This window comes from Primulina eburnea, chromosome 15 (assembly GCF_022965805.1).
Source record: "Primulina eburnea isolate SZY01 chromosome 15, ASM2296580v1, whole genome shotgun sequence".
NCBI classification, from domain to species: domain Eukaryota; kingdom Viridiplantae; phylum Streptophyta; class Magnoliopsida; order Lamiales; family Gesneriaceae; genus Primulina; species Primulina eburnea.
Genome location: NC_133115.1, coordinates 23,993,686 through 24,065,774, shown reverse-complemented (window position 1 = coordinate 24,065,774; position 72,089 = coordinate 23,993,686). Strand labels below are relative to the sequence as shown.

Below are 72,089 nucleotides of genomic sequence, written 5' to 3'. Positions count from 1 at the left end.
TACATATAAGTATTTTCATTTGCATGTGTTTTGTATACGGATTATTTGTTATCGAGATTATGGTGTATTGAGTCTTTAGACTCACTAGGTGTTATTGATGCATGTGATTATGATAATAATGATCATGGAGATCTTGATGGTTGACTTTTTTGGACTGAAGGTGCACATAACCCGAGGACCAGCGCTAGTTTTCCGCACTAGACTTATGATTATGAGTTATGATTTTTAGGATTATGTTAAAGATATTTTTACGACTTTTATTTATGCTTTTGAGAGGTTTTTGGAGAGGTTTATAGTATGGGTTATACTTTTCAAATAATGCTTTTATATTTGGTAAAATGTCGGATGGTTTTATGTTTTGACTATTTCCTTCGATTTTTTTAAATATTAGTTGGTTGTTTTATTTTTAAATGTTGTCAAAAATATTTTATATGCATGGGTGTGTATCTCGGCCGATTATTGTGTGTTAAAAAAAATTCTAGTACTTGTTATGAAAAAGAGTAGTGGACGTTTCATTAAGTATTCGTAAACATTATCATAATCAAACTCTATTATCAAAATATTTGTATTTGAGATATTTTTTCTTCACTCGTTTTATTTACATATTCAATAAAAATAAATAGTAATTGCATAATCCATGTTTGAAATTAATAAATATTACGAAAACACATGTAGGACCGAGCGTTTAGTACTTTACCAAAAGTTATAGCTTTTGGTTTAGTAATAAGCACTTGAACCTAACAACTGGTATCAGAGCGAGGTCATGGGTTCAAGTCTCCCAAGGGCTGACGGTAGAGAAAGGGTAGAATGACCTTTAAGGGAAATCCTCAAACTGATTATCAGTCTGAGAGAGTTATTCAAATTATAGAAGATCTATTGCGAGCTTGTGTGATCGATTTCCAAGGCAGTTGGGAACCGAAATTAGCTCTAGTGGAGTTCACCTACAATAATAGTTATCAATCATCTATCAGGATGCCTCCTTTTGAGGCACTTTATGGAAGGAAATGTTGATCTCCTATTCAGTGGGACGAGGTGGGTGAAAGAAGAGAGATTGGTCCGGATGTGATTGAAGAGACTGCCGAGCTTGGAGTCAAAATTCATTAAAGAATGAAGACTGAACAAAGTCGACAAAAGAGTTATGGTGATAAGAGACGAAGAGAATTAGAGTTTGTAGTGGGAGATCGTGTATTTGTGAAAATAGCACCTATGAAAGGTGTTATGCGATTTGGAAAGAAAGACAAGATTAGTCTAAGATTTATTGGTTCATTTGAGATTTTGGAGAGGATTGAGACACTAGCTTATAAACTGTCACTGCCACCGATGCTTTTTGGAGTTCACAATGTGTTCCATATTTCAATGCTGAGAAAGTACATGTTGAATCCATCACATGTGCTATGAACCTCTACAATTGACTCCAAATATGACTTATGAAGAAAGACTTGTCTGAATCTTGTCAAGGCAGTAAAGAAGACTCCGAAACAAAGTCATTCCAATGGTCAAGGTCAAGTGGCTGAATCACTTGGAAGAAGAAGCTGCTTGGGAAACCGAGAGGGACTTGAGGAGTCGCTACCCAGAGCTATTCGGTAAGTTTTAACTTTTGAGGACGAAATTTTATTTAAGGGGGAGGAATTGTAAGGTCCAAAATTAAGACGACGAAATCCAACTGCATGCAAATCTAGAAAATAATAAAAATGGATAATTAATTGATTTTAATTGCTTAATTGATTATGTGACATGTTTATAGGACATTTTAGTAATTTTTCTACTTACATGCATTAAAATGTATTTTTAAGGGATATTCAAGTTACGATCGAGGAACGGAGACCAAGAGCTGAAAAATAAAAAATATTTTTATTAAATAATTGTTTTTACTTATTTAAAATATGATTTACGCTTTTTCCTTATTTTTTAAAATAAAGGGTTTTGACATGATTTTATACGCGAGACGTAAATTTTATCGGTGTTGGTTTTTCAATAAAAATACGAACGTGTTGGCAACCCGGCTAATAAATTCACAAACTTAATTAAGCAAAATTATTTTAGATATTATAATTAAACACTAATGGGCATAATTAAGTTTTTTAATGGGCCTAAGCCTTGTTAGTGGATTAATTAAGTATATAATATACTAAACTACCCAATAACCCTTCCCATAACCCACGCCCACTTCCCCAATAATTTACAAACTCTTTCTTTGCTAATGCATGACAAACACAAGCTAGAATTGAGAGAAAATTTCGAAGCCTTCAAGGAAAATTCAAGCCAAGGTCGTTCATCGCCGTTATTAACAATCTTCAACGAAAATTCGTGTGTTAAATACGCAAAGGCACACCATATTCTTCCTTTCGAACATCTATCACACCATAGTAATTATTTAAGCATATTTTGAAGGAAAACATGGCACTCAACTTGTTATTTTCGTAACTATATGCATACATGTTTTAAACTCTTGAATTTTTATTCCAAAATCATGTTTTTATGTTGTTCAAGGGGCTGCCATGATTAGGACATGATCAAGAATTGTTTTACACAAGTTTAGAGTCCTAAAAACACAAACGTTGCATATCAAGAAACGATCAAGCTGGAACCATATTCTGTCATGGTGTTTGTAGGGCACGGTTTTGGGGACTTGGTTGCTTGGCTTGGGTTCGGTTGGACCAAGGCTTAGCTAGGGTCATGGATGAGTCAAGTGAAGAGTCCTAGCCATGCTAGAACTCGAACACATGGGGCCGGGACCCGAGAGCCATCAACGAACGCGCAGGGCTGCGGAGACTTGCAGGGATTAAGGGGCTCAGTCAGGGGGCTCAAGGCTGGGCTAGGGTGACTCCTTAGGGTCCTAGGTGGGTGCAAAGTAGGCTAGTTCAAGGGCTGGGTCGATGGCTAGGTCCTAGGCTTGAGTTCAAGGAGTCTATGTCATGAAGGTCTCTCGATCGATTGCATGTTCTGGTGTTGTGATTTCAGTTTCGAGTTAAGGGTCAAGTTGGTGGGTTCCATGTGTCCAGGAGGGTTCCTGGAGGGGCTGGTCAAGGGTCGGCTCGGTGTGGTCCGAGCTTGGCTCGATTAAATAATAAGTTGTCTCGAGGGTCCTAGGGTTTTCCCTGTGGTAAAATAAATCAAAACATGGCTCACGGGGGTCGAGTTGTGGTTCACGAGGGCTAAAATAATATAAAAAATCTATGTTTTAAATTTAGGAATTTTATATTAAAGTTTGAAATTATTCGAGATTAAAACGATTAATTAAAAAGTTTAGTATTTAACCTAAATAAAATTATGAGAATTTTAATTTAGGCTTAAATATTTATTGGGACATGTTAGAGTCAATGAAATTAAAAAAAATCAAAAACATGAAATTTTACGTATAGGGGCAAAAACGGTAATTTTACACTCGAAATTTGTAAACGTCATGGTAGTGTCCCGAATATTGTTTTATATGTTCATATAATTATTTTTAAATGTTTATGAATTTTTATATGTTAAATTATGATTTTTAAATGTTTATTGATTTTTATGATTTAATATTGACATTTAAAAGATATGTTGCATGTTTGGTTTAAAAGAAAAACGATATTATATGCATGTTTTTGTTAAGTGATGAAAATACGAAATATTGAAGGATGTGAAGGGATTGTGATTAATACGATGATATGTTGGAGATATCGTGAGGGTTACGGTCCCAGTGGGAGCCCGACGATCGTGTTTCCATGGATACAAATACGTTAATATGTTAATACGTTGGCCAAGGCTCAGTTGATGGGTGAGAGTGTCGCTGATGTCCTCGCCGTCCAGTACTGTGGTTTTATATAGATGGATCCATCTCCCAATATGAATACGAACACGAGTCACAATCACGATCTGAATTCAACAAACATGAATATGAATATGAAAATGTTTATGATGAATTTGAATGTGTTGATATGAAGATGTTTATGAAAATGTTTAATTTAAAGTTTATGCATTATTATGAAAATGTTATTTTACGTACAAGTATTTTTCACTGTTGTATGTGAACTGTATACGTATTATTTGTTATCAAGAATATGATGTGTTGCGTCTATAGACTCACTAGTGTGATTGATGCAGGTGAGTATGATAATAGTGTTGAGGGAGGTTTGGATGCCTAATCTGATTAGACTGGAGGTACACATGACCCGAGGACCAGCGCTTCTACTTTTCCGCATTTATGTTTATGTTTATGTTAAAATATTTTTACGACTTTTTATTTATGTTTTGAGGGGTTGTTGAGAGGTTTAGTATGGGCTATACTTTTCAAATTTATTGCTTTTTAGGTTTGGTAAAATGTTAGATGATTTGACGATTTGGCTATTTCCTTTGATACTAGTTGGTTGTTTTATTATAAAAATGGTGCAAAATTTTTTTTATATATTTTTGAGTGTTCGGCCTATCCTTGGAGGATTTAAAAAAAAATTCTAGTACTTTTTATGAAAACGACTATTGGACGTTTCACATGTAAATAGATAATCAAGTTATTAACAAGAAATATTAAACCAATATCAATCAATAATTAAAATCAAGAAAAATAATATATCGAAAATAAAATCAAATATCAAACAAAGTATTGTTTGGCCTATCATGGTCTTAGGATAAAAAAATTTATACTATAAAATCAAAACAAAGCAAGAACATAATGATTGAATTCATAAGAATAAAATCTAGGAAAAAATAAGAAAATCTCAACGTGGTTGGTGCGATTCTCTCGTTGAAATTGTTTTTGTCTTCTCTCTCAAACCCTAGTCTTCTTCGTCTAAATTTTTAATAGAAGGTTGCTTAGTTGTCTTCCTCCAAGTTCTCATTTTCTTCACATAAAATTTTGTTCTCTCATCTCTCTCTATTCAGTCAATCTACTATACATTCTCTTTTCTTCACGTGTATTTTTTCCGGCGTTTACCTTCTTTAATGAGCCATGATTTTAAAAGCCCAAAAACTTCCACTTGAACCTTAAGAAATTTGCCACAAAATTACTTTTAATAAAACGTAGATTCCCTTGTGAATGAAGCCAAATTTTCAAAATTTCTCCTTACTTATCCTTTCTTTTCCATTGTGTTTTACAAGGAAGTAGAATAAAAATCTCTTTTTATTATTTTATTTCTTATTTTTAATATTTTATTATCTTTGAAATTCTTGTAAAATCATCTCAAAAATTACGTTTTTCCCCCTTTTTTTTCAAATATACATATATTATAAAATTAATTCAAATAAGCACAAAATAAGGGATAACGACTCTAAATAAACACAAACACTAAATTCTTATAAAATCATCTCAAAAATTAAGTTTTCCCCCCTTTTTGTTCAAATATATATATATTATAAAATTAATTCAAATAAGCACAAAATAAAAGATAACGACTCTAAATAAACACAAACATACGGAACCGGATCCCCTACTGTGCACAGCATGATACTGTGCACACCAGTGTTTTTATAACCGGACCGTTAATCGAACCGGTCAAGCCTTAAAAAATGGTTCAATCGGTTCAACCGGTTCCACCGAACGGTCGAACCGGATCAATAAAATTAATATTTTATTCATTTTATATAATAAATAAAATAGTAAAATATTGATTATTTATGTTTTTATAGTTTTTACTTAATTTTTTAAGATGAAAATTACAACAAATATCCAAATAAACACCACTTTTCCGGTTTTTCCGGTTTTTAACCGGTTTCCGTTTTTTCCGGTTTAACCGGGTTTTAACCGGTTTTTTCCGGTTAAACCGGTTTTCCGGTTTTTTCCTGTGCACACTGCACACATTGATTTTTTTTTTAAATTTTTCTTTTTTCTTCTCTCTTTTTTTTCCCTCTCTTTTCCTACTTTGTTTTCTCACCATTTTTCTCTCTTGCACAAACATTATTCACACACTTTTATATGAAAATAGTATAAACATTTGTTCTCATCTCGTCTTCTTTTGCCCATTTTCTTCTTTTTCTCGTTTTTCCTCTCACTCAATTTTATTATTATTTTTTTTGCAGGAAATACTATAACATACAAGGTTCGATTTTTTCTTCTTTTAAATGTCTAACTCTTTTTCTAATTGTTTAGCTATCGAATTTTTTATTTTATTTTGTTGGTTTCTATTTTTATGTTGCTATTGATCTGAAACAAGCCAAAAATTTTATTGATATTTTCAGATTTTTGATGGATTATAGTTCAAATATCGAATTCAAGCCTAAGATTGGTACGAAATTTGATAGTCTAGACGAGTCTTGGAAGTTTTGGGTTGAATATGGTGGGAAAACTGGATTTTGAGTTAGGAAGCATTATTTTAACAAGAACAAGAACACCGGATTTATAACTTCGTATAAATATGTTTGTTGCAAGGAGGGTGTTCGTAAAAATGACAAAAGAGAATCCATCAACACTCAATCCTCGGCTTGAGACTCGAACAAATTGTAAAGTAAGAATGGGTGTCACATTTGTGGATGGTAAATATAAAGTTAACGAGTTTATCGAAGAGCATAATCACCCACTTCATATTCAAGAAACAGTTCATATTGCATGATGAAAATGTTCTAAATTTTAATTTAAGCATTAACATGTTAATAGTTTTATATTGTTAAAAATTTTGTTCATTGGAAAAAAATTAATAATACTCATCAAATTCGGAAAAAATGATACGATTTTTCACATGTAAAAATTTAATATAGTAATTTTTAATTGTAAAATTATTAATTTAACATAAAAAAATTAAAATGTTTATATTATTTCATATAAAATTGTCCAATGTTTGTGGAAGATGAAAAAAAATGGAGGAAAATAGAAGGAAAACAAAAGAGAACAAGAGAGGAAAAAAAAGAGAAAAAAAATAAAAAAAAAAACAAAAAAAATTCAATGTGTGCACAACATCAGTAGACGATCCGGATCCAAACATTGACTGTTTGAAAACAAAAGTGGCAACACAACAAATAAAATACAAGTGAATGCAAGCTTAAGTATGCACAACAACAAATGTTATCATCCCACAGTATACGTACATTAACATGGCCACTATTTTTAAAACTCCTTCCCACCAAAGAACTACACCATCCATCGAAGCGAAAACAATAACTTTGACAAAATTTAAGACAAAAGGGAAATGTGTACTAAAATCCTACTATCAAGTTTCCCAAAAGTAAATGAAAATCACAAGTACATACAGAGACACATGATACACACAAGCAAACTTATATTAAGTTTCCAGCTTCAACGAAACCACCCGCGATTGCATGTTGCGTTTTGCGGCCTTGGCGAATACTACGGAAAGACAAGACGGGGCCCACCAAGGCTGACGTACCTTTTGCTCCCCTTTCAAGCAAGCCACTAGTGAATGACAAGAGTAACAATCAGTAAAGGACGCCTAAATCAATCACAATAGTCCTATGAGTGGTGGCAAAGCTAAAAGCATGGTAGAGTGAAATCGAACTTGAACAAGGAAGAAAAATCCCATCGATCTTGCAGAAATTTACAGAGATCGAATTGAATGTGTAACTGTCGCCATTCTTCCTATTTATAGTGTAAACAAAGAGAAGAAGTAAAAGTGAAACAAGAAAAGAAAATTGCAACTTATCAAAATTGTGTTTTACTTTTAATATTTAATTGTCAAAATCCAATTCGTTTCTTTTAATTTTTTTTGTCTCCAGAGATTTATGCCAGGATTCTCCTTGTATAAGTATAAAACCAATTCGTTGCTTGGAAAGATGAGATTAGAAAAATTATTCTGTTCAGGTCTCTTTCTCAGTTTTTTGAAAATCTGCATTTTTTAGGAAAATTTAAGAGAAATGAAGCAAAGGGCGACCACACCTGGCAGTCTCCCTCTAGCTCTGGATTGAGTAGTACATTCACACCCATGAAAATCTAAACTTCTAATATGGTAGAGTTTCGATCAATAATCAAGAAACAAATATGAGACTATAGATAAATTATAATACTGGAAGCAAGAAGTAGAGGGAGACGAAAAAAACCTTTAATTCGCCTTAGCTCCTTGCACAATGTTATGAAATCTCCCCATTTCATATGGCACTTTCGTATGAAACGGAGTATCTGTTCGGTAGTGAACATCGACATCCCTTCCAAGTACTCTCCGTTGACCCCATGTTCTTTGAAAATTTGGCGATAGCTACCAAGATTTATCGCTTCCAACCACAAGCCGACATCCTAAACCAAATGAGAGACAAAATATGGAAATCGATCAAATACTTTCTTAACCTATGCTCTTTTGACTCCTCTTAGAAGATTAGTCTTTTTTAACTCCTTTCCAGCACGTAACTTGCAAAAAGCTTTGTGGGAAAAAAACAACTAGAACCTAAGTGTTGAGGTTCCATTTCTTATGTATTCCAAGTGTTTCTTTAGGCTGCAACAGATCAGGATATCTCTTAAAATATCTAATATCATTTAAGTAGCAGAAATTGTGAGAAAATACAGATGCAGTAATTTTTTATAAAAACATCTTTAGCAAAATTTATCTCCAAGTTATAAACAAAACCAATTTCGAACATCAAATGACTAAACCATAATAACCCATTAAAATCATTGGCATTCTAGAGAATAAAATAAAGAAAACTCAAGATTACTTAATCACTATAATATTCTGTAGAGCACCATAGAGAATACAACCAAAGGATAAATATTCCATTAAGCTGATGATCAGTTCAAAATTATAGCCACTCGCTTGAACGTGAATCCACACATCCAACATAATTAATTGAAACTACAGTTGTTTGCTTAGACCAAGTAACATGAAAAACTAAAATTATATATTCGGGTGTTCAGTGCCTCACTTGACTTAAATATTCATGTCCTGACAACAATGAGAAGAATAAGCATCGAAGATCACGTAACACTACTTCGTCATGCAAGCTCTTCCGGTGAAACTTGATCCTTTAAAAGCATTACCATTCTACAGAATTTGAAATTCCCATTCTTCGTTTAAAAGTGAAAAACAAACCCGTGGATTGTGTGGAACTTGATTCAGAAAGAATTTAAAACCTTGATTTCAATTGACATCATCTACAATACATTTAAAATTCTAAAACAAATCATCAATTTGATAGGCACCCTAAAAGTTCTCAATCAAAACTCACTCATGTGAAAACCATGAATTATTTTAACAAATAAAGAAAAAGAAACAACTCAAGAATCACAAAGCGCTATTAAAACGTTAATTTAATAACAAAATTTAGCTGATCCATGCTTCAACAAAGATTCTCATCCAGTCAGAAGAAACAAAAGTCAATTGTATGGAGAAACAAATAAAATAAGAAATGCAGTCAAAGGGACTAAACCCATTAACCTGGTCCAAAAAAAAAAAAGGAAAACTTTGAGAATTTCTTAATTCCCTTTCTTCCATACTCTCCCAAATCACGCAGTGCAACTGAACTAGCACAACGTACTAACCTTAAACAAAAGTTACTACAAATTCTCTGCAAACAAGATCCACAAAAATAAATAGGAATAAACCCAAAGAGAGAACAGAAAAGAAAATACATCAACAGTCCAGATAAAGAAATCGAGAGGCTCCGGTGGCTTGTGTCTCTGTTTGATCATCGCGCAAATATCAAATGCTGAGGTCCCTTTTCAAGAAAGAATCCAAATATAAAACATCAATGGAAAGCGGCGTTCATTTCAGACATAAAAAATTATATAATAAATAAGAAACAAAATTTATTCATACTGATTCCTATGTTATCTTAAAGGTTCATGAAATTTTTTACCTCAACCTCGGATGATTTTTATTCCTGTGTATCAGTGACTCGGTGAGTGGAAGGAAAGAGAGTGGGAGACTCCGAAAACACGGGTGAAATTCCTTTTATCGAATTTCAAACAAATGGTGTTTTAACGCTTTCAACCTCAAATGAACCCTAAAAGTTTTTTAAAAAGAATTATTATGATACTGTCTATTGGGATTTGGAATACTGACAATCTATTTAAACAAAATTTGTTATTATAATTCTAGCATATTTATTCAAGTATGTAGTTACTTATTCAACTTGAAAGTGAAAGGTTGCTGAAACAAAATTCCGGCATACCATAGTTTCTGGCGAATTAAAGTGATTCGATGATATTTCGTACATAAATGTTTCAAATGGCAAGCCATCAAAATAGTTAGACCCTCGACTCAAAATGCTACAATTCATTTTCACCAGTCAAGGTCTGGATCAAGGTCTAAGGTACAATTTGGTACATAGGATATGATAAGTAAGGGATATACAATATAAAGATAAATCAATGATAAATATAATGATAAGATAATATGTTGAATGTTTGGTATAATTTTAACAAGAGTGATTAAATTTATATATTGACATGTAATGACAAAATTAACCCTATCACACAAACTTATATTTAATTGTTATCAAGATCTTGTAATTGCATATCTCAATTCTTAAATTACGATATATATATATATATATATATATATATATATATATATATATATTTATAAATATGGTCCTAAAGAATAATTTTCGTTTCTTTTGTCTTATTTTGGAAATTATTTAAACAATTTCTTTTTCTTTTTCAAAGGTGATCATCGGTCAAATTTGATTTTTGCCTTTTTTTTTATAATCGTTTTCATATCGAGGGGCCTAGTAACTATTTGTGTGTGTATATATATGTATCTATATATTTATATATATGTATGTATTTAATAAACATTTAACATTAACTTAAATGCATTTAAATAAATGGGGGTAATTAAGTAATTTGCAGTATGTTTTATCATTAAATTAAAATTATCACACCTCTTACTAAGGATGTTTTATCCTTCTAAAAATGTATTTATCAAGGGCCCATGATATTATCATGGGCTTTTTAAAAACGTACCAAACGTGGGATAAGGCGGATTATTTATCAATCACACCCTTATCCCGTGTACCAAACAGTGCCTAAGAGAATTAAAAATTGCAATTGAATGTACTGAATTTGAGAACTCAAATTCAGTATAACTGAATCTCTGGTGCAGCTAAATTTTTTGAACGAGATCCAAATTGAGTGATTATTATTTCTATGGAAAGATAAGAAAAAGAGCTACTGCTTTCATGTTCATCAATTTTCCCAAATATCAGTGAATCGATAGTTACAAGCAAGAAACACGACTACTGAAATCAATAGTGTTGAAATAATGACTGCTGAAAAACAGTAGACCCCGAAATGCAGCATAGCTCAAACCAGTAAAGATGCTATTGAGAAACAATAGACGTTGTAACCAGTAGCTGCTGCATCCAGTAGAGCCCAAAATAAGCAGAAAATGAGGAAAGTGGTCAGAAGCGCGAACATGAAATTTTCAATGTTAGAAACTTTACTAACTGTCAAATTCTTGTATTTAACGTTAATATAATTCTTAGAGGCCATAAATACAAAAACTTGAAGGTCAAATACAAGCTTTGGAAATGGATTCAAAGCACTGACAGTATACATGAAGAATTAGATAGAATGAGAGCAAACCCAAGTATGATGATATATTTGAGTCATACATACATGGTAAATGATTAAATTCTCACCCAAAATCACTCATATATATACATGAGATTTGAACTTCAAAGTTTAGATGAGTGAGTCTTCATACAAAGACATTAAAAACTGTGTTTGTAGTATTAGAATAAGAGACGTTAAACATTTATGTTGATTGTGATAATGCGGCTTACATATGAATGTGCCAGGAGTTTCAATTAGGTAGTAGCTTTGTCCTAAGTTGAAGTGAGTTTATACAAGAGTTGTATAAATCTATGTCTTCTAGTGATACTTTCTTAGGTGAAAGAAAGGGTGACGTAGGAGTTGTTATTCACTGAACATCCATAAACAAAGTTGTGCATCTGTATTTTATTGCATTTACTTATTGCTATTGTTTTTAATATTTGCATTATTGAAGCATTTTATGTGTTTTTCAAATATCAAAATATTGCATACCAAGTATTTGATAAAATGTTTCAACCAAAAATTTTACACATTTAAATTGTATATCTTTTAAATATTTTTCAAAATATTTAATTAGTTTTATGAGAAATTATTTTGAGTGTTTTCCGTTTGTCTTGAAAGCTAAACTCGATTTAATTTATTGGTGTTCAATATTTCAAGAACCGATCTATTCTAGCTCAATGTTTGTTGTCCCAAATCGATCATATCAATTGATATCAATGCTGGTTGTTCTTAAAAAAAGATTAGAAACTGATTTTTATATTAAAAATTTGAACTTTTAGATATTTTTCTAACACACATATGAAATTTTTGATATTTTTCTAACATACATATGCACAGTTGAATTTTCGAGTAGCTTGCAGCGACCGTGGGGAAAAAATGACATAACCTTTTGCTTGAGTTTCTAAATGACAATCCACTTTTTACATTACAAACTAAACTCATAGGGGATCGCAGTGATATAAAATTTACAGTATGATTATACACGAGATAAAGCAGCTTATTGATTAAAATCAAACCATATGTGATGACACAGAAAATAGGTTACGGAGAAATTTGGTTAACCATCCATCTCCTTTTATCAATTTTAAAATTTCAAAATCATATGAGAAGATTGGTTTTAAATATTTTTGGGGAGATAAACTTTATGTTCAAATTATTTTTTAAAAAAAACTGTTTTTTTATTCACACAAAAGGGAGAGAAATATGTTAGATGCTTTAATTGTTTATCAAAGTTTGATGACCAACAAAGATGGATATTGTTGGGATTTGGAATGCTAACAATCTTGATTTATATAATAACAAAATTTGTTATGTGTTTCTAACATATTTACTTAAGTGTGTAATTGTTTGTTCAATTTGGAAGTGAGAGATTGTTGAAACAAAATTTCAGCACACCTGTTTCTAACGAGCTAGAGTTTTTTGATAATATCTCATAGTTCGGTGATTCAAATGACCAGCCACAAAATAGAAAAACAAGAAAATCAAAATGCTAAAAATCATATTCAGAAGTCGAGGTCTGAATCAGAGTTTAAGAGGACAAAATTTGCATTGAATTTACTTGTTCTGTACTCAATTCCAGTAGAGCTGAATCTCTGGCGCAGCTCAGTGTTTCGAGCATATCTCTCTCGACCAAGATCTAAATTGAGTTATTCTTGATTCTATGGAAAGATAAGAAAAAGATTCTAAGTCTCTTGTTCATTACATTGTCCAAATATCAACGAATCAAGAGTTATAAGCAAAACACATGACTACTGAAATCAATATTGTTGAAATCATGAGTGCTGAAAAACGGAAGACCCTGAAATGCATTAGAGCCCAAACCAGTAGAGATTCTACTGAAAACCAATAGCTCTTTAGCTACTGCAATTAGTAGATAGCCAGTAGGTGCATCCAGTAGAGCTCAAAATCAACAGAAGATGAGAAAAGTGGCCAGAAGCGTGAATATGATTGTTTCGATGTCTGAAACAGTACATAAACTTTACCAAATGTCATATTCTTGTATATAACGTTTATATCATTATTGAATGCCATAAATATAACAAATTGAAGATCAAAGACAAGATTTGGAAGGAGATTTAAATCATGGGCAACATAAATAAAGAAATTAGCTAAATGAGAGCAAACTTAAGTGTGATGATATATTTAAGATATATATACCCGGTAAATGATTAAATCTTCACACATATACATTATATTTGAACTTCAATATTTAGGTGAGTGAGTCTTCACACAAAGACATTAAAAATTATATTTGTAGTTTTGGCATAAGAGATGTTAAACATTAGGAGAATTGTGAGGTTGCAGCTGACAACCGAGTGTGATAGGAGTTTCAATTGGGCATGAGATAAGTCCTAAATTGAAATATGTTTGTACAAGAGTTATATAAATCAATGTCTTCTAGTGATACCTTCCTAAGTGGAAGAAAAAATGACGTAAAAGTTGTTATTCTCCGAACATCCATAAAACAAATTTGTGCATCTTTATTTTATTACATTTTCTTATTGCTAATGTTTTTAATATTCATTGTTTGAGCATTTTTTGTGTTCTTCAAACACAAAAATATTACATACAAAATGTTTGATAAAATATTTCAACTAATTTTTTTACACATTCACTTGCATATCTTTTAAATGTTTTCAAAATATTTAATCTTTTTTTATGGTAGATTATTCTGAGTATCTTCAGATTGGCTAAAAATCAAACCCGATTTAATTTCTCGATGTTCAATATATCAAGAACCGAGCTATCATAGCTCAATGCTTGTCCCCCAATCGATTCTATTATAGTCGTTTTCAAAAACATTTATATAATAAAATATATAGTAAACTAAAAATTAATATGACCAAGTACAAAAACTCCCACGTGATCGTTTTAACTTTTACCCTTCAATTTTGCGAGACGATCTCATCGATGACTCGACCCATGACAAAGTGTTATTTTTTTAGTAAACAATAGTTGACTTGGCACATCCATACAAATATTTGATATTAGAAACTAAAGTTCCTCAAGTCTGAAGAAACATACATGATATTATTTGTGAGCTTTTTGTTAGAGGGGAAAAAACCAAATGATTGATAGTATTTCAGAATAATTAGATCCAAAATGTTCTTCAATGCTTATGACGGGGTAGGAAAATAGCTTCACTTGAAATTTTTTTATAAATATAATGTCAAAAGTATTTTCTTCATTTTAAATATAGATCATAATGATCCGTCTCACGAATATAGATCATTGAGGTCGACCATCTCACAGGAGATCTAGTAAAGACCAAAATGTGATAACGTAATCCAACTGCATGCAAATTTAAGAAAAATGAAAAATGACTAATTAAATGGTTTTTGTAACGCCCCAAAAATTTGAACGTCCACGTATACCACGTGCATGCAAATTATTAAATTCCTTTGTATTTTAATTAAATGTTTTTGCATGGATTAAATATATTGTGCATGTTGACATGTATAAAATATAATTTTCTACATGGTTGTATTAAAATATATTTTTAAAGGTTATTCGAGTTGCAATCGAGGAACGGAGACCGATGACTGAAAAATAGAAAATGTTTTATTGGTTAATTGTTTTTAATTATTTAAATTAAGGGTGATGCTTTTTCTTATTTTTGAAAATAAGAAGTTTTGAGGTGATTTTATATGCTGGGACGTAATTTTTAATGGTATTAGATTTTCAACAAAAATACGAATGTTTTGACAACCCGACTAATAAATTCACAAACTTTATTAAACAAAATAATTTTTAGTTAGCACTAATTGATTTATTGGACCTAATTAACGTTCTAATGGGCCTAAACTTTTGTTTGTGTTTTTAATTATTAATTAAACCCAAAATCTTACCCCATTATTTTTATGTTACACGCCCCTCCCCTAAACTTTTCACAAAGACTCCTTTTCTCTCCAATAAACACAAGGCACACATCATTAAAAAAGAAAGAGAAAGTTCAAAACTCGCAAGGAAATTCAAGCCTAGGTTGTTCGTCGTCGTTATTCGATTTGTCAATGTTATTTCGAGCGTAAATCACGCAAAAGCACGTCATATTCTTACTTTACTCATCCAACACACCATAGTATTTATTTTATCATGTCTTGAATGAAAACAAGTCACACAACTCATTATTTTCGTAACTATGCATATGCATGTGTTTAACTCTTGATTATTGATTCAAAAACATGATTTTCTTGTATCTAAAAGGGGCTGCCATGTATTAGGATGTCAAGGGGCATGTTTTACACGAGTTTTAGGGTCCTAGTCACGAACGAAACACTGCACACGATGATAGAATACAAGCTGGAACCATCTTTATGTTTTGGTATTTGAGGGGCACGGTTTAAGGGAGGTTGTGGCTAGGCTTGGTCTTGGCTAGGACCAAGGCGATCTAGGGTCACTAGAGGGGTCAGGGAAGGAGTCCTAGCCATGCTAGGACTCGAGTCAAGGTGCTGGGGAGGACTCCACCCGAGAACAAGCCAAGGAAGTCACACAGGGTGTGCAGCTTGCGCATGGTTTAAGGGCTCGGCCAGGGGGCTTTGGGCGGGGCTAGGTCAAGTCCTTAGGGTCCTAAGAGGGTGCATGAGGGGCTGGTTCAAGAGCTGACTCGTTGGTTAAGTGGCTAAATAAGATAACAAGAGTCCTAGTCTATGAGGGATTCTCGACCATGACAGGTTCTGAGTTGGGACTTCGGTTTTGGGGCTAGGGTCAAGTCATAAGGATTCTATGGGTCCAGGAGGGTTCCCAGAGGGGCTGGTCAGAGATCGGCTCAGGGTGGCTCGGGCTTGGCTCGGTGAAAATCGAAGTTGGCTCGAGGGTTAGCCTCAGGGTTCGAATTAGGGTCTTCTATGGATTTTAATTGAAACATGGCTCAACGGGGGTCGAGTCGTGGTTCACGAGAGCTAAATAATTATTAAAAGTCTAAGTTTTTAATATAGAAAGTTTATATTAAAGTTTAATATAGAAAGTTTATATTATATCAGAGAATTTATTGCATCGTGTTATTAAAGTTACATCTGTGTGGCTGCATGAGTTGGCCTACCAATGAACATTAAACTATACACTCTAGTTTTTGTTTTTGTACTCGTCAACTCATTTCACTTCTCTTTATTCTACATTTTTTTTTAATCGTTAACAACTGATTATGTTTTTTTTTTTTTTTTTAATGTTAATCTGGGTTTCAAGTGTTGTACCAGTCTTTATTAATAATTTGATTCCCCAATACAACTTACTCGTGCAGTTTTACCCCAAAAAAATCACAAATCACTTATTACAGTTTGATCAAATCAAAATGAATTATCTCAATAATTTAGTCAAGGGCGGAAAATCAACATGGGCAGAAAATTATACAAAAGCCACTAATAAAATTTATTATTTTATTTTATAGTGAAATAATAATAAAAATACACTGTTTTGCCCATCAGAAAATTTTATTCAATCCTTCACCCACCTGATTTTGAGACTCCTGGATTTGTGTTTTTTAGGAATGTGACTTTTTACATCATTTAATCTTCCAACTAGTTAAAACATCAATTCTACTTGTTCAATCGAACGGACAACTAAATAGACCAAATAGAAACATTTGGAATACAACAGATGGGATTCATGGTGTTTACTCATGTCATCATCAACAAGCCCTTCAACACACAATCGAAAAATCAATCCATACCCAATTACAATATTATTTAAGCAATTACAACATCAAAGCAATTCTACCAAAAATAAATAAACAAAAATTATTGATCAACATCACACAATAAAGCTCCTTCAAAAAAAAAAGGAGAACATCACACACTAAAGCACGAGAAATGTAATAATTTTAGGCCACTTTCAGAAGTTACCATTTGAATAACTTTTCGTCGTTTGAAGAGCATCGGAAGGTTCAGTGCTAGTTTTGCTGATGATCCCTTTCCCGAAATATTCTGCAATCACCGAAAAACCATCCTTTGAAGTTCTGACTTGCTGAAAGAAACGATCTTGGTTTTTCGAGTTCTGCTCCAAGCTCCTCTTCATGTCTAAAACGGCTCGGTATTCAGGAGCGCACTCAGGGCATTCTATTTCATTGTCACCTAAGCAACGCTGGTGGAATGAGTGCATGCACATGAAATGGACTGCAGGAAGGTCTAGGGTGAAAGTGCAGGCTGTGCACTTGCTAAGCTGGAAGATTCTTGCATTTGTTCTGAGATCATGGACTTCTTTTCTCATCGCCGATGTTTCCTCCTGCAGATTCGATCAAGATTGAGCACATATCTTCTTCCAAGTTCTAATGTATAACAAATTTACACTTCCTCACAAGAAAAATAACATAAATAACAGCTGCGGAGTGTATGGGAGCACAGACAAGTGAACAGAGAACAATTATATCAGTTACCATAAACTGATTTAATGGTTAAGAAAATATAGATCATCCTGGTTTTGAAGTTCAAGGACTAAAGTGGTTCCATTTGTTACTGAAAAGTACGAGACAATGTTTCCTGTTCGAGAGTGTAAATATTGAGGGCCTATTATTGTACCAAAAATTGTGGCTAGTGGTATCATTACAGACTTACACTTCAAATCTTTTAAATTGTTGTAAAGCAACTCAAATGATATAGTTGGACGGTTGTTGCCACATAACATAGCCATATGAAACAGCAGAATCAATTGATCTACCCAACGAAAAAAAAGATGTTCGAAAAATGCTAAATAAGGGATTTGAATAGTATTCTAGAAATTATTCGACCCAAACAAGAACCAACACTGGAAAATGAACTGAAAAAGAAAATCTTCCTTGGCCCAGAGTGAATGATTTCTACCATAGCAAAATAGTCATTTATAATGCTTTGACTACATTTAGGTTAAGAAAGGAAACACAAGTTGATGTGGTAAAAATAAGCTCTAGCCCTTCTCTAATTATTGGGTACCTCTCATCTTGAATCAGTCTACACCTCATGGAACTCTACTTAAATTTGATGACATCTAGGATTCAAAATCTATGGGAGATCTAATCCACATAACTTCAGAAAAACCAAGGACTCACAATATATATCCTTCAATCCTGCATTTATTCTTTATTAATGAATTTCACTCGTTACGAATATCTAATTTTTATTGTATCACTCAATTTCTTTCTGGTAAAAAAAAGACAATATCATGTAGACAACCTGATACTTTTCAATAGCTGTCCGATTCTCATCAATCAGCTTCGACTCCTGTTCCAGCTTTCGAGCTACATAATCTTTAATTACAGAAAGAGTGAGGCTGGGATTTCTGGACAAGGTTTGGATAACTATAATTGGAGGCAAGATGTCATCCCTTTCGATATATGTCAAGACTTCTTTAACTTCTTTGGAGCAATCTTCACCAAGTTCGCCAAAATACTTCAATAGATCTGCCCAAAGAGATGGGTCACCACCCTTATCCAAATTTCCTAGTCTCTTGCAGCATGCAATTAAACCCTCGTGATCATGCGTTTGCATATAGCAGGAAATCACTTCTTTATATAATTTCAACTTCTCGTAAATATATAAGAGCCCTTCTTTAAAAGAGTTCATTTCACAGAGAATAATTGCGAGATCAACATCATACAGCGGTTGCTCCTGTTCAGATGGCCATGCACTTTTAAGCAAGAGTAGCCCTTTTTGATGCCTCTCGTGGAGATCTTTATCCTCGTCTACATTGTTCTGAATCAAATTTATCCTTCCACTTGATGCAACGTTAGAAATTGCAGGTGCATGTGACACTCTACCCGTTCTATGATCAATGTTCTCACTTATGGCAGTTTGTGAAAGAGATGGAAATTCCAAGACTCGAGTTAAGTATAACTCCAACAGGGTATTATGGATTTCTACTTGAGCAGGTGAATCCTTCACTTTGTCGGTATATTTTTCAAGAAATTCCATAAGAGACTGTGGGTGATGCACAAAAATGTTGAGAAAATCAACAGGAGATGGCAGCATGGATAAAAAGGTACCATTTGAGAAACCCCTCTTGGTCAGTTCCCCCTCTTCGGTGCAAAGTCTCATCAGTATTTCATTTGTTTCCCTTGGCTTGTGCTCTATCAGAATTTTTCCATACTCTTTAACAGTGACCCCAGCTTGACTTGGTTCAAGGCTATTTATATATTGCAGAGCTTCATCATACCTACCTAGGTCCTCAAGTAAAATTTTAAGATACCATTCGTGTCTTTCAGCCTTTTTGGCTACATACATTGCATGCTCATGGTAATTGGCTGCACGACAGACCCGTATAGCAGTTTCCACGTCAAATTTATGTTCCCCTGCACCATCCTCACTTTTAATGAATATATTCAACTTCTCGACATCTTTCAGTTTTGTGTAACAGTTTAGCAAGAGAGTAGTATGATCTTTGGAAGCAAGACCTTTTTCATGCAACTTTTCCAAGTAACTAGTCAGGTTGTAGATCCTCTGAGCATCTAAAAACTTCTGTATGACAAACGAAGGTTCGAGATGGCCAATAGTAAGGATATATTGAGCCATCGCTTCATCATACTCTTGTTTTCCATATAAATGATCACCATATTTCCTCAGAACTTCAGCAGTTGCCACAGCATCAGCTTGCTGGCTCTGGACAAGATTAATAGCTACAGTGTAAAGATTTTTCTTGAAAAGCATATCCAGCTTGCTCTCCATATCCTTTTCGACAATAAAAAGAGCTGATTTGTCTGCCATTATGAGTACTATACTACCCCATTCACACAGCATGTGAGAAACGTCTTGAACTACTATGCTGTGAGCTATTAAGTGGTTCTTCAGATCATAGATGTTGAATGTGTTCTTACTAGTTCTATGATCTGCAATAACACACAAAAGGTAACCACGAAACCAACCCAGTAGCTTTTTTTCCCCCTCAAAAGCCCAACAAGGGCCTCGACCATCAACTTCATAAAAATAGACAGCTTCATGCCTGCCGATGATTAATTCCTGATTCCAACAAAACATAACAATTTTAATTCTACTACAACCGGAAGCATTCTTCGATTAAACATGGCTTAAAAAAAGATGCACTAGACAATGAGATTAATTTTACCTACCGAGCGATCACTTAATGCTACACCGATTGTTGACGATCCAATGTGATCAAGAGTTTGCCTGTTGGGTGGTTGATTTTGCAAATTAAACAAACTCACTGAACTTGGAGTGACAGCAAATAGCTGAAAGGCCTGACCATCCACTCGGAATCCCAATCCCGTAATAGAAAATTGTTTTTTGTCAAAATGACTGCTATCTACCTCAAGCTTGGAGCGTTTAATGCGTTCACGGGCAAAGTCACCCTGGATGCAATAAATACAACCGTTGTCCAATCCAAGGGCAATGAATATGATAGGTGGAGTTTCCTCAAAAACCAAAAAGGATGTGATCTGTAAAATAGCAAATAATGGCATTTAAGTTGTTAATCCCTCAAAGAACTCGTGACTAGCAATGAGCATTTTGATATAACTGTACCTGTGCTGCAGGAAATTGGTTGGTAAATATCCGCAGAATTTGGACACAATCTGGACTCGATGAACTGGGCCCCTCTTCTACCCTTTTATCGAGGTCAAATACTTTTAGGCATGTAACTGATTGTTGCGGTCGTATTTGTTCCTCCTCTCCAACTGTCACTAAGATGTTCCTTTGCTGATTCACGCAAAGTGAGAAAATTTAGATTCCCAGTGAAATCGATGAAATGGATTCAAACTCAAGAAGCATAAACAAAGAAAGGACATGTGATAAGCTTAAGGATTCAAGCTTTGGTCTTCTGTATCAATCCGCAAGATAAAGAGAAAGACCACACTCTTACTTGCATTCCATACACATACGAAACATTAACTAAAAAGGCCAAAAATACAAACTTGGACCAAGTAGACCGAATTTTGCATATGAAGTTTCCTGATAACGCGTTCCTCATTATTCTCGCTAGCCAGAGTCAACTCGAAAATCCAAGATGACTAACTTCCCATCAGTTTTGAGACCAAAAAACTCAGCAACGATAAATTGGCCGCAACCATATGAATAAATGAATATCAATAAAGATATATATATATTTTTAAAAAAACCCCAATACCTTGAGTTGCTGGAGGAAGAGAACAGAGGATGAGTGAGCTTGAAAGGAGTATTGAAGCTGGAGGCCGCGATCGAGCAGCGAAACGGTGCCGTTCTCGGAACCCAATACAATTTTACCTCTGCCGCTGGAGCAGCACTGAATTCCTCCCTCAACTTCGTCCGGAATCCGGCTTTTCTTCTCCTCGAAGAATTCGAATTTCCTCCACTGATACATTATTCTCCTCAATTTTACCGTGTCAAATCAATCAATAAGCATACAAATATCGATATACACGTGCTGTAAGGATCTATGGATATGATTTAAACGGCAGCGGCAGCGGCGGCGATAGCAGACGGATGTTGGTCGCGCCGGTGAGACGAGAAGGTCTACAAAGCATCCGGTTAAAAAATTTAAGAAACTGAATCATCGTTCTTTTAAGTATGAATAAATGCAAAGATTTAAAAAGAAAATATCTATTCAACTTAGTATTTATTCTTTAAGAAATAAAATTTTAGCGTGAACTCTCTAATTTTGATAAAACTATTAAAAATATTCTTAATATTATAACAGGACTATGGTCGAAATTAATATTTACGGGACTTATTTCAATAATTTGGAATATTTACAAGAATTCTAAGACAAACTTATGGTTTAAAGTCGGTAAAAAAAATATAAGAGTTTTAAGGTAAAAAACAAAAAAATATTAGAGTTCTAAAATAAACTTATTATTTTAAAAAATGATCAATCTAATTAAAACTGTCCCAAAAAAAAAAAGAGCTAATGACAATTATAGAAATGATTGATTTAGTAACACCCTCAATAACTTGATCATCTTGAAGATGAACACAACATGGGTAAACCACTTTCAATATCTTGGTCATCTTCTCATGAAACACCAAAGAAAAATGTGTTATCTCATAATAAAAATATGAGAGAATCCCTAATAGATTTCCAAGTAAGTGGAGTAGCACACCCAGCGGGAACAAAATCAAGGAAAATCAATTTCTCTTGCACCAAATATTATATAAGAAGTCTGTTTTAGAACCAATACATCCTTATGAGGTTATGCTTAACATCGATGTACTGGATTTCAAAAACAGAAAGGATCTCATAGAAGACATCAGCTATGAAAATCGTAGCAGACACTTGTTCTCAATAAAGAATGATTCATTAAACTTTTAGAAATGAGTACGATAGTGTGAGTTAAAATCACTCCACCTAAAGCAATCTCCTGATATGAAACATCCCTTGCTTTAACTTTAAAATTTAAATAAATACTAAGAAATTTTTTTTCCTTCTAACTTCAAAACCATCCAACATAAAAACTAATATTTAAAAATTTTAAAAGCATAAAATCCATAAATCATCACTCACAAAATCGTACGTCAAATTAAAATAATTCCAACAACTAAACTTCAAAATAAAGCATAAAAACCTAAATAAAATAATCCTCAAAATCTTTACTTTAAAATCTTTAAATCTTAATATAATGCGAAAAATAAAATTATATTGGGAGAGTGTACTGTCGGACTCGATCCACTCAAGAATCAGCGCCTCCCTAAAAATCATCATCGCATGTGACCATCCAAACATAGTGAATCTAATGACTCAGCATGTTTTAACCATACGTAACAAATAATGCATATAATGGCACATGCAGCTTTAAAATAATCTTTTAATAAAAATCTGGCGTAAAAACTCGTAATCATATATAAATCATAAATAATTAAATCATAAAGCTTTTCATAATCGTATATTATTTTTGAGTGAAATTTGATCCTTGAAAGTGACTATCATATATCACATCATCATGGTTGACTGATCAATCTAGCTATATCAAGTACCAGGGGACAGAGCGTCAGCAACTCTCGTCACTAGGTCGTGGCCAAATATGGAAATACAATCGTCGGGCTCCCTTTGGGGCCTTTTCCCGTAAACGAACTCCATCTAAGCCTTTTATCTTATGATATCTCCAATCATATCTTTTGTGTCACAGTCAATTCACATACTTCAAAATATTTTTCCTTTCCTTTTATTTATAAAATATCGTGTCTTTCAAAAATCGTAAAATAACATTTTTTGAGAAAATCGTACAACCTTTGCGTATATCATAAAAGTATCATATTTTTGTCATAAGCATTTTAAACATCATTTAGCATGTATTATGATTCTTCGGGACACTGCCAGACCTTTCGAACTACCCAGGACGTAAAATGATCATTTTACGCCTAGACCTCGAACTTCTCAATTTTGACATTTTCTTATTTTTATTGACTCGAACCTATCCCATAGCATCATATAAGATTAAACTTGACTTCTAACTTTTTTCTTAAACGTAACACGAGCCTTTCGATTTATTGACTTAATAATTAAATCGTGAAGCGTTTTAAACTAAAATTAATTTCAAACTTAATATTTTCTTCCCAAATTTTAAACATAAGCTTTTCATCCCTAAACTACCCCCTTCAACCACGAACCAACCCCTATAGACCATGGTTCGAACCCTATCTCCCTTCCTAGCCATTCTCCAACCCTAACTTTAATCAAGCCACTTTATTTCCAAAACTCTCGAGCCACATTGGACCAGCTTATGCCTAGAAGCTCCTGGACCACCCTGGACTCCCCTAACTAGCACCGAGCAAGCCCCAAGCCACGCCCAAATCCAAGCGCGCAAACCCTAGGGCTCGTGACTTTCCCTTATTCGGTACACCATCCCAGCCCATCGAGGACCCTTCCTAGCCCTCTTCCTAAGCCACGTGCAAGGCCCTGGCCAAGCCTTGGTCGAGCCTTGGTGCGGTTCCACCTAGCCATCCCATAACCATAAGGAAACTCATGAAGAAACCCTATGTTCGACTTCCTAACCATGCACGGCCCTCACACTATTGTCCAGCCCTCGTTCCATATTTAAAGGACTCCTTTTCCAATCCTTTAATGTCTCCCTATGGCAGCAATCCCCCTTAGAATTCATAACACGTTCGTATATGCATAGAATCGTCACAACTTTGAAAAACATAAGTCTAATCGTTAAATAATTTGATATAAACATTTTTCGTGCTAGAAAACATAAATCACGCATAATATGATTTGAATGGTGCAAAAAAAGTTTAGAAGCATGCTTTTACGTTTAGAACGCTCAAATATTCAATCGTTGGTGTGAGTTGCGAAGAGGAGCAAACAGGCGACGAACAACCTCGGAATTTTGCTTGAAGTTTTCGAAAATCAAGTTTGTATAATTTTCGGCCATTACAACTCTTAGAAGCCTAGGATTTTGATTTTATAATTTTGTTTTTTTAGATGATTTATGAGTTTAGAGTTTTTAGGATTCTTGCTGTAAGGTCTAGAAATTCGAAAGACATAACCTGACTGCATGTAAATCTAGATTTTTATTCAAATGTCTTAATTATTATTTTTAATGCATCAATACGATTAGGACATGATTATATGCTTTTATTTCATGAGTTACTAGATTTCATTTATACGAGATTTTAGCAGTATTTTACGCGGGAACGAGGAGCGGAGACCGTGGACATTTAAAGAAAATGTTTTATTTAAATAATTACCTTCAATTATTTAATATATGGTGTATTTAGTTTGAATTTTCAAAAATGAGACTAAAGATATTATTACGCATCGGGTCGTATTTTAAATCGATATTCGATTTTTGGCTAAGCGGCGGACTTTTTGAGGGTTCATGTACTATTTGAAAACGTACCTGAACGAAATATTTTACGTACGTGTCATTGGGCCTAATGGGCTTGTTAATGGGCTTTTGGACCTAGATCTCTACACTTTAATATTTTAAAACTAGGCCCATTATCTTAATTAATTATTATGCAAAAGTTTCACTCCCAAAACCCTACCCCCACCTCCCCTCTCTCGGCTGCCCTTTTCTAAAAAATAGTAGCAGCTTTGGTTCTATTGTTGCAAGAAAATCTCAGCAGAAGCTTGTCCCGTCTCTCTGGTGATCGTCCCTCGCTTCGTCGATTCGAATTTTTGAGCGTTTTTATATCAAGACATGCCTGATTCCTTTACTTCCTCGTCTTTCACACCATAATGCATGTTATTGGAGTGGTTATGCATGATACATGTCGGATCGAATGTTTCGGTTTGGTTTTTACACGTTTTTCTTCATGTATATGATTTTTTCTTTCATGTATATCACATTTTTTTGACATGTCTTTCAAGGGGCTGCCAGGATCGATGGTTGAGGACTTAAATCACGTCTAGTTGATGATGTTAAGCGGTAGGTTCAGAGGTGGAATGGGTTGGTATGAGGCCGATCAAAATTTCTTGTTTGTGGCTCGGTTTTGAGGCATACAAGTGTTTCACATGTATTCGAGAACATGGGGTTGAGGGTCATGGCTAGGGCAGTGCTGGAATGTTTGGTGGTGGTCTAGGATAAGATGGTTTGATCCTGGTCTGGGCCGAGTGAACGTAGGTTGGTTTGGCTTCGAGGTGGAAATTTAGGCTTTTTTCCCGCAAGTATGGCGCCTCGGTGTTGCAGCGCTTGAGCTTTGGCTCTTGTAGCATTGCAGCGCTGATGCATGGCCCTAGGTACTTACAATCTCCATAGCGCTATTCAGCCAGCTCCTAGGCGCTTGTCCTATACTTGAGGGTTAGTGATTTTGATGAGCATGGTTCGTTTTGGGTGTTGTTATGTCAATGTCCGAGGTTATTGAAGGTTTAATTGCGTCATATAGGGTTTGGTTAAGGATTCTCTGAACTATGTTTAAGATTCTTGTTAAATCGAGACTCCGGTCTAAGTTTTAATCGGATTATAGAAGTTAAAGTAGGGGCTTGAGTTTATGTCTAATAAATTATTGCAAATATGTTTTTAAGGCATTGGATAAGTGTGATCGGGAACTGGTTATTTTTTCATCCGGTTTATTTAGCAGTTCTGGCAGTGCCCTGAAAACCATTTATGCATATTTAAAACGTATATGGTGATATTGAACATGGATTTTTATATTAATGTTAGAAACACGTTTGGTTTTTGAGAAAATGTATGTATATGCATAAGTTTTACAAGTGATGAATATGATGACATGTTTTTGAAGGAGGTGAGTTGGTTGTGACTAATATGAACATGAACATGAACATGTAAGTCCAAGGCTCAGTGGAAGGTAAAACGGTCGCTGATGTCCTCGCCGCCGAGTATCGCGATTATATGTATATGGATCCATTGACTTAGAGCTGATACAAAAATCACAACTAATGATCTCAATTCAATAAAGGAAAATGAACACGTATATGATGATATGATGGGGGCATGATTTGAATACGTTTAAGTTATGTTTAAGTTCATGCTTTTAAAGATCATGAAATTTATTTTAATTACAGTACTTTTCACTATTTTATGATATGTATATGTACTTGTTGTTACGGTTCAGGTGTGTTGAGTCTTTAGACTCACTAGGTGTGATTGATGCAGGTGATCATGAGGATGTGGACACTGGAGACGCTGTAGACTGAGTAGGAGAAGCTGGGGGTGCACTTGATAACCCGAGACCTTGCATTTCTTCCGCATAATATGATTATGAGTCATGAACAGTAGTTCAAAATGTTCATGATTTTTATGCTTTGGTGATTGTTAGATCTCTAGTGATTTGATGGTGGTCATTTTTAAACAATAATTCCTTTGATAAAGTCACGATTTAAAATTTTATTTAACTACAGTTATTTTTATTCAGTGATCGGATGACTTTTAAAATGAATGATTAACTTATTTATATGTTTATGAGTGTGCGTATTTTTTGTCACAATTTTTTTTTTAAAAAAATCAGTAGTATTTTAAGAGGTAGACGTTTCACTTGCTTTGAAAGTAATTATGCACATTAATCCTAGGTACATCAGGCCCAAAAAAATATAAAATAAAATTTTACAAAAATCGTTTTCAAATATAATAACTTTCGGGTCCATAAAATTCCTTCGTTTGACTAACACCAGCTTCTCAGATAAAATAAGATTCGACTCATCAAATAATTTGGATTCCAGAATTTTTAGAAAATTTTCATCCTATTAAATCATTTTATCAAGACTTAAAAATATTTATCGGAAAATATTTACATCTTGGTCGTCCCCGGTCTCCTTTCACCGGCCTAATATCGAATATCCGGACAAAATTCTTAATTTCATGAATCATGCAATTTAAACATTTGTTATGATCGAGAAAGAGTTTAGAGGGGGGGTGAATGAACTCTTTCAATTTTTCTCGTGTAAAATGTTGGTTTCGACCGTTTTTAGGCGGTTGAGACAATTATTCTCAAACGGTTGGAAATGTGCGCCACCATTTAGTGCGGAAGACGGTTCACAATTTCCAATAGAAGCTTGAACACGGTAACAGACTTAATCAACAATTAGAAACAAAGAGAGTGCTTGTGATAAGTAAAGTGACACAATAGTTTTTATGGATGTTCGGAGAATGAATACTCTTACGTCACCCATTCTTCCTTCTTAGGAAGGTTTTCAATAAAAGACTTTGGCTTTACAAATTTTTTGCAACAGCCCACTCCAATCAGGACTTATCACACTGCCTGTTTTGGAACTCTTATAAGTGATCACTTTAAACTTCTGGATTTTAATAACACTTAGTTCACCAGAAACTGAGACTAAATCAAATAACCAAAAGGTTACTGATGTGAACAATCAGTTTGTTTTGAGTATCACGAAATTGATCCTGAGAAGATCAAATGTAAGGATGTATTTAGCGTGCTGAGAGAGCGATGAAGTATGTAAGCTTGTGATAGCGCTCTAAGATCTTTGTGTATACTAGCAATGAGAATTTTTAGCTTGTAGATCGAGAGGTAATGGAGCTAGCACACTCCTCCGTTAATATATACGCGATCTTCTTAACGGTCGGAAAGGATGCATCAACATTAACCTGATCCACTGAACATATGTGTTGCTGTCAATTTGATGAGCATTAAATGATCTTTGGTAAAAGCATTTAATGTTCTTTAGCTCAGCGTATATCTGAAGCGCTTTACCTGAGGAGTTCCTTTTATGGTAACTGTCTTCTTTAATCAGGACTTGAAGTCTATACTTGGTCTACCTTTTCTGGGATAAAGATATAAATGTAGATCGTTCTTGAAACTGATGAATGTATTCGTTGACTTCAAGGCGGTGTAATACTTTGAGTGTATTAAGCCGGTCAGAGAATGTCTTTGAGCAATAAATGGTTCTCTTTAATGATCCGGTTATGAGAATCAATAAAGTCCAAGCTGAATCTGCTAACAGTCTGAAGTAAGCGGTTGAGACTTCTTTGAGATTTAGCCGATTAGGAAGATGTTTCAACTGATGAGCCGAGCGGTTAAACTGATGCATATCTCATATACGAACCGCAGCTGTTTTCTAGCTGACTTGTTTTTGTCATACACCAAAATTCTTGGGAATAATATTTTATTAACAATTTCTCCCTTTTTGTGATGACAAAACCTAGCTGTAGGGCTATGAAACTTAATAATTTTGATGAAGATATATAATAGCGAAAGTATTGTATTTCATTAAGTGAATGAAATTACAATAAACAAAGTAACCAACTGTTGTAAGAAAAATGGGCCTTTTACTTTGTTTCACTGCTTTTAACTTTATCTTCATTTTCTTTCAACTCATGCAATTCTTTCATAACAGATATTTCTGCTTCTTGAATTGACTTTTGTCGCCCTCTTTCCCCCTTTTTGACATCACCATGAACAAGGAACTCCATGATTTCTGCAAGCTGAGCACCTTGGCATCGAGGCGTTGTTCCAGATTTGTCTGAAGATGAGTCATTTGCTCTGATAGGCCAAGGCAGATGTTAAGATGACCAGAGTTATGTTTTGCTTGCATGAGAGAAAACATTGTTTCCATGATGGAAAGATCGTTGCGGGAAGCTGTTTTGACTGATCGAAAATCCTCCTTGAGATCAAATTGTTTGCGATTGAGAGCCAAAATGGATTGATCCATTGTGATGAGCCTGGTCAGAATCTGTTGTTGGCAACTTTCTTCTAGAACATTTTGTTCTTCAGATACGTAGTCTTTAGATAATAATCTGTCTTTGAAAGAGACCAGTTGAGAGGAGGATATCTTACCAGCATATTTTGATGGTTCAGGCTCAAGGAGTTCATCCGCAATGCTCTGAATAATTTGATCAATGTTTTAAGTATAAGCAGACGGTTTAGATCCAGTGACATCTGGTTCCTCTGATTTTGCTGGCGGAGAACTTGGTGGAGGAGAGTTTGCATACATCAAAGGATTGATAAGCTAGGTTGTATGCACTTCCTTGGGAGAGGTCAACAGCTGTTCTGAAAGTGTTGTTTGATCATCCTTGGTGGGCGAACCTGTTGGAGAGATTGTTTGTTCTTGAAAGGTGATAGCTGATCGAGCAAAACTTGCACAGTAAAATCCCCAATAAAAATATGATTTGTATGCTCAAAATTAATCGCAAGTGCACGATGTCAAGTTATAATATAGTGTACGTGAGTACGAGTATCGTTCCACTGAAGACTGTGTTTTACAATTGTTATTTTCAGTTATTGAACATTTAGCAACGAAAAGTGATTTGATTGTTTTATTACTACTAAAATCAAATAAGAATGCAAATAAAAAGATTCAAAATCAGGTAATGAGATATAATGTCTAAAATGGTTGAGTAAAATTCAATGAAAAATGGATTTGTTGGGAATCTCGGTTCACCTACCCCTCGTTAATTTATTAATTCGTTCGATCGTGATCTACGCTTCCGACAGGATTTCCTAATCTATTGAACACACTCTCTCGAGCTATGCCAAACTAATTCCACTCAATGAAGTAATTAAATATCTTAATTATTTATCACGAGCGAATCGCATTTCGATCTAGAAAATCCCCTAGTTTTCGACCCTTAGGACTATGACTATCGGCACGTATCCAATTTCATATATCTATGTAAATTGTAAATCCGCGAATTCTACTACTCGATCCTATCACTCGTTATTCTCTCGAACTCACTCGTGATATGAAAACGTCATTAAAGTTAGCTACGCTTTAATGACACGATAAAACAGTAGTAAAATCAAGAATAACACACAACCGAAATATAAATTAATTCAAATCAACGTTCGGGGTAGGATCCCCTTTAATCCCAACAAATAATAAAGTTAGCTACTAGAATTCATAGTAAAAATAAATGCAACAATGTTTAAAATGAAAGAAACTAGATTAGAAATACTAGGCGAGACGAAATCTGCGAAGAACGATGCCCAGACTCTTCAAATCTTCAATCCAAGCGCAAAAGTGCTCTCCAAACTTGTGACGGCTGAAGAATAATGTCTGAATCCCTCTCAAAGTCGACCAACCGACATTCCATAGCATTCTCCTCCCAGAATAAGGTAAGGAATCGCACAAAATATCTTTCCAAAAATAGGTGGCGCTCGGGCGGTAGAAAAGTACCGCTCGAGCGCCACACCTTCTGTAAAATCTCATGGGATGCGCGGCATTCGCGCTCGGGCGGTAGAAAACTACCGCTCGAGCACCGACCTCTCTACATTTTTGCTCGGAAATCCACCTACCGCGCTCGGGCGGTAGAAAACTACCGCTCGAGCGCCGACCTTGCTGCACTTCATTTTCTTGACTTGGCACTTGGCTCCGATTTTTGGTTTTCCGGCCACTTTTCCTGCAAATTCATCATGCCTGAGTGAGATAGGATAAAATGCAAATATTTAATCTAAAATGAACAGAATGTGATTGAAATAAACGATGCGCAATGCAAAACACACACAGACTAATGCAATAAAACACGTAAAAATGACACATATCAACCCCCTCATACTAACCTTTTGCTTGCCCTCAAGCAAAATAGGTTACAACCCACAACCAAAATACGAAATAAACACAAAATAAAAGAATTAAACTAACGAACTTGATGGTGAAGTAGCAAACCGGTATCTCCTGCCTCAGCGTGTGTTTGAACCACTTCCAATTATTCAAATCACAACATTCACCAATACCCCTTTTTAAAGCACCTTATAACCTTTTGATTTTGACCAGAAAGTGTGGTCGTGTGTGTGCTGTGGGTCTCACTAGCTCGTGCTTCAGACAGTTTCATTTGCAAATCATGCGAGCCACCAAATCAACAGTTCAATGCAAGTTTCCCTATCCCGAGTTCTGTTTCTAGTCGTGACCAACAAGTGAACACAAAGCGGCTAATTTTCAAGGTTGTACACCAGGAATTAGAGAGTCAATATCATGAGGTTTCGAACAGCTAAAGAAGATGGGACGTACACTGATCATTTTCATTATGCACTTGTCAGAATTTTTTATCTGACATTCCTCAACGCCTTACTTCTCCATCTATTTAGCCTTGGGATAGGATTTCATCCCTTTTTGGCTCCCCCACACCTTACATCCCCTTTTTTCATTTACAACATTATTGTTGTAATACTTCCTTTTTTTTTCTTTTTTTTTGGTGCATAATTTTCTCAAGTGTACTCCCTAAATTTTGAGTATATGGAATGTGTGTTTAGTTGGCTTAGGGATAACTCTTGAGGTATTCTGCACAATTTGGGACGAAAGTTATTCCAGTGGGTTCAAATGATCTACGCTATTTCATGTCACTGGTCGGTCGCGGCTGTCAACAAAATTCATTCAAGTTCGATTTGCATCTCATGTTATTCCAGTTCCTCCCACAGAATTTTAAACTCGACTATCGTGTACACTACTAATAATATCCACGATGTACGCATATAAAATAAACATTTCATTTCACTGAGGGTATTCATAACGTGTGATACGACTAAGTAACATGCAGTTCATTCATCCACAATCATCATCGGCTACCAATTCACTAATTTCACCATCACGGCTACTCATGCAAGACACAGACGAATGCAAACAAATAAAAAGACGTACAACGACCCCCTCATACTAGAAGTGTGCAATGTCCCTATTGCACAAAAGAGTCAGACACAGAAATGCAAACACAAATGCAGACTGATGAACATGAAAGTTAAAACATGCTAGAAATAAACGATAAGAAAGAAGACAGAAAACGGTAAAGAAATAAAAGTGCAAAGAAGGGGAAACAGTAAACTCCCCTGGTCAAGACTCGTCGTCGTCGTCGTGCTCGGGTGGTGGCACTCCGGCAGCGTCCCCCTGCTGAGAATAATCATACTGGAACTGGAATGGGGGAGGAGGTAGCGGAGTCGGTGGAATGGTCGACGGGTCAACGCCCCGTGCACAAGCAAAGAGCGCATCATGGAGTCAATGTGAGATAAATGGTCCGTGACGTAAGAGTTGAACCGACTCTGATGCGCTTGGAAGGCGAGATTTTCATCCATCTTGTCATTCTGAGTTCGCCTGCGGGGTTGTGGTGGGTGACGTTGTGGCACGGCAGTGCTTGATCCACCGGCATCCTCCGCCCGAGGGGGAAAATCCGTTCGTCGTTTCGCTCTTTTTCTTTGTTCGTCCTCCTGACAAATTGGCTTCATCGGTTGAAGCCACTCCTCATCTTCGCGAATACCACTCCCGCTCTCGCACACAATTCCGAGACAATGGTGGGGAAGAACAGGCCCACATGACTGTTGTGGGCACTCAGTGTGATTTGTGAATTGATAAGTGTGCTCACGTTGATGGCGTATCCCTCGGTCAAAGCATAAAGCAGCACCGCCCGCTCTTTCTGGACCTCGCTCTTATGCGAGACCGACATCATTCTCCGAGCCACAAATAAATACCAAAGGGAAACTTCGGCTTTCAAATACTTCTCGTCAAAACAACTCGGCGAGCCGCCCAATGGTTTCCATATTGCGCCCGGATGGCACAATGTGGCGAGAATCGTATCATAATTCGGGTTGGCAACTAATGTCTAGAAGTGGGAGTCGTCAACCTCCGCTGTCCCTAACAGTGCATTGATCGTCACCGAGTCATACGGTACATGTTTACCCCTAACAAACACCAAACCATTTCTCCCCTCCGCTGCATTGGCATAAAATTCGCGAACCACAGAGACTACCGCCAACTTAGGTTGCTCACCGAATTTGTCCCATCCCCTTCTTTCCAAACCAACAATAATATCCAAGTATCTGTCCTCCAACTGTCGCCGGACTCCCCTCTCGGCTATTGGGTTGCGGTGAATTTTGGCATGCTCGTATCGAGCCCTAGCCTCCATACTAACAAAACGTGTTCTATCAAATGAAGATGAAGAAGAGGAACTAGGATTACCTCTTTGCTTCTTGGGAGCCATGGGATGAAGATGGAGATGGTGCCTTGAATTGGAGAGGGATGTTCTTGCTTCCTAAGGGAGAGTGCGCCTTGCCGCCGGAAAGAGGAGTGGAGATGGTGGTGCCTAACATTTCCATTTATTCATAAAATGAGACGTCCCTTTTGAGAATCGAGAAGAAGAAAAAAATGAGAGGAGTTAGGGATTTGGGGGGTGAATTTGGGGAAAATATGTCGTGCAGAATGAGGAAAGGGGAAGGGGTTCCGCGCTTTTAAAAATTGTCGCGCTCGAGCGGTAGAAAACTACCGCTCGAGCGCGAACCTCACTGGAGTTTATTTCCAGAGGTACACCCTCGCGCTCGGGCGGTAAAAAATTACCGCTCCAGCGCCAACCTCTCGGGAATTTGTATCCCGAGGTAGGCGTTCGCGCTCGGGCGGTATAAAATTACCGATCGAGCGCCAACCCTTCTGTTTTTCTTTATATTTTTTTTTAAACAAATAAAATAAAACAAAAGGAATAGAAAATCACTAAATTGACACGAAAAAAAAAATCTAAATCAAATGCAAGGAAAGGGGAAGACAATAGTTCTCAATTTATAGTCGAGAGCTTGACTGTCGGTCTGTCTCAGTTCAGCATGTCTTGGAACCGGGTGATTCCAAGTTGCGGCTCAATTGTGCCACCCATGTAGTGCTTCAGTCGCTGGGCATTGACCGTAAATGACCCATCCTTCCCATCTTTCAATTCTACAGCTCCCGATGGATAGACTTTCGAGATCACGAATGGACCGGACCATCGTGACTTCAATTTTCCGGGAAATAGTCGCAACCGGGAGTTGTAGAGTAGGACACTTTCACCTTCTTTGAATTCTCTTTCGATGATCCGCCTATCATGAGCCTTCTTTGTCTTTTCTTTGTATGACAGTGCTAGATTGATAGGGGGTGTTTTTACGTGTTTATTGCATTAGTTTTAATTGTGTTTACATTGTGCATGCATGCATTTCATTTACTTTTTGTTCATTTTTTAGTAATTAATTGCTTTTGATTATGTCTCACTTGGGCATGATGAATTTGCAGGAAAAGGAGCCGGAAAACCAAAAAAATTGGAACCAAAGTGCCAACTCAAGAAACTGAAGTGCAGCAAGGTCGGCGCTCGAGCGGTAGGTTTTTACCGCCCGAGCGCGAGCAGTGATCACCAAAAGAAAAAATACAGAAGAGTCGGCGCTCGAGCGGTAGTTTTCTACCGCCCGAGCGCGAATGCTGCATGTTACGAGGTTAATTACAGAGAGTGTGGCGCTCGAGCGGTAGTTTTCTACCGCCCGAGCGCCATCTATTTTTGGCAAAATATTGTGTGCGATTCCTTACCTTATTTTGGAGAGGAGAATGATATGAAAAGGTGGCTTGGCCGATTTTTGGGGGGTTTCAGACATAATTTTGAGAGCACAAAGGATTTTGGGAGAGCTTTTGCACTTGGATTGAAGATTCAACGGTTTCCGGGCATCGTTCTTCGCAGATTTCGTCACGCCTAGTATTTCTAGTTTAATTTCCTTTGTTTAAACATTGTTTTGCTTATTTTAATTATGAATTCTAGTAGCTAACTTCAATTATTTGTTGGGATTAAAGGGGATCCTACCCCGAACTTTTAGTTGGTTAATTTATATGTCGGTTTGTGATTTATTCTTGATTATTCTACGATTTTCATTGTGTCGTTGAGCGTAGCTAACTTTAACGACTATTTTATATCACGAGTGAGTTCGAGAGAAAAAACTAGTGATAGGATCGAGTGGTGTAATTCGCGGATCTACAATTTGCATAGATATATGAAATTGGATACGTGCCGATAGTCATAGTCCTTAGGGTCGAAAACTAGGGGGTTTCATTAATCGAAATGCGATTCATTCTTGATAAATAATTAAAGACATTTAATTACTTCATTGAGTGAATTAGTTTGACATAGCTCGAGAGAGTGTGTTCAATTGAATAGGAAATCCTGTCGGAAGCGTAGAACACAACCGAACGAATTAATAAATTAATAAGGGGTAGGTGAACCAGAATTCCCAACAAATTCTTTTATCATTTGAAATTTAATCCATTGATTTAGCATTCATATTTCATCAATTAATCTTTGATCTCGTTTAATTAAATTTTCTTGAATTTTATTAGTCATAAAACAAACAATCAAATTTCGTCGCTAAAGTTTTAATAACTAAAATAATAATTGTTAAATACAGTCTCCAGTGGAACGATACTCGTATTCATATACACTATACTATTACTTGACATCGTGCACTTGCGATTACATTTTGAGCATACAAAATCATATTTTCTTGGGGAATTCATAGTGCAAGTTTTGCTCGATCAAATTTTTGGCGCCGTTGCCGGGGACTGTTAATCTACAATTATATTTTTTGTTATTTTCTTTAGTGTATTTTATTTTTACCGAACTAACACTCCATATTTTAATTCAGATATCTCTTCCGGTGCATGCCAAAGTCACTTGACTTGGAGCTTGAGTGTGACCCTGAAATTGAAAGGACTTTCCGCAGGCGAAGACAACAGCAAAGACTTAAGGAACTGATGGAAAGGCACGAGCCAGAGCAGGAGGCGGAGCGCCAAAACGAGAGACGAATTGAAATGCCACGCCGCATACCCATGTTAGAGTATGCCCAGCCTTCTTTGGATGGTGCACGCCCCAGCATTGTGAGGCCGATTGTGCGGGCAAACCAATTCGAAATAAAACCAGCCATTATCCAGATGATTCAGAACACCGTCCAATTTGGAGGAACTGCTGTGGACGATCCAAACACACACATCGCGGATTTTCTTGAGATTTGCGATACTTTTAAATTTAATGGAGTCTCTGATGATGCTGTTAGACTGCGTTTATTTCCTTTCTCTTTGCGTGATAAAGCTAAAGCTTGGTTGAATTGTTTACCTGTAGGTTCGATAGCTACATGGGAGGACATGGCAAAGGCGTTTCTCATCAAATACTTTCCTCCATCGAAGACCATGAAGCTGCGGGCAGACATCACAACATTTGCTCAGTTCGATCAAGAGTCACTATATGAGGCATGGGAGCGTTTCAAAGATCTATTACGAAGATGCCCACATCACGAGTTGCCACTTGGGTTAGTCGTTCAAACCTTCTATTATGGTTTGCTTACTCCTAACCGTACTATGATAGATGCTGCTGCGTGTGGGAACCTGTTGAGGAAGACTGCGGAAGAAGGATATGAGTTGTTGGAGGAGATGGCTGCTAGCAGTTATCATCCTCAATCTGACAGAAACAACCAGCGGAGAAGTGCAGGAGTGCACCAGGTAACTGATTTTTCTGCTATTACTGCACAACTTGATGCTTTAAACAGGAAAATAGATGGCTTGAACTTGGGTGGCACGGCTATGCGTTTGCAAGAGGTATTCTGTGAGAAATGTGGAGGTGAGCACTATGTGAAAGATTGTCAAGATGATAATCCATTCTATGTGCCCGAAGGAGCACCTGTACATCAAGTGGGAGTCCAAAACCGTCCACGGAATGACCCTTACTCGAATACATACAATCCGGGATGGAGGCAACATCCCAACTTCTCATGGGGCGGTCAAAACAATCAGAATAGGCCGCAGGGAGGACAACAATATGGGAAACAACCGATGTACAGATCCGATCCTCCTAGAGAAGAAAAGTCAAACTTGGAACAAATGATGACTAAGTTTATCTCATCCACTGAAACTCGACTCCAAAACCAAGATGCATCAATAAAGGGGCTCGAGAATCAAATTGGACAATTGGCCAAGATGATAGCAAGTCGAGAGCCGGGCACCTTGCCAAGCAACACCGAAACTAATCCAAAAGAGCAAGTGAAGGCCATTGAGTTGAAGAGTGGAAAGATTTTGGAGCCTAGAGAGAAAGAGAAAAGCCAAGTATCGGATGAGCATGCTGAGGCGTCAAAAGGTAAGTCATCTAACTCTACACCAGCACCCACGGCACATCCTAAGATTGTTATCCCCCCGCCTTTCCCTGCAGCATTGAAAAAGGCAAAACTAGATGCACAATTCGGCAAATTTCTTGGGGTGTTTAAAAAATTGCATATCAATATTCCCTTTGCCGATGCTTTAATGCAAATGCCTAGTTATGCCAAATTCTTAAAGGACATCTTAGCTAACAAGCGAAAATTGGAGGATCACATGACAGTGAACTTGACTGAGAGTTGCTCTGCTTTGGTGCAAAACAAAATCCCACCGAAGCTAAAAGACCCAGGGAGTTTCTCTATTCCTTGCATGATTGGTGATGTTGTTTTTCATAAAGCATTATGTGATCTTGGTGCAAGTATTAACCTGATGCCATTTTCTGTGTTTAGGAAACTTGGGTTGGGCGAGCCTAAGCCGACGAGGATGTCCTTGCAACTGGCTGACAGATCGGTCAAGTACCCCCGCGGAGTGATTGAGGATGTGCTAGTGAAAGTGGATAAATTCATTTTTCCTGCCGATTTCGTGGTGCTCGACATGGAGGAGGATACCGAGATGCCTCTCATTTTGGGTAGACCGTTCCTTGCAACTGGCAAGGCGCTGATTGATGTGCAAGAGGGGAAGTTGAGATTGAGAGTGGGCGAAGAAGAGATTACATTTGACGTTTTTAATGCACTTAAGCACACACTGCATTCTGATAGTTGTTTTCGAATTGATGCTTTTGACTCTCTTGCGTCTAACTATGTGCAGGATGCTCTAAGGGACCCTTCGGAGGCCACTATCGATACTGAATTGGGAGAAGAGGAATTGGATGAGGAGAGAGCTGAAATTGTGGCACACTTTAATGCCAACCAACCATGGAAAAGGCCAATGAGGATGCGACTAGAGGATCTAGGAGAACGAAGAGATTTGACCCCTCAAAGGTCAAGCATCGAGGATCCCCCAACACTTGAGCTGAAGCCGTTGCCTCCACACCTCAAATACGTGTACTTAGGTGAGAATAACACTTTACCTGTCATTGTTTCTGCTGCTTTGACAGATGTGATGGAGGACAAACTGTTGGAAGTATTGAAAGCACACAAGGGTGCATTTGCGTGGAAGGTGACGGATATCAAAGGAATCAATCCGTCAGTCTGCATGCACAAGATCTTGATGGAAGAGAAGTACTCACCTCTTGTGCAACCTCAGCGAAGGTTGAATCCTAAGATGCAAGAGGTAGTGAAAGCTGAAACGATTAAGCTTCTCGATGCAGGTATTATCTATCCTATATCTGATAGTGCATGGGTAAGTCCTGTTCAATGTGTGCCAAAGAAAGGTGGGATTACTGTTATCACAAATGAAAATAATGAATTAATACCCACTAGGACGGTTACGGGATGGCGTGTGTGCATTGATTATAGAAAATTGAATGATGCCACCCGTAAAGACCACTTTCCCCTTCCCTTTATTGATCAGATGCTTGAGAGGTTAGCGGGTCATGAGTTTTATTGCTTTTTGGATGGGTATTCGGGGTACAACCAAATTATGATTGCACCGGAGGACCAAGAGAAAACCACTTTCACTTGTCCTTACGACACTTTTGCTTTTCGCCGCATGCCGTTTGGTCTTTGTAATGCCCCTGCCACATTTCAACGTTGCATGACCGCTATATTCCATGATATGATAGAAACTTTCCTTGAAATTTTTATGGATGATTTCTCGATATTTGGCTCTTCGTTTGATGATTGTTTGCAGAATCTGACGGTGGTGTTGAGGAGATGTGAGGAAACAAACTTGGTGCTTAATTGGGAAAAATGCCACTTCATGGTACAAGAGGGAATTGTCCTAGGGCACAAGGTTTCGGGGGACGGAATCGAGGTGGACAAGGCGAAAGTTGAAGTGATTAAGAACTTACCACCTCCGGCGTCCATAAAGGGAGTTAGAAGTTTTCTAGGCCACGCCGGTTTTTACCGGCGTTTTATCAAAGATTTTTCTAAAGTTGCCAAACCTCTATCTTCCTTACTTATGAAAGATGTGCCATTTGACTTTAATTCTGATTGTTTGCAGGCATACGAGAAGTTGAAGGAGCGCTTGGTGACGGCTCCTGTCTTGGTAGCACCGGATTGGGATCTACCCTTCGAGATCATGTGCGATGCTAGTGATACTGCGGTAGGTGCTGTCCTCGGCCAAAGACAGAACAAGGTATTCCACACTATATACTATGCAAGTAAAACTCTAGATGAGGCACAATTGAATTATGCTACCACCGAAAAAGAGTTACTTGCAGTAGTGTTTGCACTTGACAAGTTTCATGCATATCTTGTTTTGTCTAAAGTCATTGTCTACACTGACCACTCTGCACTGAAACATTTACTTGCTAAGAAAGATGCAAAACCACGCCTACTTCGGTGGATTCTATTGTTGCAAGAATTTGATTTAGAAATAAAAGATAAGAAGGGTGTTGAGAATGTGGTTGCAGATCATTTGTCTAGATTAGAATGTATTTGTAATGATTCTGTTGATCATGCTATCGATGATTGGTTCCCGGATGAGCAACTATTTGAGGTGAGAAATTGTCCATGGTATGCAAATTTCGCTAACTTTCTTGTCACAGGCACACCTCCACCGAACTTATCTTTTCACCAACGAAAGAAATTCTTTTCTGACGTGAAATACTATTTTTGGGAGGAACCGTTCTTGTTTAAGATTTGTGCAGATTCCATGATAAGACGGTGTGTTGCGGAGGAAGAGTTTTATAAGATTCTCAACCATTGCCATGACCGTGAGGTAGGTGGTCACTTTGGACCAACGAGGACGGCATCTAAGGTACTCGAATGTGGCTTTTATTGGCCAACCCTCTTTAAAGATGCTCGTTCTTATGTGCTAGCATGTGATAAATGCCAACGGACAGGTAACATCTCTAACCGTCACGAAATGCCTTTAAATAATATCATTGAGTGTGAGGTTTTTGATGTGTGGGGAATAGATTTCATGGGACCGTTTCCCAGTTCTTTCACGAAAAAATACATTTTGGTGGCGGTGGATTATGGGTCTAAGTGGGTAGAGGCGGAAGCATACGCCACTAATGATGCTCAAGTGGTTCTAAAATTTTTGAAGAAAAACATTTTTAACCGCTTTGGAACACCACGAGCAATCATTAGTGATGGTGGCACTCATTTTTGCAACAAACTCTTTGAAAAACTTTTAAGCAAATATGGTGTCACACATAAGATCTCTACCCCTTATCACCCCTAGACGAGTGGGCAAGTTGAGGTGTCTAACCGAGAGATAAAGCGAATTTTGGAGAAGGTGGTAGGTGTCAGTAGGAAGGATTGGTCGGTGAGATTAGATGATGCTCTTTGGGCATATAGGACTGCTTTCAAAACACCAATAGGCACGACACCGTACAGATTATTGTTTGGTAAAGCATGTCACTTACCTGTAGAGTTAGAGCATCGCGCATATTGGGCAACCAAAGCACTAAACTTTAACTTTACTGATGCAGGTGAACGACGGTTGCTTCAACTAGATCAATTGGAGGAGTTCCGAAATCTGGCCTATGATCTTGCATTGTCATACAAAGAGAAAACAAAGAAGGCTCATGATAAGAGGATCATCGAAAGAGAATTCAAAGAAGGCGAAAGTGTCCTACTCTACAACTCCCGGTTGCGACTATTTCCCGGGAAATTGAAGTCACGATGGTCCGGTCCATTCGTGATCTCGAAAGTTTATCCATCGGGAGCTGTAGAATTGAAAGATGGGAAGGATGGGGCATTTACGGTCAATGCCCAGCGACTGAAGCACTACATGGGTGGCACAATTGAGACGCAACTTGGAATCACTCGGTTCCAAGACACGCCGAACTGAGACAGACCGACAGTCTAGCTCTCGACGATAAATTGAGAACTTACTTCTTTTCCCTTCTCTTGCATTTAATTTACTTTTCTTTTTCGTTCGTGTCAGCATATTTTGTTTTACTGTTGTTGTATATGCAAAAAAAAAAAAAAAAGGTGGAATGTGAATTTTTTCCCGAGAACACGGCGCTCGGGCGGTAATTTATTACCGCTCGAGCGCGAAGCTAATACAGAAGTCCAGAGAGCTTGGCGCTCGGGCGGTAATATTTTACCGCCCGAGCGCGAACATCTGCCTCTCAAAAATTTTTCCCGAGGACTCGGCGCTCGAGCGGTAGTTTTCTACCGCTCGAGCGCGACTGCCTTTTAAGTCGCAGATCCCCTTTCCCCCTTTCATTTTCTGCACGCCCCAACCCCAAAAATCCCTAATTCTTCTTCACTATCTCCTTCAATTTTTGTGTGCAGGTGGTCGATTTCTTCTCCCAACCTCGGCAAGGCGACTCTTCTTCGTAGGAACACACGCCTAGTTCATCAATCGGGTCTTTGCTCCGGCCATCGTCTTCCTCTTCCATCCCTCCACTCCTATGGCTCCTAAAAGACAAAAAGGTAACCTCGGCTCTTCTTCTTCGTCTTCCGCTTTTGATAGAACACGTTTTGTGAGTGTGGAGGCTCGGGCTAGATATGACCACGCTAAAATTCACCGAAACCCCATCACCGAGAGGGGATTTCGTCGGACTTTTGAGGATCGTTATCTGCCACCTTTGGTGGACTTAGAAAGAAGGGGATGGGAGAAATTTAGTGAACAACCTAAAGCGGCAGTGGTATCGGTAGTTAGAGAATTCTACGCCAATGCCGTCGAGCGCACTGATGGGAGGGCATTTGTTAGGGGCAAGCTTGTGCCGTTCGATTCGACCACGATTAACGCCCTCCTGGAAACGGCCGAGGTAGATGACTCTGCTTTCCAGGCACTGATGGTTAGTCCCGACTACAATCTGATTATCGAGAGTTTGTGCCACCCGGGTGCAATGTGGAAACCATTGGGTGGATCACCGAGCTGCTTCGATGAGAAATACTTGAGGGCGGATATGGCCTTGTGGTACTTGTTTGTGGCCCGGCGGATGATGCCTGTCTCGCACAAAAGCGAGGTGCAAAAGGAGCGTGCGGTGTTACTTTTTGCGTTGCACCGAGGATATGACATCGATGTGGGGAAACTTATCAACTCGCAAATCACTCTAAGCACCCACAACAGCCACATAGGTCTATTCTTCCCGACTATCATTTCCGAATTATGTGCCCGGGCCGGGGTGCACTTCAGGGACGACGAGGAATGGCTTCAACCGATGAAGCCAATTTGCCGAGAGGACGAACAGCGGAAGAGGGCAAAGAGACGGGCGGACTTTCCCTCTCGAGCGGAGGATGCGGGTGGATCCAGCACTGCCGTACCACAACGCCTCCCACCACAACCCCGCAGGCGAACGCAGAATGACAAAATGGATGAGAATCTCGCCTTCCAGGCACATCAGAGTCAGTTTAACTTGTATGTCACGGACCACCTATCGCACATTGACTCTATGATGCGCTCTTTGCTGGTGCACGGGGGCGTTGACCCATCGACCATCACACCATCTCCACTACCTCCTCCCCCATTCCAGTTCCAGTATGATTATTCTCAGCATGGGGAGGGCACAGGAGTGCAACCACCAGACCAGGATGAGGAGGAGCACTGATCAGGGGAGTTTACTGTCTCCCCTACTTCGCAATTTTTTTCCTTTACCGCTTTGCTGTTTTTCTTTCTTATCATTGTTTCCATCTAGCATGTTTATTAGCTTTCTTGCTTATTTAGTCTGCATTTGTGTTTGCATATTTGTGTTTGCATTTCTGTGTTTGCATTTACATTCATGAGTTGTTTTGTTGTTAGTGTTTGTTCGTTTTGTGCAATGAGGGCATTGCACAACTCTAGTATGAGGGGGTGGGTAGATTTTTATGTTTAATTTGTTGCATGTTTTGTGTCGTTTATGGTGAGAAGACATAATTTATGAGCCAATGATGAGGTTGGATGGATAGTACACCAAAGTATTGATTGGGTCATATCATGAACGGTACTCTTGATTGTTAAAACATGAATTGTGGCTCAAGTCTCTTGATTGTTAAAACATGAATTGTGGCTCAAGTTTGAACTTTTTGAGCACACATGTGTGGGGACTAGAATTTTGTAGGAATAATGGCGAAATTTGAAGGTTTTGTGTGGTTAACTTGAAAGACATCATTTATGAGTTGATTTAGCATGTAAACCCGTGAAAATAAGTCGCTAATTGGGACCTTGAATGAGAAAAGTTGATTTGCCTTGAACTCTATATTTACCTCCGTTCCAATGCACTAATTAAAAGATCATACTCCCAACCGGCTGTAATCCAAAGTCATATTATATTCTTAGCCTAGGGAGTACATGTGTGAAAATTGTGCATTCAAAAAAAAAAAAAAACAAAAAAAAAAAATAATAATAAAGTTGGAGATGTAAGGTGAGGGGGAGCCGAAATAAAAGGAATGAAATTCTATTCCTAGGCTAAAAGTTGGAGATGTAAGGAGATGAGGAAATTCAGACGATAAGTCTTGACGATTGCACAATGAAAATGATCGGTGTACTCCCAACTTTTAGCCACTTGAGCTTATTTTCCTTCTTTTCGACACCCTTATCTGCACTTAAAAGTTGAATAAAGTTCAATTTATGGCTAGTGATAAATGGACACGGGGATGCATGCTAGTGAAACTTGTATTGAAGTGTTGATTGAGTGACACGCATGATTTGATGATTGATCTATTTGACGTACGAATGACTAGACCCATCATGACACACACACACGTTCAAATTAGTGTCGATATTCATGTGAAGATGAGAATGAGTATTCGTTTGCGACTTGACTTGATTATGAGTGGTATTGGGAAAGTAAACTGAGGCATGAGCATAAACGTGTCAACTCGCCATCGACATTTAATTGTGTGGGTTAGTTTTTGTTTGAGTCTTTTACTTTTGTTGTGTTTGTTTAGAGTCTCGTGCTTTAACCTGTTTTGCTTGAGGGCAAGCAAAAGGTTAGTATGAGGGGGTTGATAGGGGGTGTTTTTACGTGTTTATTGCATTAGTTTTAATTGTGTTTACATTGTGCATGCATGCATTTCATTTACTTTTTGTTCATTTTTTAGTAATTAATTGCTTTTGATTATGTCTCACTTGGGCATGATGAATTTGCAGGAAAAGGAGCCGGAAAACCAAAAAAATTGGAACCAAAGTGCCAACTCAAGAAACTGAAGTGCAGCAAGGTCGGCGCTCGAGCGGTAGGTTTTTACCGCCCGAGCGCGAGCAGTGATCACCAAAAGAAAAAATACAGAAGAGTCGGCGCTCGAGCGGTAGTTTTCTACCGCCCGAGCGCGAATGCTGCATGTTACGAGGTTAATTACAGAGAGTGTGGCGCTCGAGCGGTAGTTTTCTACCGCCCGAGCGCCATCTATTTTTGGCAAAATATTGTGTGCGATTCCTTACCTTATTTTGGAGAGGAGAATGATATGAAAAGGTGGCTTGGCCGATTTTTGGGGGGTTTCAGACATAATTTTGAGAGCACAAAGGATTTTGGGAGAGCTTTTGCACTTGGATTGAAGATTCAACGGTTTCCGGGCATCGTTCTTCGCAGATTTCGTCACGCCTAGTATTTCTAGTTTAATTTCCTTTGTTTAAACATTGTTTTGCTTATTTTAATTATGAATTCTAGTAGCTAAATTCAATTATTTGTTGGGATTAAAGGGGATCCTACCCCGAACTTTTAGTTGGTTAATTTATATGTCGGTTTGTGATTTATTCTTGATTATTCTACGATTTTCATTGTGTCGTTGAGCGTAGCTAACTTTAACGACTATTTTATATCACGAGTGAGTTCGAGAGAAAAAACTAGTGATAGGATCGAGTGGTGTAATTCGCGGATCTACAATTTGCATAGATATATGAAATTGGATACGTGCCGATAGTCATAGTCCTTAGGGTCGAAAACTAGGGGGTTTCATTAATCGAAATGCGATTCATTCTTGATAAATAATTAAAGACATTTAATTACTTCATTGAGTGAATTAGTTTGACATAGCTCGAGAGAGTGTGTTCAATTGAATAGGAAATCCTGTCGGAAGCGTAGAACACAACCGAACGAATTAATAAATTAATAAGGGGTAGGTGAACCAGAATTCCCAACAAATTCTTTTATCATTTGAAATTTAATCCATTGATTTAGCATTCATATTTCATCAATTAATCTTTGATCTTGTTTAATTAAATTTTCTTGAATTTTATTAGTCATAAAACAAACAATCAAATTTCGTCGCTAAAGTTTTAATAACTAAAATAATAATTGTTAAATACAGTCTCCAGTGGAACGATACTCGTATTCATATACACTATACTATTCCTTGACATCTGCACTTGCGATTACATTTTGAGCATACAAAATCATATTTTCTTGGGGAATTCATAGTGCAAGTTTTGCTCGATCATAGATCATAGGCCAGATTCCGGAATTCCTCCAACTGATCTAGTTGAAGCAAACGTCGTTCACCTGCATCAGCAAAGTTAAAGTTTAGTGCTTTTGTTGCCCAATATGCCCGATGCTCTAACTCTACAGGTAGATGACATGCTTTACCAAACAAAAGCCTATATGGTGTAGTGCCTATAGGTGTTTTAAAAGCAGTCCTATATGCCCAAAGAGCATCGTCTAATCTCACCGACCAATCCTTCCTCCTGACACCTACCACTTTCTCCAAAATTCGCTTTATCTCTCGGTTAGACACCTCAACTTGCCCACTCGTCTGAGGGTGATAGGGGGTAGAGATTTTATGTGTGACACCATATTTGCTCAAAAGTTTTTCAAAGAGTTTGTTGCAAAAATGCGTGCCACCATCACTAATGATTGCTCGTGGTGTTCCAAATCGGTTAAAAATGTTTTTCTTTAAAAATTTTAGGACCACTTGAGCATCATTAGTTGCATACGCTTCCGCCTCTACCCAATTAGACACATAATCAACCGCCACCAAGATGTATTTTTTCGTGAAAGAACTGGGAAACGGTCCCATGAAGTCTATTCCCCACACATCAAAAACCTCACATTCAATGATATTATTTAACGGCATTTCATGACGGTTAGAGATGTTACCTGACCGCTGGCATTTATCACAGTGTAGCACATAAGAACGAGCATCTTTGAAAAGAGTTGGCCAATAAAAGCCACATTCAAGTACCTTGGATGCCGTCCTTGTTGGTCCGAAATGACCACCTACCTCACGGTCATGGCAATGGTTGATAATTTGATCAACTTCTTCCTCCGCAACACACCGTCTTATCATGGAGTCTGCACAAATTTTACACAAAAACGGTTCATCCCAAAAATAGTATTTCACGTTAGAAAAGAATTTCTTACGTTGGTGAAACGATAGGTTTGGTGGAGGTGTGCCTGTGACAAGAAAGTTAGCGAAATTTGCATACCATGGACAATTTCTCACCTCAAAGAGTTGCTCATCGGGGAACCAATCATTGATAGCACGATCGACAGAATCATCACAAATAAATTCTAATCTAGACAAGTGATCCGCCACAACGTTCTCGACACCCTTCTTATCTCTTATTTCTAAATCAAACTCTTGTAACAGTAAGATCCACCGAAGTAAGCGTGGCTTTGCATCTTTCTTAGCAAGCAAGTATTTAAGGGCAGAATGATCAGTGAATACAATTACTTTGGACAAAACAAGGTATGAATGAAATTTGTCAAGTGCGAATACTACTGCAAGTAATTCCTTTTCAGTTGTTGCATAATTCAATTGAGCCTCATCTAAGGTCTTACTTGCATAGTAAATTGTGTGAAATACCTTGTTTCGCCGCTGGCCAAGTACGGCCCCCACTGCAGTGTCACTGGCGTCGCACATGATATCGAAGGGCATGTCCCAATCCGGTGCCACCAAGACAGGAGCCGTCACCAAGCGCTCCTTTAAATCCTCGTATGCCTGCAAACAGTTAGAATTAAAATCAAAGGGCATATCTTTCATAAGTAGAGAAGATAGAGGTTTGGCAACTTTAGAAAAATCTTTGATGAACCGCCGATAGAAACCGGCGTGGCCTAAAAAACTTCTAACTTCCTTTACTGAGGCTGGTGGTGGTAGGTTCTTTATGACTTCAATTTTTGCCTTGTCCACCTCAATTCCTTGCTCCGAAACCTTGTGCCCTAAAACAATCCCCTTTTGTACCATGAAATGACACTTTTCCCAATTGAGCACCAAGTTCGTCTCCTCGCATCTTCTCAACACGGATCTCAAATTCTGCAAGCACTCATCAAACGTTGCACCAAAGATAGAAAAATCATCCATAAATATTTCAAGAAAGGTTTCAATCATATCATGGAATATAGCAGTCATACAGCGCTGAAATGTAGCAGGCGCATTACAAAGACCAAAAGGCATTCGGCGAAAAGCAAACGTGCCATAAGGACAAGTGAAAGTGGTTTTCTCTTGGTCCTCAGGTGCGATTGTGATTTGATTATACCCCGAATACCCATCTAGAAAGCAATAAAATTCATGCCCCGCTAATCTCTCCAACATTTGATCAATAAAGGGAAGGGGAAAATGGTCCTTACGGGTGGCATCATTCAACTTCCTATAGTCAATACACACTCTCCACCCCGTGACAGTTCTCGTGGGAATAAGTTCATTCTTTTCATTTGTGATCACCGTAATACCACCTTTCTTAGGCACACATTGAACCGGACTTATCCAAGCACTATCGGAAATAGGGTAGATAATACCTGAATCGAGAAGCTTAATAGTTTCCGATTTCACTACCTCTTGCATCTTTGGATTTAGTCGTCTTTGAGGTTGCACGAGAGGTGAGTACTTCTCTTCCATCAAGATTTTATGCATGCATATCGATGGACTGATTCCCTTGATGTCTGCCACCTTCCAAGCGAATGCCCTTTTGTGCTCTTTGAGAACTTGCAACAATTTGTCCTCCATAGCATCTGTCAAAACAGCAGAAATAATGACAGGCAATGTGTTATTCTCACCTAGGAATACGTACTTTAAGTGCGGAGGTAAGGGTTTGAGCTCAAGCGTCGGTGGCTCCTCGATGCTCGACTTTGGAGGGATCAAATCTCTGCGTTCTCCTAGGTCCTCCAGTCGCATCTTCATTGGCTTTTTCCATGGATGGTTGGCATTGAGATGTGCCACAATTTCAGTTTTTTCATCGTCCAATTCCTCTTCTCCCAACTCAGTAGTGATAGTGGCCTCTAAAGGGTCCCTAAAAGCATCCTGCACATAGTGAGAAACAAGAGAAGCAAAAGCATCAATTCTAAAACAGCTATCAGAATGCAGTGTGTGCTTGAGTGCATTAAAGACATCAAAAGTAATCTCCTCCTCGCCCACTCGCAATCTCAACTTCCCATCTTGTACATCAATCAGTGCCTTGCCAGTCGCAAGGAATGATCTCCCCAAAATGAGGGGCATCTCTGTATCCTCCTCCATGTCGAGCACCACGAAATCGGCAGGAAAAATGAATTTGTCCACTTTCACTAGCACATCCTCAATCACTCCGCGGAGGTACTTGACAGATCTGTCAACCAGTTGCAAGGACATCCTCGTCGGCTTAGGCTCTCCCAACCCAAGTTTCCTAAACACAGAAAATGGCATCAGATTAATACTTGCACCAAGATCACATAATGCTTTATGAAAAACAACATCACCAATCATGCAAGGAATAGAGAAACTCCCCGAGTCTTTTAGCTTCGGTGGGATTTTGTTTTGCACCAAAGCGGAGCAATTTTCGGTTAAGTTGACTGTCATATGATCCTCCAACTTCCTCTTATTAGCTAAAATGTCCTTTAAAAATTTAGCATAACTAGGCATTTGCATTAGAGCATCGGCAAAGGGAATATTGATATGCAACTTTTTAAACACCTCAAGAAACTTACCGAATTGTGCATCTAGTTTTGCTTTTTTAAGTGCTGCAGGGAAAGGAGGAGGTATAACAATTTTTGGTTGTGTAGTGGGTGCTAGTGTGGAGTTAGAAGACTTACCTTTAGATGTCGCAGTTTGCTCATCCATTGTTTGAGTTTTCTCTTTTTCCCTTGACTCCAAAACTTTCCCGCTTTTCAACTCAATAGACTTCACTTGCTCTTTTGGATTAGTCTCTGTGTTACTTGGCAAGGTGCCTTGCTCTCTACTTGCTATCATCTTCGCTAATTGACCAATCTGATTTTCAAGTCCCTTAATCGACGCATCCTGATTTTGAAGTCTAGTTTCAGTGGATGAAATAAACTTAGACATCATTTGCTCCAAGTTGGACTTTTCTTCTCTAGGAGGATCGGATCTGTACATCGGTTGTTTGCCATATTGTTGTCCTCCTTGCGGTCGATTCTGACTGTTTTGACCGCCCCATGAGAAGTTGGGATGTTTCCTCCACCCAGGATTGTATGTGTTCGAATAAGGGTCATGCCTTGGGCGGTTTTGGACTCCCACTTGGTTCACTGGTGCCTCATTTTGCACATAGAATGGATTGTCGTCTTGACAGTCCTTCGCATAGTGTTCCTCTCCACACTTTTCATAGAATATCTCTTGAAGACGCATCGCCGTGCCACCCACATTCAAGCCGTCTATTTTCCTGTTTAAAGCATCAAGTTGTGCAGTAATAGCAGAAAAATCAGTTACCTGGTGCACTCCTGCACTTCTCCGCTGGTTGTTCCTGTCAGATTGAGGATGATAACTGCTAGCAGCCATCTCCTCCAACAACTCATATCCTTCTTCCGCAGTCTTCCTCAAAAGGTTCCCACAAGCAGCATCATCTATCATAGTACGGTTAGGAGTAAGCAAACCGTAATAAAATGTTTGAACGACTAACCCAAGTGGTAACTCGTGATGTGGGCATCTTTGTAGTAGGTCCTTGAAGCGTTCTCATGCCTCATATAAAGATTCCTGATTGAATTGAGCGAATGTTGTAATGTCTGCCCGCAGCTTCATGGTCTTGGAGGGAGGGAAGTATTTGATGAGAAATGCTTTCGCCATGTCCTCCCATGTAGCGATCGAACCTACAGGCAAACAATTTAACCACGCTTTAGCTTTATCACGTAAGGAGAAAGGAAATAAACGCAATCTAACAGCATCATCAGAAACTCCAGTGAATTTAAAAGTATCGCAGATTTCAAGAAAATCCGCGATGTGCGTGTTTGGATCATCCACTGCAGTTCCTCCGAATTGGACTGTGTTCTGAATCATCTGGATTATGGCTGGCTTGATTTCAAAGTGATTTGCCCGCACGATAGGTCTCACAATGCTAGGGCGTGCACCCTCCAAAGAAGGTTGGGCATACTCCAGCATCGGTATGCGGCGTGGCATCTCGACTTGTCTATTTTCACGCTGTTCCTCCTCACGTTCTGGCTCGTGTCTCTCCATCAGTTCTTTAAGCCTCTGTTGTTGTCTTCTCCTGCGGAAGGTTCTTTCAATTTCAGGATCAAACTCAAGCTCCACGTCAAGTGACTTTGGCATGCACTGGAAGAGATATCTGTAATAAAATATGAAGTGTTATCTCAAGAGAAATAAAATAATGCTAAAGGAAATAACTAAAAATAAAATTGTAGATTAACAGTCCCCGACAACGGCACCAAAAACTTGATCGAGCAAACTTGCACAGTAAAATCCCCAATAAAAATATGATTTTGTATGCTCAAAATTAATCGCAAGTGCACGATGTCAAGTTATAATATAGTGTACGTGAGTACGAGTATCGTTCCACTGAAGACTGTGTTTTACAATTGTTATTTTCAGTTATTGAACATTTAGCAACGAAAAGTGATTTGATTGTTTTATTACTACTAAAATCAAATAAGAATGCAAGTAAAAAGATTCAAAATCAGGTAATGAGATATAATGTCTAAAATGGTTGAGTAAAATTCAATGAAAAATGGATTTGTTGGGAATCTCGGTTCACCTACCCCTCGTTAATTTATTAATTCGTTCGATCGTGATCTACGCTTCCGACAGGATTTCCTAATCTATTGAACACACTCTCTCGAGCTATGCCAAACTAATTCCACTCAATGAAGTAATTAAATATCTTTAATTATTTATCACGAGCGAATCGCATTTCGATCTAGAAAATCCCCTAGTTTTCGACCCTTAGGACTATGACTATCGGCACGTATCCAATTTCATATATCTATGTAAATTGTAGATCCGCGAATTCTACTACTCGATCCTATCACTCGTTATTCTCTCGAACTCACTCGTGATATGAAAACGTCATTAAAGTTAGCTACGCTTTAATGACACGATAAAACAGTAGTAAAATCAAGAATAACGCACAACCGAAATATAAATTAATTCAAATCAACGTTCGGGGTAGGATCCCCTTTAATCCCAACAAATAATAAAGTTAGCTACTAGAATTCATAGTAAAAATAAATGCAACAATGTTTAAAATGAAAGAAACTAGATTAGAAATACTAGGCGAGACGAAATCTGCGAAGAACGATGCCCGGACTCTTCAAATCTTCAATCCAAGCGCAAAAGTGCTCTCCAAACTTGTGACGGCTGAAGAATAATGTCTGAATCCCTCTCAAAGTCGACCAACCGACCTTCCATATCATTCTCCTCCCAGAATAAGGTAAGGAATCGCACACAATATCTTTCCAAAAATAGGTGGCGCTCGGGCGGTAGAAAAGTACCGCTGGAGCGCCACACCTTCTGTAAAATCTCATGGGATGCGCGGCATTCGCGCTCGGGCGGTAGAAAACTACCGCTCGAGCGCCGACCTCTCTGCATTTTTTCTCGGAAATCCACCTACCGCGCTCGGGCGGTAGAAAACTACCGCTCGAGCGCGGACCTTGCTGCACTTCATTTTCTTGACTTGGCACTTGGCTCCGATTTTTGGTTTTCCGGCCACTTTTCCTGCAAATTCATCATGCCCGAGTGAGATAGGATAAAATGCAAATATTTACTCTAAAATGAACATAATGTGATTGAAATAAACGATGCGCAATGCAAAACACACACAGACTAATGCAATAAAACACGTAAAAACGACACATATCAATAGCTTTATCAAAATCGGATATAAAATTTTCTGCCTCATCAATAAAAACATTTTGAGCAGCTGAAAGATGAAGTGGAGGCAGTTGTGCAGACGTATCAATGGCAGGTTTTGTTGGAGACTCAGATAGAATGGCAGTAGTAATCTGATAGCATTGCTTTTCAGGACTTGGAATTTCTTCTGGCGTTATTTTTTCAGAAGAAGGCAGAGTGTTTACTTCATTAACCGGTTGAGGTGTTATGGTAAGGACCGGTGATGAAGGTTTAGTGCTTGCACCAGGTGAAGTAGATGAGGAATCTTTATTTGTGGGGATGGCTTGAAACTATTTAGAGCTCAGATCTTCATGTATTTCCATTAGAGAGTCGAACTTTACCTGTTCAGAAATTGCTGGAAGATTGAGATCCTGTCGCATTAGAGCGAACTTCATAGAAAGTAACAATGCGTCCATCTCAAGTTGAGAGATGACAACCGAATCATCCTTGGCTGTAGGACAAAAACGATCAAAGTTTTTCCTTTTTAACTGTATGGTGATTCGGAGAGTGCTTTCTTTCATCTGAAGTTCTAGAAAGTCTCGTCGACGTAGAGCGGTTTGAATATCAGCTATTTCTGTCCATTCCAAAATGGACCGTTCAAGCTTAGCAGCTGCTTTTATTTTGCCAGGTTGAAGTAAAGAATCAAAAGTTACAGCAGTCCGATATTGAACCCATTTATCAAACATCTTCATTTTCTTATGGACAACCTCATTGACACGCTCGCTTGTTAGTACTATGGCCGTATGTACTAAATTGTTTTGTGGCGGATTTTCAATCATTACCTGTTTGCCCTTATCTGAGGAGAGAATAATAGGAACTCCGGAGCAAGAGGACTCAATCTCTGGTTCTGTAATTTGAATCCCTTTGAACTTTGCGGCTGAGATTGCAGTGATTGGGGAAGGAACAAGTGGTGCAGAAATATATTTGACAAGTCTGATCTTTGCTGGTTTTGAGTGTGCAATTCTCTTTTTCTTAAAAACTTGAGCGACTGGAACGTCATCCTTGGACTCATCATCGGAACTTGTTTTTAGAACCAGCTTCCTCTTGGTTTCTTTGGTTGTTGAAGCGGTTTTTGATGTTTTCTTCTGTCTCACGAATTCTTCCCCGGTTTTGGTCTTGATGGAGCCTATCTCCTCATCTGCCGGCCGATTCTTTTTGATAAATTTTTCAACCGATATCCAGTTGAAGAGCTTAGTTTTTCCAACTTCTATCATATCAACCGGTTGAACCCCGACATCAATCAGCTTATGGCAGATTTGAACCGCAAAACCTTGCGATTGATTTTCTTTGTTTATCATGGCCACCAATATCCTGAAGACAACGTCAGACCAATTTATATGGTGGCCATAACAAGAAATTTCTCCAAGGTGATTTTATCATAAGCACCAGCTTTGCTAAGTAGTCCTTTTGCAAAGATATCTGCCAACAGTCTGAATTCAATCTTTAAATCGCGTTTTTTACATGTTGGATGAGAGACTGGAGAGTCTGTGTCTGAAAAGGCACTACGCTAGATGTCAATATTTCCGACCGGTAGTGAGGAGAAATTAGTAATTCCTTCCATGGGTAGGCTGAACAATTCAGCAAACATCTTTTGTGTGAACAAGAGGTTTTTGTTTTGAACGGCACGAACAATTTCTCCTTTTTTCATATACACGAAATCAAATAATTCCTTCAATAGTGTGTCGGCGTAGCTGTAGCGACAACCCAGAAAAGAGCGAAGCCCAGAGTGTTCTATCGTGCGAAACATGGCTTGCATCGATTTGTTGGGCATGGAAAATATTGACGCAAAGTTAACAGCGACTGTGTTCTGAGCAATTGAGGCAGCCATTTCCTTGATTTACCGAGAGGGTTTGAATTTAGCATGTGCAAGTTAAATGAAAATGCGATCGAGTGTAATATCAAGGTAAACTCAACGAGGTTGCAAATGTAGAGTATGTATGTGCGGTTCAGATAATCACCAGTCAGTCCACGTGGAGGACTGTTAATGGAGAGAATTTTGTAAGTTTTGAAAATAATTTGGGCGGCGGTAAGATCATTAATTTTGAAATTTCGAAAGTAAAAATTGTCATGTCAGTCAGAGGCAGTAAAAAATTTGAGTGATTTTTACGAAATGACGTGGAAGTCGTGCCCAAGTAAAATGAACCGTATGAGTAATGTAGTTAAGACGAAACGGTTGAGAAGTCTATTTAATTAATGACTTAACCATTTTTTCCCTTAAGCATCTGAATTTAAAAACTAATCCTGGACGATGAACCGGCGGTGGCTTACACAGAAAGCCTCTTCAAATCCTAGTGTCTGTCATTATGAGAGAGAGAGACCCTTCATATGTTATTTCATCTATAAATACAAGTAGAGGGGTTAGTTTTACAAATATCAGAGATAAAAACAACAAATATCAAGATGGAAAAGGCAGATAGTTCAAGTGAGCCAGATCTTGTGAAGGCATTCATGGAATCGGTGATAGCTTCCCGCAAGACTGCTCTTGAGGATTGCGTATTTGAGAAGACGCTGGCAGTCTGGACAGAGGTCTAGGAGCTTCAGTCCTCCCTTGAGGGAGGACTAGTAGTTACCTCTAAGGAGGTGGCAACTCTGATAAAATATCGGCGACTTCTTTATGTAACTGATAATGCATACGTCTTCTCTGATGATGTCGTCTACCTCCTCATGTTCTTAAAAGAGCAGAGGACTTTGAGGAGGATTTTCCCCTCAGATGACTTTTTACGTACCTCCACTGGTGGGCTGACCGCTTGGTTGGATAGCTGGTCGAGGGCGGTTGAAGATGAAATTAGGGATGTGCGTTGCTAGATGTTTTAATAAAATATTTCTATTTTGTATTGCAGACTGTCTTTTTATATTTCCGTTTATTTCCTGCATAATAAGCCGTAACATACAAAAGAAATAATTATATCAAAATATATCAATTAATCAAAGCATATTACAGAAATGTGAAAACTTATCCTCTGGTAATTATTTTGTGAAAATATCGGCCGTTTGTTGATCCGTATGAACATATTCAAGCCGTATTTCTTTCTTCATGACGTGTTCTTGGATGGAATGGTGTCTGATGTCAATATGTTTTGTCCGAGAGTGCATAACGGGGTTGTATGTGATGGCTATTGCACTGGTATTGTCGCAAAAAATTGGTGATTCAGCAGCTTGGATGCCATGATCTTTTAATTGTTGTTGTATCCATAGCATCTGAGCACAACAACTTCCGGCCGCAATGTATTCTGTTTCAGCGGTTGATGTAGCAATTGACGTTTGTTTCTTACTAAGCCATGATATTAGTCTTTCTCCCAAGAACTGACATGAACCGCTCGTACTTTTTCTGTCGACTTTGCAACCAGCATAATCTGCGTCTGAGTACCCTACAAGATTGAGACTTGAATCTTTGGGATACCAACGACCCACATTAACAGTACCTTTAAGATATTTAAGTATACGTTTAGAAACAATGAAATGAGATTGCATCGGTTTAGCTTGAAACCGTGCACATAAACAAACCGCAGACATAATATCCGATCGACTTGTGGTCAAATATAACAAAGAACCAATTAACCCTCTGTACATTTTTGTGTCCACAGAGATTCCCACTTCGTTTTTATCCAGTTTAATTGATGAACTCATTGGGGTGGAAGCTGGAGAGCAATTTTCCATGCCGAATTTCTTTAGCATAGCTCGAGTATATTTGGCTTGATTGATAAATATATCATTTTCGGACTGCTTGACTTGCAGTCCTAAAAAGTAATTTAATTCGCCCATTATGCTCATCTCAAATTGCTCATGCATCATATTAGAGAATCTTACACATAGCTTAGGGTTAGTTGATCCGAAAATAATATCATACATATATTTGCACAAACAGTGAATGATCATTTTTGAGAATTTAAACAACGTTTTATCAACCGTTCCCATTGTGAAACCATGCTCAAGCAAGAAGTTGGTTAAGGTGTCATACCATGCTCTCGGGGCCTGTTTTAGTCCATATAGAGCTTTGTCAAGTTTGTAAACATATTCAGGGAAGGTGTGATAACAAAGTCGTGTGGTTGTTCTACATGAACTTCCTCATTTAACAATCCATTCAAGAAAACAGATTTAACATCAATTTTATATACTTTGAAATATTTAAATGCTGCAAATGCTAAAAATATTCTAATGGCCTCTAACCTGGCTACTGGGGCAAATGATTCATCAAAGTCAATACTTTCTTCCTGTCTATAACCTTGAGCTACTAGTCAAGCTTTGTTTCTTATAATCAAACCGTTTTTATCCATTTTTTTCCTAAATACCCACCTAGTTCCTATCACATGAGTGTTATTAGGCCGAGGGACTAGATGCCAGACGTCACTCCTTTCAAACGGATTAAGTTCCTCTTGCATGACCTTTATCCAATTTGTGTCAAGTAGTGCATCATCGATTTTCTTAGGTTCTATCTGAGAAACAAACGCATCATGCATAAATTCATTTATCATTTGATTTCTAGTTCTAAGAGGAGCAGTAGGGTTACCGATGACCAACTCGAGTGGATGATCAATTTTCCACTAAAGACATGGTCCATATGGATTTAGCTCGATTGGTTGAGTGATTTCTTCTTCTTGTTCCAGTGCTCCTTCTTCTATTTGTATGTTTTGCATTTGTCGGTTCGTTCACCTGTGAAGTTTGTTTTTGAACGGTTGGATTTTCTTTTGAAATGTTTCCACCTGTTTTTCTCAGATCTACCTCATCATCACTGCTTATTTCAAGGTTAGTATCATCAATATTATTTGTTAAATCATGTATAGTGCTACTACTATCGTCATGATAAATAGAAGATTCATCAAATACAATATGTGTGGATTCTTCAACAGTGAGAGTACTTTGTTTATAAGCTCTGTATGCTTTGCTCGCTGCTGAATATCTTAGAAAGATATCATTGTCAGCTTTTACATCAAATGCAGTGAGATGGGTTTTCCCATTTATATGAATGAAACACTTACAACCAAAGAGGCATAAGTATCCAACTTCTGGTTGCTTCCCGGTCCAAATCTCATATGGAGTCTTTTCATGATTTTTATTGATCATGGACCGGTTTTGAGTATAACAGGCTGTGTTAATAGCTTCTGCCCAAAACCTTTGTGAAATACTAGATTCGGCTAGCATCGTTCTAGCTGCTTCCTTTAATGTGCGGTTTCTTCTTTCAACAACTCCGTTCTATTGTGGTGATCTAGCCGCTGATAGTTCATGCTTTATGCCATGATCTTCAAGATAGGATGACATGAATTTGTTTAGAAATTCAGTTCCTCTGTCACTCCTGATTCTGTCAATTGCTTCGCTTTTCTAATTCTGAAGTCTTTTGAGCAGCTTGATTAGTTGATCGGCTGTTTGATCTTTGGAGTTTAGAAATGTGACCCATGTAAATCTGGAGAAATCATCAATTACTACGAGAGTATATTTCTTTCCCCCTAAGCTCGTTACGAATATTGGTCCAAATAAATCCATATGAAGAATTCCAGACATCTTGCTGATGAGTTTCTTCCTCTGCTTTTGAATGTAGAGCGAACTTGTTTTCCTAATTGACAAGCATTGCAAATTCTATCTTTGGCAAAATCAATGTTAGGCAAACCAGATACAAGTTTAAGTCTATTAATAGTAGCAATGGATTTAAAGTTGAGATGGTTGAGTCGTTTATGCCAAAGCCAATTTTTGTTTCCATTCAAAGCAATAAAATAGGTAGGTACATTAAGATAATCATCATTCCATTTGACTTTATATGTATTTTGCTCTCTATGACCAGTTAACATGATATTACGAGATGAGGTTTTAACAGTGCATAAGAGTTTTTTAAACTCAACGGTGTAACCCTTGTCACATAGTTGGTTTATGCTTATCAAGTTATAACATAGATTTTCTACAAGAAGCACATCTTTAATGATAACTTTGTCGTGGATAATCTTACCTTTACCCACAGTTCTACATTTAGAATTATCACCAAAGGTGATTGTTTGATCTTTGTAGTTGACTATTTCTGATAAGAGATCTTTGTTTCTAGTCATGTGTCTAGAGCAGCCACTATCCAAGAACCAGATAGATTCTTCCAGCTCATTTTTCTTTGTTGCCTGTCATTATTGAAATAAGAGATTGGTACCCTTTTTTGTTTGGGTCCTGAGTTTATCAGCCCTTTAGGGATCCACACTTGAATTATCCTGAAGGATTTTTCATGATGTGTCCTAAAGTAGGTGCTGTTGTGTGCATAATCAAGTGGTGTATGCAGTGCTTTTTCTTTTCCAGTATGTTGTTTCGACCATCTATCATTTTCACTCAATCGATACCTCTTTTCAACAGGTCGGCTGTTGTGATAATGGTTAGGTCTAGTTTTTGAATGATTTCCAGTTTACCCTGGCTTTCTGCTGGCCCAATCTGAACCGTTGTGGGCGGTTGTATTTGGCTTGCGTCTGACCTGCATCTGAGCCATGATCGGTTGGTTTTAACATTCTCAATTTCGACGTATCCTAACCCATGTCGCCTTATGTTAGTTTAACGATTTGCATTCTGAGTTCTTTGATCTTCAGTCTTATCATGTCCATATACCATACTAGATCTGACAAATTTAATTGGTTTTAAACTGTCTTTCTCTAGTATCAGTTGAGTTGATGCTTAAGAAGTTTTGCATTCATTAATGCTATAACCTATTCCGGTTCTGTCTCCGGCTGGTTTCTGCATTTCATGCATCTTGTTAAGAGAAACAGAGGACTTGTTCCAAGTGTTGACTGTATTTATCAACCGTTTGTTTTCTTTCAAAGTAGCATAGAACAATCTTCGCAGGTTATCGTTCTCAGCCGTTAGCAGACTTAACTTTACTTTCAAATTGTTAACCTTTTTTTTGCTGCGAACAACTAGAGAGAGTTAACTTGTTTTCCAAGTTTTATTTTTCTGTTTTGGCTTCATTGAACTGATGGATAGCCTCTTAAACTCATTTACCATGTCGTGAAGTGCGGTGACAAGATCTTCTTGTGTGAATTAATCAGAGTTAAAGTCAAATACCATTTCATCAATAGATTCTTGATCTTCTTTGGCCATGAGACACTCTAATTTTTCATCTTCGCTTTCACTTGAAGATTCTTCAGAAGTAGATTTTTCAGTTTCTGATTCAGCCCATTTGCCTTTCTCTTCTTCTGCAACTAAGACTCGCTGACTCTTCTTTTTGATGAATCTTTTGTTGTCTTTAACTCGTCTTATGTCACTTGATTTCTTTTCATCTCTTCTTGGCCTGTTGCATTATGCAATAAAGTGTCCTTTCTTTCCATAGTTAAAACATGACCATCATCAGTATGGTCCTTGTTGAAGTGAGGTTTATTCATCTGTGATTGATTCTTACGCATGAATTTACTGAATTTTTTAACGAATAAATACATGGCTTCATTGCTTAATTTCTCGGCCGATTTATTACTAGTGGACTCTTCGACCGGAAGATTTACTGTGGAAGCTACCAATGCCTTTGTTTGTTGAGAGGTGGATGGTTCTTCTTCAATTCGTATCCCAAGCTCGAACTCATATGCTTTAAGGTTGGCGAAGAGGTCATGAAGTTCCAGCTTGTTTAGATCTTTGGTTTCTTGCATTGCTATAGTCTTTACGTCCCATTCTCTGGGAAGAGCTCGCATAACCTTTAAGGAAATTTCACGGTTAGAATAATCTTTTCCTAATGAAATGAGTTCGATGATAATACCGCTGAACCGTTCATCAAATTCTGTCAGAGTTTCTCCTGGCTTCATTTTCGCATTGTCAAACTTCTGAATGGTGACAGTTAACTTGTTTTCTTGTGTCTGATCGTTGCCTTCACATAATTGAGTGAGTTTTTCCCATGTTTCCTTAGCAGTAGTGCAAGTTTTGATTTTGGCAAACAGATTTTTGTCCAGAGTCTTGTAGAGGATGTCTTTTGCAACGTTATCCAGATTTGTCTTCTTTTTGTCTTCAGCTGTCCATTCATATATGTGCTTTTCTACCATTTGAGGAGCACCTTCGATTGTAGCGGTAGCTGTATTAACTTTCAAGATTTTCATCGGCCCATCAGTGATAATATACCACATATCATCATCTTGGGCTGCTAGATGTGCCTGTATTCGAATTTTCCAATCATCATAATTTTCTTTAGAAAACATCGGAATTTTATTGAAAGAAGCAATATGTGTTCAAAGGGAATATCAGTGTTTGAGAAAATCCTGCTCTGATACCACTTGTTAGGATCGAGAAAGAGTTTAGAGGGGGGGGGGGGGGGTTAATGAACCCTTTCAAATTTTCTCGTGTAAAATGATGGTTTCGACCGTTTTTAGGCAGTTGAGACAATTTTTCTCAAACGGTTGGAAATATGAGCCACTAATTAGTGCGGAAGACGGTTCACATTTTCCAATAGAAGCTTGAACACGGTAACAAACTTAATCAACAATTAGAAACAAAGAGAGTGCTTGTGATAAGTAAAGTGACACAATGGTTTTTATGGATGTTCGGAGAATGAATACTCCTACATCACCCCTTCCTTCTTAGGAAGGTTTCCACTAAAGAATTTTGCTTTACAAACTTTTTGCAACAGTCCACTCCAAACAGGACTTATCAGACTGCCTGTTTTGGAACTCTTATAAGTGATCACTTTATACTTCTGGATTTTAATAACACTTAGTTCACCAGAAACTGAGAATAAATCAAATAACCAAAAGGTTACTGATGTGAACAATCAGTTTGTTTTGAGTAGCACGAAATTGATCCTGAGAAGATCGAATGTAATGATGTTTTTAGCGTGCTGAGAGAGCGATGAAGTATGTAAGCTTGTGATAGCGCTCTGAGATCTTTGTGTATACTAGCAACAAGATTTTTTAGCTTGTAGATCGAGAGGTAATGGAGCTAGCACACTCCTCCGTTAATATATACGCGATCTTCTTAACGGTCGGAAAGGATGCATCAACGTTAACCTGATCCACTGAACATATGTGTTGCTGTCGATTTGATGAGCATTAAATGATCTTTCGTAAAAGCATTTAATGTTCCTTTAGCTCAGCGTAGTTCTGAAGAGCTTTACCCGAGGAGTTCCTTTTATGGTAACTGTCTTCTTTAATCAGGACTTGAAGTCTATACTTGGTCTATCTTTTCTAGGATAAAGATATAAATGCAGGTCATTCTTGAAACTGATGAATGTATTCGTGGATTTCAATTCGGTGTAGTACTTTGAGTGTCTTAAGCCAGTCAGAGAATGTCTTTGAGCAATAAATGGTTCTCTTTAATGATCTGGTTATGAGAATCAATAAAGTCCAAGCTGAATCTGCTAACGGTCTGAAGTAAGCGGTTGAGACTTCTTTGAGCTTTAGCCGGTCAGGAAGATGTTCCAGCTGATGAGCCGAGCGATTGAATTGATGCGTATCTCATATACGAACCGCAGCTGCTTTCGAGCTGACTTGTTTTTGTCATACACCAAAATTCTTGGGAATAATATTTTCTTAACAAAATTTATTCATATAAAATATATCATTTAAAAATCAATTAAATAAAATAAATAAGCTATTTAAATAATTGCATGCATGCGGTTTACGTAAACTAATTTTTGGACGGTACAAATCATCTCCCCTTAAATAAAATTTCATTCTCGAAATTATGAATTACCGAACAACTCCGGGTAGCGACTCCTCATGTCAGTCTCGGTCTCTCAAGTGGCTTCTTCCTCCAAGTGGTTCATCCACTTGATGTTGACCTTTTTTATCACCTTGTTCCACAGCCTTTTCTCATGTCTGACAAAAATTTGAGTAGGTTTCTCCTCATAATACAGGTTTGGTGTAAGCCGCAGTGGCTCAAAATTTAGTACACGTGAGGGATTCGACATGAACTTGCGAAGCATCGAAACATGGAAGACATTGTCAACCCCAACGATGTGAGAACCCGGGATTTTACGATCTGAAGCAAATCAAGTAAGTAATACGAACTTGAAGTTTAACTCAAACTAAGCTCGAAAATTTTCGTTCCAACTAGATAACTTGAATATTAACTTAGATTTTCATTAAATTTAACTCAAAGAAGTAACTTCAAAGCTCGAGAAGGAGCTCATCAGGAGGCCAAGCTACAAGTAACCACATCCATCGAAGTATTGTCACGGGAGTAGTAAAACCCCAGCTCAAGGACTCGATCCCTCAGCTCGAAGAAGCTCAACCAAGTTTGTCCTAACAAGACCAAAAAAGGGAGCTATAAGTTGAGCCAAGAGTTTGGACAAATTAAATGTGCAAGAAATGACCTTCACATTAACCCATGAAGGAGCTACGAGAGGAGCTGATAGGACTCGTTTTTACGTGTTTTTAGTGTTAGTTTTGAGTCGCATTCATGCATCATATTAGGTTGTTTTAGTTTAATTTAGCATTCATTTAGCATTATTTAGCATTTGGCTGATCTCGTGTATTTTGTGGTTATTTTGTAGGAATAGGACCCAAAAAGGGATTTTATATGCAGAGCGACGGTTTTAAATAAACCGTCGCCGATCAGAATCGGCGACGGTTCTGTAAACCGTCGGCGATCTGAATCGGCGACAATTTACAGAAAAGCGGTCGCTATTGGCGACGGTTTTATCTTAGACCGTCGCTATGCGCGACGAAATCCGAGAAGATTTGTTTCCAAATTTTATGGACTCTATAAAACCACCTAACCTAATACACGAGAGGGGGGCCGCGATTTGGAAGGGAGAGCACTGTAGCAGGCGATAGCTCAACGGAACCGGAACAAGAACTCAACAGCGTTTTCTCTTCACTCTTTTATTGTAGTTAGGATTTAGGGGATCCGACCCCGAACCGTTGTTTGATTATTTAATTCTCGACTTTTGATTCATTCTTGATTGTGCTATTATTTTACATTGAATTGTTAAAACCTAGCTAACTTTAATAATATCTAATATTGTGGGTGAGTTCGAGAGAATAACTTGCGATAGGAACAAGTAGCATAATTCGTGGATCTACAATTTACATAGAGATATGAAGTTGGATACACGTTGGTAGTCATAGTCCAGTAGAGCGAAAACTAGGGGATTTCATAGATCGACATGCAATTCACCGTTAGTAAATAATAAAAGAGATTTTATTATTCTTTCGTGTAGAATTAGTTTAGCATAGCTCGAGAGAGTATGTTAATTGCTTAGGAAATCCTGTCAAAAGCGTAAATCAGTGTCGATATTAATTAATTAAATTAACGACGGGTAGGTGTACCGAGATCCTAACACTCGCTTATTTATTATTTTAGTTTATATTATTTTTAATGTGTTTGTTTCAATTTAGTGTTTTATTTAGTTAATAAGTAATTCAATTGTCGTTTTAATTAATTAAAGAATTTAATTTAAAGTAAATTTTTCTAATCAATCTCTGTGGGATCGATACTCGTACTCTTATACGTTTTACTATAACTTGACATCGTGCACTTGCGATTATTTCGAGCCTGAATTTTTATTTATTTTTATTGGAGATTTTACTGTGCAAGTTTTGCTCGATCAAGTTTTTGGCGCCGTTGCCGGGGATTGAAATTGACAAATTTTTCTTTTTGTTATTTTCTTTAGTTAATTTAATTTTTTTTTTTAGTTATTTATTTTATTTTATTCCTGCGTGATCTACCGTTTTCTATTTTCTTTTTGCAGGAAATTTTCTTGTGCAATACTTTGAGATGTTTCATCGAAAAGTATTCACGAGATTTGCCCAACAACGCGGAGAGCCTTTTTACGCAGCATGGGAGAGATTCGATTATTTAGCAAACAATTTCCTGTATCATGATTTTTCCAACTATTCTCTTCTTAAATTTTTCCTTAATGGTTTGGATGCACTAAAACGAAGATGGGTGATCGACGGAGCACTAACAACAGGCAGTCCACTATTTTGCCGAGATGATGAGAAAATGATACTTTTGTTGGGTGATATGGCGGACTTTGACTACCATAGATATTGGGATCTTTCACCACAGTGTTGGAGTCATCAATACACACAAGATCATTACCCAGAGTTTATAGACCAACCATTTGAGTTTCAAAATGATGAGAGAGATCGCCATGAACTGATCACGACTCAACTAGAAGATACCGTGGATAGGTATGTGGCACTGACTGAGGCAGCTATAGAAAATCAAATTAATTCTCTGCGCAACCTTGAGGAGCAAATAGAGAATATCAAGAAATCCATCTTTCAGAGTCGACGAGAACATGAAGTGAAGCGAGATACTCAACCGGTGATCGATCCGGTTTGGTTTGATGATGATGACTCAAACAACCAAGATAGGGAGAATGAGTTGGATAAGACTGAAAATCTAGAGTTGTTTGATCCTTCGCTGGTAAATGAGCCTCAGTCGGAAGAGATTTTTGAAGAATTTTCTGATAAAGGAGTGCCGACACTATTTTTCTCATCTCATGCCGATTATTCAGAGTTGTGTGTTGTTGAGGTGACGAGCTTAATGTGCCTATATCTAGCCAGACTTGAGGGCATTTGGAATCCAGACCCAGATGTGGTGTCATATGACACTTACTTTGGGCATCAGCCGCTCTTTGATAAGGACTTCGGAGGGTCAAGCCGACGACTAGAAATCAGGCGCTACTTGGGAGGCAACCCAAACGTTTTATATTTTAGTTATTTATTTTAATTTTAGTTGTTGCATTGAGTCCCGGTTTCGTGGTTATTTGATTTTTCTCAGTTTCTTTTGTGCCAGGTGAGCATACTGGAGGACGTGGGAGATTGATGACCTTAGGAACTCGTACAACAGGAGATGATTGATGTCTACAACTACTACAATATAATCAACCAGGGGAGTTTTTATTTTATTTTTATTAAATTATTTAATTATTAATTATTTTTTTTATTTTTTTTATTTTTTATTTATTTTTTTTTTTTTTATGCATGCATTTAGTTGGTTGGTTTTATCTATCTATTTAATTTTTCTATGTCGTCTAGTGCAATGGGGACATTGCACGACTTTAGTATGAGGGGGTGGGGTAGGTATTTTCTTTTAGTTATTTGGTATCATTTAAAAAAAAAAAAAAAAAAAAAATTGGATGATGAAATTTGGCCAATGATGAATGCGAATTGATGATAAACATGCTCATTGATCTTGTTTCTTCATTAAGTTTTAGACACCCCTGTTGTTGAAGCATGAAATTTTTGCTTGAATGTTGAATATTTTTAAACACATGTTGTAACTAGTGAATTTTGTGAATAGTAGTGCAATTTTGAATTTTTGTGGGGAATTTGAGAAGCATGAGGTGTGAGTTGAACTTGAGTGCATGTCTATGAAATGAGTTACTAACCAGTGGCACAATAATGAATTAGACAATTTTTTTTTTTTATGGATTTGAATATGGAGTACATAGTGAAAATTGTGCACTTAAAAAAAAAAAAAGGGAGATGTAAGGTGAGGGAGAGCCAAATAAAGGAATGAAATCCTATTCCTAGGCTAAAAAGTTGGAGATGTAAGGAGACGAGGAATGTCGGATAAAAAAAAAATCTGACAAGTGCATAATGAAAATGAGCTGTGTATTCCCGTCTTTTAATCAATTGACTATACTCTGATAATAAGTGAATCCTAATGTGCAAATATAAAGTCCTAATTAGTTGTACTTACTGGTTAGCAATGAGTGGAGACTGGAGCATGAAAGTGAACTTGCATTTAACATGTAAATCGAGTTATCTTGCAAATTTCAAGAATGAATCTACTTGAAAGACACGATACTGGAAACAACATTGCGCTCACACACGTTCAAGTTCAACGCATAAAAATTAGTGTGGAAATTTCAAGGGGTGTGCGATGACTTGTGTTGTACATTGATCAATGGAAAATATACTTAAGATTTGTTGATGCATGAGTTGAGCCATTACATATCATTGAATTAGTTTTCATTTTATTTTATTTATTTGATTTTTGTTTTTGTTTTTAGTTTTTGTTGTGTCTTGTCACCTATTTTGCTCGAGGGCGAGCAAAAGGTTAGTATGAGGGGGTTGATAGGACTCGTTTTTACGTGTTTTTAGTGTTAGTTTTGAGTCGCATTCATGCATCATATTAGGTTGTTTTAGTTTAATTTAGCATTCATTTAGCATTATTTAGCATTTGGCTGATCTCGTGTATTTTGTGGTTATTTTGTAGGAATAGGACCCAAAAAGGGATTTTATATGCAGAGCGACGGTTTTAAATAAACCGTCGCCGATCAGAATCGGCGACGGTTCTGTAAACCGTCGGCGATCTGAATCGGCGACAATTTACAGAAAAGCGGTCGCTATTGGCGACGGTTTTATCTTAGACCGTCGCTATGCGCGACGAAATCCGAGAAGATTTGTTTCCAAATTTTATGGACTCTATAAAACCACCTAACCTAATACACGAGAGGGGGGCCGCGATTTGGAAGGGAGAGCACTGTAGCAGGCGATAGCTCAACGGAACCGGAACAAGAACTCAACAGCATTTTCTCTTTACTCTTTTATTGTAGTTAGGATTTAGGGGATCCGACCCCGAACCGTTGTTTGATTATTTAATTCTCGACTTTTGATTCATTCTTGATTGTGCTATTATTTTACATTGAATTGTTAAAACCTAGCTAACTTTAATAATATCTAATATTGTGGGTGAGTTCGAGAGAATAACTTGCGATAGGAACAAGTAGCATAATCCGTGGATCTACAATTTACATAGAGATATGAAGTTGGATACACGTTGGTAGTCATAGTCCAGTAGAGCGAAAACTAGGGGATTTCATAGATCGACATGCAATTCACCGTTAGTAAATAATAAAAGAGATTTTATTATTCTTTCGTGTAGAATTAGTTTAGCATAGCTCGAGAGAGTATGTTAATTGCTTAGGAAATCCTGTCAAAAGCGTAAATCAGTGTCGATATTAATTAATTAAATTAACGACGGGTAGGTGAACCGAGATCCTAACACTCGCTTATTTATTATTTTAGTTTATATTATTTTTAATGTGTTTGTTTCAATTTAGTGTTTTAGTATTAATTTAGTTAATAAGTAATTCAATTGTCGTTTTAATTAATTAAAGAATTTAATTTAAAGTAAATTTTTCTAATCAATCTCTGTGGGATCGATACTCGTACTCTTATACGTTTTACTATAACTTGACATCGTGCACTTGCGATTATTTCGAGCCTGAATTTTTATTTATTTTTATTGGAGATTTTACTGTGCAAGTTTTGCTCGATCAGGAGCTAAGAGCTAGGACATATTGATGATGCAGGAAATGACCCTTTAGAAAATCAAGATGACATTTAAGGAGTGCATTAGATTTTTAGCCACATTCATGACTAATCTAGAACTTGAAGAATGCATGGGATTTCGGAAAATTATGCATGAAACTTTGGACCAACATTATGATTGCATTCAAGCCTTTCTTGAGACTCAAGAATTCGGCCAAAGGGGGAGACAAAAAGGGATAGACTCATCTATAAATAGAACATGCAATGCTAGGAAATGCACTTCACAATTTATCCCTCAACCTCTCAAAAATTTCGGCTCTCCCCTCTTCGCAAAAGCCTTCGGCAGATTCAATCAATGAGGAAGCCTTGTTCATGCGGTTCAAGTGTTAAAGTTTCTACACCAATGTGCTGCTAAAGTAAAGATAGTAATCAAAAAGAATACATCGAAGTGCTGCAGAAATTTCGAGAGGCAAGGTGCCAAAGTTTACAAATTCGGTTCTACCTTCAATATAAAGTAAGTGGGCTTTTGTTATGTACTTCGTTTGTATTTTTAAACTTTGATATAAATAATGTGACATGCATGAATGTGTGTCTTCTTTTTCGAAAACCATGATTCCTATCGGTTTAAAATTTCGATCGATTAAATGTTCTCTTCTGTGCTTCGAATTTCTTGATTCCTCTGTGTCAGTATGAAAAACTCTGAAATCTGAATATCTGAAAAGTTCTGTCTGTTACTTCTGAGTTCTGTTTGCACTGTTACAATTTGAATTTGAAATGGGACGAGAATTGTAATTCTGTCTGGCCCCCATTGGTGGGTATAAAATCGTGTTCTGTCTGGCCTCCATTGGTGGGTATAAAACCATGTTCTGGCCTCACCCCTTGAAGGACTAACATATTGGGGACAATTTGACCATGGAAATGAGAAGAGTAAAAATGTTCTGTCTGTTCTGATATGTTCTGTTCTGAATTGAAATGATCTGAATTATTTCTATTTCGTTCTGAATCATTTGATAAGTTTTGTCTCTTATTCGATTCGTTTCCGTTTTGCCAAGATAAGAATATTAGTTTTGAAAGTATGTTAAGGGAAATTTTTAAAAGAATTAAGTTCTATATGTATATTTGGAATCGATCGACCCCCACTTGCTGAGTGTTTCCCAAAATACTCACCCCCTTACAATTTCAAATAAAAATGAAGAACAAATCAATGAGGAAGAGCAGGAAGCTTTCTGGGGTTGGTGATCGATGGCCACGAGCAAGAATCAATTTATCCATTTTGTTTCAGTTTTCCGCATTTCGCAACTCTGATGTATTTTATTTCATTGTCATTGTAAGACAATACTCTATTTATAAAAAAGACTGGTTTGATTTGATACGAGGCTTTATTGTTTTCAATATAATTGTTAAACAATGTCGGATGTCACCGATGCTTCGGACTCGGGGCGTGACAAACGAGGTTAGGTAGCAACGCCACTCGATATGCTAATGCTCCAGCTCTATCGAGTATCTCAAATGGTCCGATGAATCTCGGACTGAGTTTGCCTTTCTTGCCAAATCTCATAACACCCTTCATAGGAGCTATTTTCACAAATACGTGGTCAGCGACTGGAAACACGAGATCCCATCTTCTTTTATCAGTGTAGCTTTTCTGTCGACTTTGAGCAGTCTTCATTATGTCTCGGTTCTTGGCTACACTGATAATTGGATGATGGTGTGCTAAATTATTTCTGGTCCCATCGTAGCTCTTTCTCCTACCTCGTCCCAATGGATAGATGATCTACATTTCCTTCCATAGAGTGCCTCGTATGGAGCCATTCCTATGGATGACTGATAGCTGTCGTTATAGGTAAGAGGTAGCTTCGGTTCTCAACTCCCTTGGAAGTCAATCACACATGCTCTGAATAGACCCTCTAGAATCTATATGAGACTCTCAGAATGACCGTCTATCGGGGGATGAAAATTTGTGCTGAATAGCAGCTTGGTCCCCAAGGCTGCATGCAAACTCTTCGAGAATGATGAAGTGAAACGTGTGTCTCTGTTTGACACTATGGAAAATGGAATTCCATACAGTCTAACTAACTCTCGAATATACAGCTCTGCATACTGCGTCATGGATAAAGTCATCTTTACTGGTAGAAATGTGATGACTTAGTAAGACGGTCCACTATTACCCAAATGGCATTGGATCTTTTTACCGTCTTTGGTAAACCTACCACGAAGTCCATCATAATGTTCTCCCACTTCCACTCGGGGATGGGGAGTGGTCGGAGCGTTCCTGCTGGTCTTTGATTCTTCGCCTTCACTTGCTGATACGTCAAGCATTCGAATACGAAGCGCATAATAACTCGTTTCATGGCCACCAATATAAAAGTTGCAAGTCCTTGTACATCTTTGTACTTACGGGGTGTATATAATAAGGATTACTATGGGCTTCTGTCATAATTTCAACAATAAGTGAATCTTAGCTAGGAACCCATAGTCGTCCTCGATATTCGACAATGTCATCCTCATCAATATACAACATCTAACCTCTAGACTCGTCTCGCTGTCTCCATTTCTGTAGTTGTTTGTCAGTAATCTGCCCGACTTGAATTCTGCTTCGCAAAAAAAAAAAAGACTCTACCATTAAAGTAGCGAGGTTAGGGGGCTCGCCCCTAGCATAAACTTCAAGTTCTAACCTCTGAATTTTGTTCTGCAGAGGTTTCTGTACTGCTAATTGAGCAAAGACTCTCTCTTTTCTGCTCAAAGCGTCCACAACTACATTAGCTTTTCCAGGATGATAGCTAATGTCGCAGTCGTAGTCTTTTACAAGTTCTAGCCATCTTCCTTCTCTCATGTTCAGCTCCTTTTTGGTGAAGAAATATTTGAGACTTTTTTTAATCCGTATAGATCTTTCTTTTCTCACCATATAGGTGGTGCCTCCAAATTTTAAGTGCAAATACGACTGGTGCAAGTTCAAGGTCATGTGTCAGATAATTCTTCTCATGGATTTTCAACTATCTAGATGCATATGCGATGACCAGATCATGTTGCATGAGAACTGCACCCAATCCTAGCTTCGAAGCATAGGTATACATCACATACTCCCCTTGATCTGTCGGCATAGCTAGAATTGGGGTGGTAGTGAGCGCTTGCTTCAACTGATCAAAACCGCAATGGCACTCCGGTCCCCATACAAATTTCGCATTCTTCTTGATCAGAGATGTCAAGGGTACTGCAATGGACGAAAAAGCCTTGATGAACTTGCGATAGTAGCCTGCTAAGCCCAAGAAACTGCGGATTTCCGTTACAATTTTAGGCACCGACCACTCTTTAACTGCCTCGACCTTAGATGAGTCGACTTATATTCCTTCTCTAGAAATGATGTGACCTAAGAATGTCACCTTCTCTAGCCAAAGCTCACAATTGCTGAACTTTGAATATAAATTTCGATCTCGCAATACTTGCCAAGTCGTCATCAAGTGCTGATCATGCTCCTCTCGTTTGAAATAGATCAAAATATAATCGATGAAGACAATGATAAACTGATCGAGGTTTTGCTAAAACACGAGATTTATGAGATCTATGAATATCGCTAGGGCATTAGTCAGTCCAAAAGACATCACCAAAAATTCATAATACCCATTGCGCGTTCTGAAAGCCATCTTATGCACATCTATCTCCTTTACTCTCAGCTGGTGATATCCCGATCGAAGATCTATATTTGAAAATACCAAATCTCCTTGCAGCTGAGCAAATAAATCCTTGATTCAAGGCAATGGATACATGTTCTTCAATGTCACCCTATTCAGTTCTCGATAATCGATGCAAAGTCTCATACTACCATCCTTTTTCTTCACAATTAACACTGCTCTGCCCCATGGAGATAAACTAGGGTGGATAAATCTCTTTTCTAGCAGCTCTTGAATTTGATCTTTCAACTCTCTCATCTCAGTAGGTGCTAGAAGATACGGTGCCTTAGAGATTGACACAGTACCCCAAATAAACTCAATAGCAAAATCCACCTCTCTCTCGGGTGGAATTCCAGAAATGTCGTCAGGGAGCACATCTGGAAAGTCCTTGACAACTTCCACATCTTCAATCGATCGACTATCAGTGTCGCGTACGGATATAACACTGGTAAGAAAACCTTGGCAGCCCTTCCAAATAAGCTTCTTGAACACATGCAAGAAATGATGCACGACATCTGTCGATTCTGTGCAACCTCGAATATGAACGATTTCCCATTGGGCAGTCTATTAGATACCGACCTCTGCTGGAAATAGATAGTAGCTCCGTTAAGTGTGAGCCAATCCATGCCCAAAATAATGTCGAACTCGGGCATTGGAAACACAATAAGGTCCGTTCGAACGACATTCTTCTGAAATTTGAGCTCCTCATCCTTAACCATGCTTGTAGAGATCA

The 72,089-nt window shown here is 37.7% G+C and overlaps 3 protein-coding genes and 2 non-coding genes across 5 annotated transcripts; 1 reads left to right on the top strand and 4 right to left on the bottom strand.

The window, feature by feature from the left end:
* Positions 1-6,930: 6,930 nt before the first annotated feature.
* Positions 6,931-9,860, bottom strand: LOC140814807 (uncharacterized). Its single transcript, XM_073173904.1, has 4 exons — positions 9,706-9,860; positions 9,479-9,564; positions 7,957-8,149; positions 6,931-7,315 (listed from the first exon to the last, which is right to left on the bottom strand). Exons 2-4 carry the CDS (start codon positions 9,536-9,538, stop codon positions 7,185-7,187), a joined length of 384 nt encoding a protein of 127 aa, XP_073030005.1. The 5' UTR covers positions 9,539-9,564; positions 9,706-9,860; the 3' UTR covers positions 6,931-7,184.
* Positions 9,861-17,029: 7,169 nt separating this feature from the next.
* On the bottom strand, positions 17,030-21,860 carry LOC140813558 (vacuolar protein-sorting-associated protein 11 homolog). The gene is made up of 5 exons (XM_073172114.1): positions 21,452-21,860; positions 20,851-21,024; positions 20,439-20,765; positions 18,550-20,328; positions 17,030-17,626 (listed from the first exon to the last, which is right to left on the bottom strand). Exons 1-5 carry the CDS (start codon positions 21,662-21,664, stop codon positions 17,237-17,239), a joined length of 2,883 nt encoding a protein of 960 aa, XP_073028215.1. The 5' UTR covers positions 21,665-21,860; the 3' UTR covers positions 17,030-17,236.
* Positions 21,861-36,611: 14,751 nt separating this feature from the next.
* On the bottom strand, positions 36,612-36,717 carry LOC140815740 (small nucleolar RNA R71). Its single transcript, XR_012114389.1, has one exon. It is a non-coding gene; the product is annotated as a small nucleolar RNA R71 (small nucleolar RNA).
* Positions 36,718-50,311: 13,594 nt separating this feature from the next.
* LOC140815809 (small nucleolar RNA R71) lies at positions 50,312-50,417 on the top strand. The gene has a single exon (XR_012114453.1). It is a non-coding gene; the product is annotated as a small nucleolar RNA R71 (small nucleolar RNA).
* A 7,514-nt stretch (positions 50,418-57,931) lies between these two features.
* Positions 57,932-60,656, bottom strand: LOC140815573 (uncharacterized). Its single transcript, XM_073174652.1, has 4 exons — positions 59,911-60,656; positions 59,542-59,767; positions 58,239-58,616; positions 57,932-58,069 (listed from the first exon to the last, which is right to left on the bottom strand). Exons 1-4 carry the CDS (start codon positions 60,654-60,656, stop codon positions 57,932-57,934), a joined length of 1,488 nt encoding a protein of 495 aa, XP_073030753.1.
* Between the last annotated feature and the right edge of the window lie 11,433 nt (positions 60,657-72,089).

Excerpts from the sequence above, each read along its gene's own strand:
- LOC140814807 (XM_073173904.1), bottom strand. The coding sequence starts at position 9,538 with ATGATCAAACAGAGACACAAGCCACCGGAGCCTCTCGATTTCTTTATC. Across the intron at positions 8,150-9,478 it reads TCTTTATCTGGACTGTTGAT|GATGTCGGCTTGTGGTTGGA; the intron begins GTATTTTCTTTT and ends CATTTGGTTTAG. Across the intron at positions 7,316-7,956 it reads GGAGCTAAGGCGAATTAAAG|TGGCTTGCTTGAAAGGGGAG; the intron begins GTTTTTTTCGTC and ends GTCATTCACTAG.
- LOC140813558 (XM_073172114.1), bottom strand. The coding sequence starts at position 21,664 with ATGTATCAGTGGAGGAAATTCGAATTCTTCGAGGAGAAGAAAAGCCGG. Across the intron at positions 21,025-21,451 it reads TCTTCCTCCAGCAACTCAAG|CAAAGGAACATCTTAGTGAC; the intron begins GTATTGGGGTTT and ends TGCGTGAATCAG. Across the intron at positions 20,329-20,438 it reads TAGCATTAAGTGATCGCTCG|GAATTAATCATCGGCAGGCA; the intron begins GTAGGTAAAATT and ends TGTTGGAATCAG.
- LOC140815573 (XM_073174652.1), bottom strand. The coding sequence starts at position 60,656 with ATGTTTTCTAAAGAAAATTATGATGATTGGAAAATTCGAATACAGGCA. Across the intron at positions 58,617-59,541 it reads AAGAATCTATTGATGAAATG|GCAACAAAGAAAAATGAGCT; the intron begins GTATTTGACTTT and ends CAATAATGACAG. Across the intron at positions 58,070-58,238 it reads GGAATGATGATTATCTTAAT|GAAAACAAGTTCGCTCTACA; the intron begins GTACCTACCTAT and ends CTTGTCAATTAG.